This window comes from Solanum lycopersicum, chromosome 10 (genome assembly GCF_036512215.1).
Source record: "Solanum lycopersicum chromosome 10, SLM_r2.1".
Classification (NCBI taxonomy): Eukaryota; Viridiplantae; Streptophyta; class Magnoliopsida; order Solanales; family Solanaceae; genus Solanum; species Solanum lycopersicum.
Genome location: NC_090809.1, coordinates 42,503,011 through 42,575,099, shown reverse-complemented (window position 1 = coordinate 42,575,099; position 72,089 = coordinate 42,503,011). Strand labels below are relative to the sequence as shown.

Below are 72,089 nucleotides of genomic sequence, written 5' to 3'. Positions count from 1 at the left end.
GTGATTTTCATCCGGTAGCAAATCAATACCAAAATCAATTTCCCATTTAGGAGGAATACCGGGAAGATCATTTGCAAATACCTTTGGAAATTCTCTCAATACGGGGACCGACTCAATGGAAGGAATTTTGGAGTCTTGATCATGGACTATTACTATGTTATATAGATAACCCTTTGATATCATTTTTCATGTTATTATACAAAAGATGATACGACCTCTTGGAATAGAATTCCCCCCTTCCATTCAACAACAGGTTCATTTGGGAAATTAAACCTCACCACCCTCATTCAACAATCAAAAGTGGCAAAGAAAGCATGCAACAAATCCATACCCAATATAATGTCAAAATCGAGCATATTATGTTCTACTAATTAAACGTAAGAAACTCTATTGGTCAATGTTATATGACAATTTCTATATACCCTTTTTGCAACAATCGACTCACCCACCAGAGTAGACACTATAAAAGGTTCATGCAAAATATCTAGAAAAATATCAAACATTTTGGCTATTAAGGGTGTAACAAATGATACGGTAGCACCGGGATAAATTAAAGCATATACATCAATAGAAAAGACTTTCAACATACTGGTCACTACGTCGAGAGAAGTCTCTTGCTCACCCCTAGAGTGGAGAACGTAGAAGTTGTTCTTCATAGAAGCATTACTAGTACCACTTGCTTTATCTTGACCACCCTTATCTTGAACCTTCAATTATGGAAAATCCCTTACCTTGTTACCACTCTTTCCACAACTAAAGAAATTTCCCGTTCCAATCATGCATTCACCAAAGTGACCTTTTCTACACTTGGCACATGTACACTTCATGTTTGGTGAGTTCCCCTTATTTCCCTTTTGTGTTCTAGGCTTAGGCCCCTTATCATCACGAGCCTTAGGGAATTTGGATGGAACTTGATTCGAGACCTTTTTCTTGAATATAGGTTTGTCTTGGATTTCAAGCCTATTCTTTATAGAACCACCATCAAAATATCATGCCCTCTTAGCATCTCTATTCTTTCTCTTAGCCCTTGACTCATCCACTTGCCTAGCATCAACCATCAGATAGGAAATGTTCATGTTGTCATTTAGCATAGCTAAATGACAACTCCTCTTGAAAATCATCTGACACCCCCGACAAAAAGCGGCTCATTTAATCTCTTGGATCGGAAACCAAAAAAGGATCATATTTTGAAAATTTAGTAAATTTCAAGGAGTATTTAAGAACACTCATACCTCCTATACGAAGGTTGATGAACTCCTCCACTTTGGCATCCTTCATCTCCCTAGGAAAGAACCGATCAAGAAACAAACTTTTGAAGATATCCAATGTCACCAGTCCACCCCTTAGAGGCCCATTGTCCTTGTATTTAACATACCAAGTTTGAGCCACATTATTGAGTTGATATATGGATAACTTGACCTTCTCACTAGTAGAGAACCCCATTGCAAAGAGTATCTTATAGACTTCATCAATGAAATATTGGGGGTCCTTATCAACCTTGCACCCATATAAAGTAGGAGGATTCACCAAGCGAAATCCTTTAGAAGGGAAGCCATAGTAGCAACTTGGTGATGTCTCGGGATACAACCTCCCAGTTAGCTTTGGCCATCATGGCTAGGGCTTGAGCGGTGGCGACTTATGCTTGCATAGTAATGCGTTTGTCCATTTGGAAGAGAGCGGCCTTGATATTCTTATCTGTAAAAGGAGAAAGATTTATAGGGGCTTGGTCATCATTCACACCTTCCTCAAGAGGAGGAACTTGATCACCACGTGTGGGGATCCGGCATTGGAAATCTCTTCTTCAAGTCTCCATGCCGCATTCCTTTGAGTATTCATTGCCTATAATCATAATGAAAGGATTAGATGCAAAAGCACACAATAGGTATACTGATTTTAGATTCCAAGACAGTAAGAAATTCCTAAGCATCGCATAATTTCCTATTCAAAAGTGTGGTGTGCTTTACAATTATGAATACAAACCTACATAGACGTGGTTGAGAGAGAGACACAGATTCAAAGATATTGTACCTCATGCTCTTATACCAAGTCGGTCATATATTGGTTTACCCCTAGATGTAACTAGCATCGTCTTCTTCTTGGAGGACTAAGACGAGCCTCCTAGTCTTACATCATTACATTCATATGTCAAAAATATGGAAAAATTAAAACTTTTCATTCCATCTACTTGGAGATTTATATAGACCTCTACATACACATAATATATTCATATCGAGTATACATAGACCCTTCCTATATGAAGATTACATAGTCTTATACTTTTATTGCACATACTTATATATAGAACATAGTATTTAAGATTGTCTCATCTCATACCATCTCAATGAACATAGAAAATTTGGACATTGCCCGTTACATCAATGTAAAGAAGCCACATATAGGCTTAAACAAATCGTATAATATTGAAAATAGAGTGAACATCAGAGTCTTAGAAACAAAGAAACTCCATAAGCTAGCTATTTGTATTTCCTTAAAATGTGAGGACCTACCCACTTGGATGGTTGAGAAATATCCAAGTCTTCTTCAAGTTATCTCGAATATGCCTTCAAAGTCCAGAACCTAAAATGTTTGGGAAAAAGGAAGAAAATTGGGTTAGTATGTCTTTTGTTCTATGTATGAGATCGTGTGCACATACAAGGTCAAAACATGCTTACAAAGGACATTTAGTTAAACCATGTTATTTTACCCTTTAAAATGCCTTATGCATAGTCAAACAAGCCATACCAATCCACAATAGATACTATTTAAATGTAAATCAAGTAATATGCACATAATACTTGAACCCATGATCTGCTACAACTCTATCATCAAGGAATAACTTAACAAGAATGAATAAGGTTTAACCATATCATAATAATAAAGACAACAACCCATGAATCCTCATAAAGTCAATAAGTTCAATGACCAAGCAAAACCCATAACCTTAATCAAGTATCCCTAATAAGAAACCATAAAAAATTGCCAACTTTACATAATATAACCTTTAAGGATACATAACATCATACTTTAATAATATAATCCAAATACATGTTCATAAGGATAATCATCATCATATAATACCATTTAATCATCATCAAATAATACCATTTACATTGTAGCATCAACATATTATCATTATATACATACATAATATAAACTTCCTAAAGCTTCCATCAAGGACAACTAGTGCAAGGCATAAGTAGACTCCCATAACCCTAGTTAGTTTATACTTCATTGCTTCATTTTAGTTTAGAGAACACTTGACTTAACCGACATAGACCAAAAGAGCTAAGTGTAGAATCTGTTATTGTAAAACCTTACATCGATAGAAGGTTGTCTACAACCAAATTAAAAGAAAACTTAAACGTAGTTTACTAGGCTGATCCACTAGCTAGTCTTCCTTTCGGGAAACATAGTTCAAGAACTATGAGATAGGGCCTCCTCTCATAGGAATGTATTGGATGAGTATTCCTCTTTTAAAAGTCAACACCACATGTAGAACTATAGGGTAGATCTTCCTCTCCGGGAAGTAATCACCTCCCATTGTCAAGTTCACTCGGTGCTAAGCTAAGTCCCTTTATTGAAATGTCTTTAAGTCTTTATTAACAATCATAACCTAGTTTAGGATAGGATATAGCACTTGTATAATTTTCATCATCATAGCTCAATAATAATTATATCAGTATAATCCTTTCATTACAATTTATACATATGAGGTTAACATATTTCATACCACTTTCATAATAAGGCATATTGTTAAGCATCACCATCATTATAATATTTACAATTAATAAACCTCCCAACCATAGTCAAGAAATTTCAATTAACCATCATACCACCCTATCAATCCTAAATAAGGCATACTCCAACACAAAATCATTACTTTATCACAATTAACCACAAGTTGAAGTAAAGAATAGGGAATACAAGACTTACCAAGTCTCCCTCATAGTTCATCATAAAGGTCTTACAATCAACCCATAAATCAAACTAATTAGGGGAATAACATTATCAAACAATGACATCCAATAGAATAGCAATTCAATTGCATCATTATAACACAATTCTACACTAGAGCATAGCTTAAGACAAGATACTTAAGTCAAGTGCATAATATACTTCATAGCCTAAATCAACATCTCAAGAAGTAGAATAATAAGCCTATGATTCAGATAAATCTATCCCTAATCAATACAATAACATCATAGGGTAGTAATTCAATTAATAGCCAAGACAATTGAATCAACATTATATAATTCATATCAAGATCAAAACCTAGGGTTAAGGGTTGAGGGTCATATTATACAATTTATACAAAACCATCAAGAATAATAATAATCAAGTTAGATTAAATTTTAATATATTCATAATATCCTAAAGAAATCATTAAAAAAAAACTCAGTTCATACCATAAATTTTAAGATTAGATGAAACCCACTTCAAAACATAGCTTGTAGAAATAATTTGAAGGAGTCCTTTGAGGAAAGAAGTCTCAAAGTTGAATTAGCTCCCATACCTTAAAGTTTTATGAATATTTGATGGTAAAATCACCCAGTTACAGCCCCCAAAATATCCCCCTAGTTTGTCTTCAATGGTGTCTTCCAATAGAGAGAGAAAGAAGAGAGAAGGAATATGATTTATTTTGTGAGTTGTGTTAAGTCTAATGGGGTTGGGGCCTTTAAATGGAGGGGTGGTAAATTAAATTAATTAGACTCCCTTAAACCCCTAAATAATAACCCAAACCCCTAATTAATTAAATGAGTCTAGCATGCACCAAGCAGGAAAATTGCAGACCCATCAACGAGACCACGATCGACAGATCCTTGGTCATCGACGGTCAGGCCTCTATTCGTGCTGCACAACAGTAGTTTCGGTCAGAGGCTTGTGAAATTGAGGTATCCAACTTGTTTTCTAAGTGTTGGTCGAGGGTTTTCATTGACAACCCATTGATTCATACATGGGCAGTCCTTTGCATCTCGTGGTTGCACACTACGGAGACAGTGTTGCCTCCTACGTGCTAGGGTCCTCCTCAAGGGCCCTTGCTTGGTTCTTGGGGATTTGTGCCTGGACATTTTGACCATTAATCGGATTTAATACATGTTATACACATTTCCACCATATTTCATGCAAATCTGACTCCTAAAAGCTAGTTAAATAGGCTTAGGAACGCTCATACCTCCTTGAACTAACTTTTCGAACGTCATCGACGTGCTTGAAGGTTTTGGTTTCTAAGATTTTTAAATGACATAGATTTATTAATATGGTCCTCAAAACAGTGTATATACATCAATACACCTATTATAGGCCTTAAGACATGTCTTGGACTTTCGAAGTGTTATAGTATCATAGTAAGGCACATAGGTACTTCATTATTAACCTTATATCCTTACATCTTAAGCATAATAGCACAATCGCATAATCAAGATTTTTCAATCTCATGATAATACCACACCTAATTAATCCAATTACAAGGTATACTTCAATTGAACTTCATCACCAAGTACAAGTCATCATAATTAAAGTAAAGGTTTAGGATATCAAGACTTACCCGATCTCCTTCAATAGCCATCATAAACCAAGTCAAGTAAATATAATTATAGGTATATTAATATAAATCAATGGTAATTAACACAATAATAAAATCAATTGCATCACTACAACTCAATTCAATACTAGTTCATAGCCTAGGGTTAGGGAATTTAGGTCAATTCATGATCTATTCCACAAACTACATTAATTCACTAAGAACCAATGTAATTGAACTATAATACAACATAATCTAATCATAATAATCAAAATAAACAATAAACAATTCAATTTAGATGCTAAAATTTTTATTAGGAAGAAACCCATATCAAATCATCTTTTGAAAATCAATTTTGAATGAACCCTTTGGAGAAAGGAATCCCAAAGGTGAAAGGATCTAATACCTTGTTATTTTTTGAGGATTGGTGGATAAAACTACTCTTCTTGCTTCCCTAAATTCCTTGACCCATCCCTATAGTTGATTTATTCTTTTTGGGATAGAGAAAGTAGAGAGGAGGAAGATGAATTGGGTTTTTGGAAATGAGAGGTGTTAAGTAGTGTTTAGACTTAGGGTAGATTATATAGTTAATTAATGTAACCTAATTAACCAATCCGTCAACACAAATTAACCCCCTAACTAACTAACTTAATTAAATGACCCAACTAAAACTCACTAGCAAAATTACAGAATTGACCTATAAGACCCCTAGCTACGGATCGTATTTTAGTCGACGGTGCCTTAGACCAACCATCCTGCACAACCATATTTATGATAATATATTTACCAAAATAGATTTTTGGTAAAATTTATAACTGACCATCGATGCATAAAACTGATTCCCCGTCGATTAGACTATGCCTCGTCGCCTGCAAGTGGTAGGTAGACACTACCTCAAGGTATCTTCTTGACAAAAATGGAAGGGTCCTTCTCAAGGACCCTTTGGGTGGTCCTTGGGGAGTAGTACCCAGAATTTTTTACCTTAAAAAAACATTAATACATGTTATTCACCTTACCACCAAATTTCATCTCTTAAAACCTTGTCAAATAGGCTAAGGCACACTAGCATCTTTTGCACTTGTCTATGAACGTCATGGACGTTCCTTGATGTTTTGACTCAAAAACTTCTTAAATGAATTTTATACTCTATTATTTATCTTTAAAAAGTGTTATATACCTTATGCACTCATGTGAGGCTCTAGACTAGGTCTTGGATTGTCGGAGTGTTACAAAAAAGTATGACCCTTTTCTACCCAAGATGGCTACATGGTTTTACGGAGATATGAGTTATTTGAACTCATGTTCATTCCCAATTCTATGCTTAATACTACTCCCAAAATATAATGGCTCATATATTTTTAAAACATACTTCTCTTTTTTTTTAGATTAATTCTCAAAACTTAGCTCAAAGGCTATTGTAGAAACCTTAGCTTCCCTGCTTGCTTTATTTTATAAAGCTATTACTCCTTTCTAAAAAATAGCCCGATGGCTCTTCGGAAATCAATGTTTCCTTAGTTTTTAAATGCAATAACATTTTAAAATCTATTTGGTGATTCTTAATCCACATATACTTTTGAATAAAAGAACTTCAACATTAATGTTTACTCTTTCCTCATTACTCTATATATAACCTGAAACTTGAGTCTTGAACCAAAGTTAAAACGTTGTTCAAGACCCTAGAGAACTCTTAAGGACTTTGCTTTGACTTACTTCTTAATTTGTAGACTTAACTCATAGCTTCTTTCACTATGATCTTAACTTTATTTGATTTGGATTTTGGATTCAAGGTTCGTTATCTCATGTTTATGAATAATTTCATGATGTTTAGATGTACATCAAAGTGTTAGAATCAACTTGGAAACATGGACACATAATTTAGGAACTAGTACAAAAAGATGGGGAATGAATGGGGTGCATTGAGATCCTTGGCGCTATAAGAGACGTGGGGAACCAGGTCCCAAACTTAAGAGGCCAAGTTGGGGCGCTCTAGCTAGAGTGCATCCCCAAGGCTCAATGGACAGAAAGTGTAATGTGGGTCTATGGTAGGCGCGCCCAAGGGCCTACGGACAAGAATTTCAACTTTGCTCCTCTATTTTTTATATCTATAACCTATAAACCTCCATGGTTCTTTCCCCAAAACACATATGAACACTAATACCCTCAATACCTAATTTATTAGACTCAAAAACAACTCAGAAAACTAACAAAATCAACTCTAGCCATGCAACAACTCAACTATCAATATTTCTAAAATCTTCTTTAGTAACTTTACTTTTCACGATTCAATCTACTCAAAATCATTGAATCAAATAACTTGGTCTGTGGCTGAACTAACTGAACACGAAAATATCTCACATGCCTTGATTGGGATCAGCCCCGACGAATTCCACTCCCAAAACCATAGCGTTCTTGACGAATGCTTGATCTTTCTCCCTTTTACTTCTTCTCTTCTCTTTTCTCCAAGACCTAAGCGTAAAATAATTTTATATGAACTAAAACAGTTTTTTTACCCCTAATAAATTCCTAGAAAGAAATGGGAAAAAATAAGTGAAAAGACTAGTTTGCCCTTCCTTAAATCATGAATTGGACTTTCCTTACTTCAGCACTCCAACTTCCAATAGGCATATCTCCCTCATACGAAATCAAAATAGTACAAACTTTGCGGCAATGGAAAGATATTTCCCAGGGCCTTCCATCCATAACAAGAACTACCTCTTAATCATCTTTAGCTGGAAGTTATGGCTGATTGAAAATGGTAAAAAACTTATTTCTTAACTTAAGGAAATTTTTCTAGAGCCACCATGATATACACACAACCTACCTTGATATCTCAATTCCCAATAACCCCCTTGTTGAAAAGATAATACTCTTTGATTATAAACATTTGCCTTTAATTCAAGAAAAGTGGGATCTTGGTCTTGCTTCTCTTTTACTTCTAACACTATTGAGGATTTAACCCCATTGCTCACCACTATTCCTCCTTCTGTGAAATCCATAATTCGGACTTCTAAGTGTGCAAGTATATGCACATCTTTTGGTAGTTCTTTTTTCTCTTCTTCTATATGGGTGGTACTACACATAGACAACATGCTCAAGACATCAACAACACATTAGACTTACATGGGTAGTAATGGATGGTCATGTCAAAATCCTTGATCAATTCTAACCATCTCCTTTGTGTGAGATTAAACTCTTTCTGAGTGAACACAGATTGTAGGTTCTTATGATCAGTGAATATATATAAATACAGACGCCATATAAATAATGAACCCATATTATCAAAGAAAAAACTACGGCAACCAACTCTAAATCATGGGTTGGATAATTTTTCTCATCAACCTTCACATATTTAGAGGGATAAGCTATAACTTTACCATTCTGCATTAGAACAAGGCCCAACCAAACTCTAGATGCATCACAATACACCACAAAACCTTGAGTACCCTCTGGTAAGGTCAAAACTGGGGAAGTAGTGAACCTCTTTTTCAATTCCTGAATGATTTTCTCACAATATATAGACCATTGAAATTTAACCATCATCTGAGAAAACTTAGTCCAAGGAGACTAGATACACGAAAAACCCTTAACAATTCTTTCATAATAACCAGGTGAACCCAAGAAAATCCTAATATCAATTGGAGACTTGGCTCTAGGCCAATTCTAAAATACTTCTATCTTTTGGGTATCCACCCAAATTCCATCACCAGAAACTATGTGGCCTAAGAATGCAACAGAATCAAGTCAAAACTCACACTTGGAGAACTTCGCTTACAACTCCTTATCTTTCAAAGTCTAAAGGACTATACTGAAGTGAGTAGCATGATCTTCTTCATTTGTTGAATAGATTAGTATGTCATCAATGAAGACAATAACAAACATATTTAAACAAGGCTTGAAGAAACTATTCAGAAGATCCATGAACGATGCTGGTGCATTACTTAAATCAAATGACACACCCAAAAATTCATTATGCCCACATATGGTTCTAAAAATACACATTCTCTACATTTCAACTGATAGTAGACTGACCTGAGATCAATTTTCGAGAAGCAAGAAGCACCCAGAAGATAGTCGAAAAGATCGTCAATCCTTGGAAGATGATTTTTCTTCTTGATTGTAACATTGTTCAATTGGCGGTAATCTATACACATCCTAAGGGAACCATCTTTCTTCCTAACAAATAATACCAGAGCACCCTAAGGTGAGGCAATTGGTCGTATGAAACCTTTATCTAATAGATATTTCAACTTTTTTAACTCTGCTGGTGCCATTCAATATGGAGGAATATAAATAGGATGAGTATATGGAGGAATATATATGCGAAGACTATTTCTCTCTCAAGAGGGACTCTAGGAAGATCATCTGAAAAAACTTCTAGGAGGAATTTTACTATTGGAGCTGACTGATTAAGATGTATCTCAACACTAGAGTCATTAACATAGAGTAAGTGATAGACACGCCCCTTTGAAACAAACTTCCTCACCTTAAGATACAAAATTAAATGACACTTAAGCATTACTGAACTGCATTTTCACTCTAAGACTGGTTTATTTGGAAACAAAAATTTTACTACTCGAAATTCACAATCAACTGAGGTGTAGCACCCATGAAGTCAGTCCATACCAAGAATGACATCAATTTCTACCATGTCTAACTCAACTAAATCAACCTTGGTATTCTTGTGATTGATGAAAATGGATCAATCTTGATAGACTCTTTCTCTTAGAATGGATTCACAAACAGGTGTGGAAATAGTGAATAGTTCACTAAGTAGCTCTAGAATAATACCAAAGTTCATGGCAGCATATGGAGTTCAAAAATATAAACTCGCTCCTGGGTCTAGCAATGCATAAAAAGTAAAGTCGAAGACTTGAATTATGCCAGTGATAAAATCTCATGATCTTGGCGATTTTTTAAAGCATACAAGCGGTTTGTTCCTCCACCGTCTCTTGAAGCAACTCTTATAGGCGCAGCCATGTTTTCTATAGAAACTGAAGAAGTTTTGTCTCTATTTTTCAAACTACTATTTCCGTGCATATTCTTTGTCCACTCTTATGAAATATCTGATCTTACAACACTTGAAGCAGCCCGTTGAGCCCTCATGACAAAAACTAGAGTAATTTCTACCACAATTATTGCAGGCGGGAGGCTTACTACCTCCTTGCGCCACACTACCTTTTTAATAAATAGGTTTAACTTGAGAACTCTGCCTATAGTACTCACCCTTGTTCTTAGGTGACGGTGCACTAGCTGGTGATGGAGTTGGACACTTCTATTCCTATTGGAAACATGACTGGTTAGATTTACTCTTCTGTTTCCCGGATTCATTTCCTATGTTATCTCTCTTATTCTTGAAGTTCTAGCTATCCCTAAGTTTCTCTTCCTCTACATGTTGCACATAGACCATTAACCTTGAAATATCCATGTCCCAAATAAACATTGATTTTTGGTCCTCTTTTCTTGATAGACGGCCAAACCCAGCAACAAATAAACTTATTTTACTCCTCATGTCTTTAATCATCTTTGGAGCATAAGGTGTAGTTGGGTGAAATTCAACCCACATTCTTGAACACTTAGAGAATCATGCTTATGTGTGAGGAATTCTTGTACCTTAGCCTCTTTCAGTTATCGGGAAAAGAAACACGTCAAGAATTCCTCCTCAAAACAATCCCAACATACATGTGGTGAATATTTTATCTCTACCCTCTTTCAACTGATCAAATAAAGTTCGAGTAATTCCCTTGAGTTGATAAGGAGCTACCTCAACTCTTTCAGTGTCTACAACATGCATCACCTCAAACACCATTATCAGTTCCTCATGAATTTACCTTGATCCTTAGTAGTGCTCGAGCCAGTGAAGCCTCGGGGATATATCCTAAAGAATTATCAAATCCTCGATGTGTCAGTCTCTTCTTGTGGAGCTTCTCTTTGTTGACCAACTTAGTTAGTCTCAAATTGACTCAACTTTCTATTTGTCTATATGAACAAAGCATTAGTAGCTTCTCCTTGTGGTTTAACTTCATGTGCATTGGGTAACTCTTGTTCCTAAGGTTCAACATTCCTCCTACATGGACGACCTCTTGGTACTCATCTTTAAGGAATGGTTATCGAAAATTTGCACAAATCAGAGAAATACTTTACAGATAACCTTTAACGCATGAAAAGGAATATGAAAGTAGTAAGGAATTCATACATGTTGTAGCCTTCGAAACATAGCTGTGGCGTGCTTCACATTGATTACTAGGACTTTACAAATATCGCTTCATGCACTCCCTAGGACTCTTGAACTCTGTTCACTAATACAATGTTTTTTACGCCCCAAGCCTACACCCTAGACGTGGTCGGCACTCGAAGACCATTTCTAGCCCCAAGAGAACCCTTAGCCAGGCATTCATAATTTAGAAGAAGACTTAAACATTAGTGAAATAACTTAAAAATAATAACTTTAAAGTATTAACTTGGCAAAAACAAAAACATAGGTCTTAAACGTACACAACTAAAACAAATAAGACAAAAGACGTCCTGCAAAATTATGGGAGGCTCACAAAGTGACTCTGAGCTTCTCATTGGATAACCGATACCTCAAATGCCTATCCTAGTTAATTGTGTCTACATCATGATACATTACAGCTCAACTGGCATCAGTACATTGAATTTATGAGTATGCGAGTTGGAATGCTAAGCAACACTAAATCCTTAATAGGACTAAGAAGAAACACTTACCTTGGCCCTCATCAACTCATGAATAACTAACTCATTTCAATATAATTCAATTTAACAACAAGTGCAATATAAAAAAAAAAATTTAAAAACATGTTGTAAACTTTGAATGTATACAAAGATACAATTAACTATGAGATGTATGTAAAAATACAAATAAACTAATGTATATTAACAAATATATTTAACTTGCACGGGAGTTTTTCTAATCGAAGACCATAACTTAAAAACTATAATGATGATACATCGATCTAGCTCACGCTACCAGCGCATCCTATACCTAACCAAAGGTATAAGACCTGCACCGCCGAATGGATCCACTTGTCTACTCTGAAAAGGGTTCATCTTAATACTATGACCCTTTTCTACCCATGGTGGAGATTTGAGTTAACAGAAATCATGCACGTTCCCAATTCGGTGCTCACTTCTACTCCCAAAGCATACTAGCTTTTATGTTTTTAAAACATACTTCTTCTGTGGTTTGATACTAGTGCTCAAAAGTTATCTCAAAGGCTATTTTGGAAACCTTAGTTTCACTGCTTGCTTCATTTTATAAAGATATTACTCCTTTCTAAAAAGTAGCCAAAAGTCTCTTTGGAGATCAAAGTTTCCTTACTTTTGAAACGTGAAAAAAAAATCTCTGTGAGGATACTTAGTCCCCATATACTTTTGAAAAAAAAAAATTCAACTTTACTCTTTAGTATTTACTCCGTACTCTTTACTTAAATTTAAACTTGAGTCTTAAAACAGAGTTAAAACGTTGTTAAAGACCCTAGAGAACTCCTAAGAACTTTACTTTGACTTACTTTTTAAATTTTAGACTTAACTCTTAGCTTTATGGCTTTGTTATTAACTGTCCTTGAATTGCATTATGGATTCAAGGTTCATGATTTCATGTTTATGGATGATTTTGTAATGTTTAGATGTACCATAGAGTGTCGGGATCATCTAGGAAACATGGTACATCACTTAGGACCTAGTACGAAAAGATGGATAATGAATAGGGTGAACTAGCATCCTTGGTGCGCTAAGAAGCGTGGGGCGTCAGACCTCTACTTCAGAGGCAGAGTTGAGGCGCTCTTGATGGGTCCCCCTCCCCCCTTCCTTACCATGTCCCTACTGATAGAGATTGTAATGAGAGGCTATGGGAAGTGTGGCGCTCCAAGGCCCTACGGGCAGGCATTTTGACTTTTCTCCTTCGCTTTTCATCTCTAAACTCTCTAAAATTCCATGTCTATTTCCTCAAATATTAAAAATCACTAATACCCTAAATACCTAATATATTAGACTCAATAAACATCCTGGAAACATCAACCAAATAAACTCTAGGCATACAACAACTCAACCAACAAGAATTCTACATTATTCTTCAAAAACTTCACTTTTGCATCATTAAATCTACTCATTGTCTTTGAATTAAACAAGTATGTGCGTGTATGAAGTAACCCAACATGAAAATGTCTCACATACCTTGATAGTAATCACCCTCGATGAATTCTATTGGAAAACCTTAAAGTTCTTGACGAATGCTTGATCTTTCTACTTTTACTGACATATCTCTCTATTAAGATATTAAAAAACCCAAACTCAGCTGCGTTGAAAAGCTCTCCCCAAGGGTTTTCCAACCATATGAAGAAATACTTCTAACTCAACGAGATCTAGGAGTTATGGTCGTTTGAAAATAACCAAAAATTCATTTCTTAACGAAAGGAAATTTTTCCTGATTTTTCCTTATATTTCCAAAAGTGATAAATTTTAGTTTCTTGGCTTATTATTGGTTATTATGAGTTGAAAGATGTTACAAAAACTTGCAAAGGTAGGTTATTGTTTGCAATAATAACGAATGGTTCAGCGACCTCGACTAATGTCGTGGAATGGGTGAGAACAAATGGCTTTTCAAGACAAAGGTTTAAATGTTTTAATTTCCTTTACTTCCCCTCATCTTCAAACTTTAAAAACTATCATCTAGTTCTATTTTAAATATTCCTGAACTTTTAATGTATTTTAGTTAACGATTCATGCTTGCAACTCTGACTACATTATTTCCTAGCTATTCAATCTAAAATTAGTTAGCACAAAAGATTTGTTTTTGAGCCCTAAGTTCTTCTTAAAGCTTTTATACTCTAATACGATGATATTACCTTATTGATGTATTTTAGGATACTCAAGTAGGATTAGAATGTTTAATTGCCTATTTTGATTTTATAATCTCGCCTTTTCTATGTTAAATAGTTGATTTTTAAAGTTTGTGTCTTAAAGTGGATGAATTTTGTGGGGTTTTGCATATGTTTTGGTGGGTCTAGTCTTAATTTGAGTTGTGCATGATCTGATGTTTTTTGGGGGGTCTACGGGGTCAAACGAAAGAGACGGATCACACTAGGTACGAAGGGTCATTTGAGAAACTGTGTCGTGCTCGCCAAACCACTTGGATGTTTGCCGAAACTTCCTACCTCACCTTTAAATTCATGCCTTATGTGATTTAGGAGTATTTAACTTTTGGTGAGAAGTTTAAGGTCAGAGAAATCTCTTAGCAACTCACCGACAGTCTTATTTTTCTTTCTTTGTCTTCACCCAGGTGTCCTCTATGCACTACACACGGTGACTCTCCAAAGTGGCAGTGCAATTCGCTGATATTTCTGCAAATTTATCTATAGAAGATCTTCTATGCTTGCATATGAATACATTCTAACTCTTTTTCAAATCTTTGAAAATATGGCTAGGCCAAATATTGTTGGAATAAATATGTCACCACTACATGTACGAGCAAAAAAAATTAGGAAAAATACAAGGAAGACGAAACCTCCCAAGACGGATAGTGAGGGAAAATAGCATAATTTCACCAAGAAGACTTATCCCTGAGACTCTTTAGTTCCTTCATGCACCCGTGGAATATACACATCTATACATGTTTTTTTGGTAGCTCGTGACTTGTACAATTTTAGCAAGTCAGCCACCGCTCAATTTTCTAAAGTGACTCCAGGGATTAGTACCCAATTCCTGGATGACACGTTAGGAACTGATGCCCAGATAGATGGAGCGACCATATAGACAGGGTTTTTCTCTATATCCGTCTTTGTCTTTCTCTATTTTGTCCTTTGGAACATTGTCATTTAAATTTGAGAACAAATGTTTGTTATTTTGTGGTTGAGTGAGCCCACCTTTTGATTTGACGTGTGACTATGTTTTGGTGATATATTTAGGTTAGCGTAAAATTGTGTGTTATACTACGTTTTGTGGATCTTTGAGCTTGTGGATCCTTTTATTTTAATTGAAAACGATTTGACCCATCAAAAAAATTTTCCGCCACCTGTTTTATGTATTTTAATGTTGATGTTCCTTGGAAAATTTGAGTCACAATTTTGATCAATACCGATGTCTTTAATAGTGCTTGAAATTGAATAAACATGAATGTGTGGCTACAATGGGGCCAAATAAAGGTTCATAAACAATATGTGAACTTTTTGTATCTAATTATTACTAGCTAAGTATCAAATTGAGTTTCTTGTTATGAACATTGCACACTAACGAAAGTGTGGAGTCTTGTTCAACTTTGGTGTTGATACCTTGTTGGATGAGCTTACCGTGAACCATGCATGATGACATATAAAATTTGCCCCGTTGGTCTGGTTTACTAAGTCATGTTATATGATGATATGATCTTACACAATCTTAAAAGAGTGTGAATCAATTGAACATATATTTCTTTTGGGCCTACCTTATGAGTGTGTGAACCTCTTTTGAGCATTTGTTGAGCCTTACCTTTATTTGGAAGAAACATGATGAAAACATGAACGTTCTTAACCTACTACCTATAATCCTCTTGGTTTGTGGTTAATTGAATAGCAAACTTAGGCCAAAAGACTATGTTGGGGGTATGGTGAAAACAGAAGGCAAGTCAAGAAGTGCAAAAAAGTCAACTTGGATGATGTGTTTAAAAGACCGAAATCCCTCCATAGAAAAATATAGGAGAGAAAAAAAACAGAAAGAAAAAATTGTTGAATAAATATTTCAAAGTGAAAAAGTAAATGGGATCTTCAAACAATCCTTGAAAAGTGAATAAGGAGATGACTTATGAGCACAAAATAAAATGATGAAAGAAGAGGTTAGGAAGTATTAGGAGCACCACATTTCATGAGGATAAAAAGTCACTGAGCCTGAAAGATCATACCTTTACACTCAGCCCTATTACAAGCTTTGGAAACACCTTTATGATCTTGAGTTAGCTGAAACAAAGTTTGATTAGAAAATACTGGCAAACCTATGGGTGAAGTCAGGCATAGTGTTCATCTTCGTGAGTGAGCATTGCATTAGATTATTAAATTTAATGTTTTTGAGACATTGTTTGGGAATATGGAATCATTATTTGTGTGAGGACATTTGATCACCTTCTTTGAGATTCAACATGCATTGAAGCAAGTACTGTGAGCTTGAAAATAATTAATAAACGTATGTCACAACTTGAGTGTGTACAAAATTTATCCTTGCATGAGTAAGTTGATTCTTCTTGTGTACATTTATGATTTAGTCTTGTTTAGAATTGTTTAAAACGTCTTTTTTGAACAGTCGAACTTGGGTTTTACTTGTGGACAAGAAAATGTTTAAGTTGGGGGTGTTGATAACTCCTTGATTTGGACTCATTTAGAGATATATTTTAGTATATTTAGTTTCCTCAAATTCATATTTTGTCCCAAAACTGACAAGAAACATTGAGTGTTTGGTATTTAGACTTGGAGACAAAACATAGAAACAATTGAGCAAAAAGGAAGAAGGTAGTCAAATGAATGAAGAAAATACGGCCTGAGGATCACCGAACCAATTAGGCAAGTCTATGAATGGATTTATTTTTGCCTAATGTTCCAATGTACTGACCCTAAAAGAAAGACTTATGCCGACATTAAAAACGAGCAGTCGGCCTGTCATCAAATAGTTCCGCGAAGCAATACTACATCACCTAAATCTACAGAACGCGAAGATGTTAAAGGCTAAGGGCAAGATAGCGAGGAGATATATACCAAACGGTGGATCACTAATTTGGTCGGGGATCCCGACTAGTTGCACCGAGTACCTTCACAACATAATTTTTCCAAAACTATAAGTACTCGTTGTTATTTTTAGCTTAGTATTGAATTTTACTAGACTTTTAAATTTGAGACTTTATTATTCAGATATTTTCTCATCTTTAGTCTTTGAGTTTTTTTGAGAACTTTTTCTTAATCTTTGAACACTTTGAAGTTTTTCAACTCCAAGAAATAGGAAGTGGGTGTTGAAGAATCTTCATTGTAGAACGATGTAAAGATATTTTCTATCGTACCTAGTCGATGGAACAACAGTTGGTATCAAATTCTCTTTACTATATCTAGTTAAACCCTTAAATCTTGGGGTGTGATTAGGTGAATATGGGTTAAATTTACTGTGGGGTCTTACATAATTATGGTTTATTTGTTGTTTAAATATGATTTAATTTATTATCTGTATCTGAATTTAATTGGATTGTAGTTGGAAATATTATTTCGCCTTTGTGTCTTTAGCTTGCGAGAGAGAGAGGTCTTATGACCAACACTACAGAATCAATAGCCGGTGGTTATTGGGTTGACGTGGGTTTAGCTCAAGGGAGGGACTCCTAAACCCTCTCCAACACTTTCAGCTCAAGAGAGTTAATGGGCTAAGGCGAAGGCTAGTCATAATCACGACAACTCGGTGTTCGAAAGCAACAAATTTGATTTGAGGTAAGTTGCTCGAGAGATAATTTATTCCAATAAAGTCTATATTAGTCACAAATTTAAAGAAATTACTATAAATACATTGTACACGTTTGTTTATTTGAGCCCATAATCCTATCACATCAAAAGAATCCCGTCTCCATATTTCTATTTTCTTTATTTTCAATTTTTTAGCTTATAATTTCTTACAACCTTATGTCACCCCTTTTGATATATTATGTTTTTAATCGTAAATGTCATTTAGCTATATGAGTTTCAACTAATTCATACTTTGAAAATAATCCCTGAGGGAAAGATCTCAACCCTTAGTTGGGTTATTATACTACATGTGATCGTTGGCATTTAGAATTGAAAAATGAAGGTGATGCACACAATGTTGAGTCAATAAAGGTGTTCCAGCCATAAGATCTGACCACATGCTACTAGAATCTCCAATACTAATGGTAGATAATAGGAAGTAGTACCTATGGGAGATGGAGTACCATGCAATATCCTATCCTCTGGTAGGGGTAGTGGTCGACAAATAGCTGTGCAGGTATGTACTCGTAGTGCCGTTAAGGAAATGCTTGTGAAGTAGAGGAAGCTACGACTAGTCGATGATAATTTAAATATTAGTACCGAGGATCCTACGTACCAAATGGAACAACAAAATATTGAGTATCATGACTGATGCGCTCTGGTGCAGAGCAAATAGATACCGAATATCCTGAGAATTTATTGATACACCATATCTAAATCATTTCCAATTTCAATTCTTTCCATAAGATTATTTTTTATAACAATTTGTCAATCACCTTTGTCTTTATGCAATGAATATGGAGTGTAATATAATTATTTAGCATTTTGTGCAAAACTAAAACGATCATAAATTCTGTATTTTCTGATGTGCTTAACTTTAACCGTCACAGTCAAATTACCTTTCTATGAAAATGTACATGTATAAGATTTAAAAATTATAAATTAAATAAAATTAGCAAGATACACTAACTTACATATATACTAGCTCTTATTCTACACTATCCTTCCTCGCAAGTTTTGATTCACACATTCTTCCATTCTTCCCCCTCAGTTGTTTTGATACACCATATCTAAATCATATTTATTGATACACCATATTTATTGATACACCATATCTAAATCATTTCCAATTTCAATTCTTTCCATAAGATTATTTTTTATAACAATTTGTCAATCACCTTTGTCTTTATGCAATGAATATGGAGTGTAATATACTTATTTAGCATTTTGTGCAAAACTAAAACGATCATAAATTCTGTATTTTCTGATGTGCTTAACTTTAATTATATTATGTTGATACTCCTCTTTTGTTACACTAAGTGATGGGTAAAACCACTCACATCGAAACAATACAATCTTCTTCTTATATCAACCTGAATACCTCACTTCAATAGTCTCATGAATGACACCATAATATTCAATAGTTTGGCCAGTACCATCAATATCACCTTTTATGTAGACACCACTATTATTTGTTTTATTGTTCCTATAAACTTCTTCAGTTTGAAACTTAAAGCCATTGACACAATACTTATTCATTGTTAGTAGTTGAGATTCAAGTGTAAGTGTTACTCCTTTCACTAATTACAAATGTTGGACACTTGAGTATTAATCGTAAACCTATGTAATTGTTATTTCAAGTAATATAATTTAGTATAACATGAATATATTATTTAATACTTAGTAATTGCACAGTTACATAGTTTCTCAACCATTTGGAAAATTCTTTATAGATGGATTCATTACCCCATGTTATGAACACATTGATCATTTTACATTCAAGTATTTTGTTAGTTAATGATAACTTATTAGTATATAATTTTGATAAAATGTTTTTAAAACCTACTTGACACATGCTTGAATCTCTTGATAATAAAGCAAAATATGTATCACAACTTATTGCATTTCCATATCATTGAAGCCTGACTTTCCACGCTTTTTGGATCCTTGACCATTTTGATTAAAAAATTTATATTGGTGGAAATAAAGGATCAATATTGCCTTCATCATTGCTATTGGGAATGTTTCTCCTGCATGAAACATCTTCACCAAAGTAAAAATAATAAACATCACCTGTTTCTCTTCCAATATGACCTTGAACGGTTGGCCCTTCAATATTTCCCCTTTTCTTATATTTTTTACTTGGAATTGCCAATTTTTCTGCATATATATGTACATATATGTTAATAAAATGCTTGGTTAATATATATAACTAAGTAAATATTTCAAATGGATATGTGCATTTTTTTTTAACTGGACCTCTAAGGTTGCGGGCCTCTTGTACAAGGTGAATTGGAAGATGCTCCATACATCAAAGAAAACACATGGAAATATCTTCTCCAACTTAGTAGTAATAATAAGAATATTTTCGTCCATCCCCACTAAACTACTCTCCAACAAATGACTTTTCACACCTATCAATTTCGTTCCTTCATATCTGCCATTTTTCCTAATTCTGAAGCATAGCCCTCTGACATCGTCAAAATTTTAACCCACTCACAAATTTCACGTTTTTTATATAATGTGATTAAAAAGATTGTTTTGGGCTTAATTTTTTTACCATTTTGTAATTCCTATAGTCATAAACTTTTCTCCTACAATATTCCTCTATTTCAATTCTAGCTTTGGATTATCTTTTGTCTTACCCTTATTATACATCACTGTGTTAAAAATATTATCAAAATAATTTTATTTCAATGTGTATCACATCAAGATTATGTCGTATCATATTGTTCTTACAATCCGGCAACTCCTAAAATATGCTTTTTTGGACCAATTATGTTCAACACCACATATAGGAAATATAGAAGGTGAAGCTTCTTCAACCTAAGATAATTGAGAAATTCTCTCCCAAACTTGATGCCTTGTGAATAATGGAGGTGGCAAGTCACTTTCAACCTTTATTTTCCGAAATTCATTTATCATAATTCTAAAATCTTCCACTGGCAAGACATGACGCTTGTAATCAAACCATGTATTTTTGATATCATGCATTAAAGTGAAAATGCCATACTATTTTCCATGAGATACAGACATGCTAGCTTTCCAGCTGTCATCAAACTAGAAAACATTCCATATGCATGAAAATCATTAATAGTCCATACTGAAGTACGTTATAAAATATTCTACTTAAATCATATATCATAAGTCAAAAAAATTTCAAACCACAATTGTTTGAGCACCTTATCAACGGTTTCAGATAGACATCAATCAAAAGTTTTCGATTACGGGGGCCTGAAATAACAGATCTTAGAAAGATGTAGGAACTAGTCATGCACCTTTAAGGAGAAAGATTATATGGAGTAAGAAATATCAGCCAGCATGAATGATGCGAAGCAACGTTAGAGAATGGTGTGAAGCCATCTGCACACAACCCCAATCTAACATTTCTTGGTTCACTAACAAAATCGGGATATACATTATCAAAATGCTTCCATATTTCACCATCATATAGTTTAGACAAGATGATCGACGACATTCTATATTCATGACGGAATCTCATTGATGCATACAACGTGTTTAACCTAGACATAAGAGGTATATAATGCATCGCCTTAACTAGGACCATCTTTCCAGCCGAAGTCCTCTTATAACAATCATGCCAACAAAAGATATAATATTTTAATTCACTATCAGTCTTGTAAAACAACTTGCAACCATTGACACAACAATAAATTCTATCATAGGTCAATCCTAACTTTGAAACGAAACGCCTTGCCTGATAGAAGTTCTTAGGTGTGTTAAACATCAAATAAACTAGTTTACCCAAAAGATCAACTATTGAGTCCATAGCTGCATTTGGAACATTCCAACCTACTTTAATATTCATTAATCTAACTGCAAATGACAAGGAAGAATGTGGGATCCCTTAACTAAGTGGAAAACTTTATTCTTTTAATTTATAATGGAAGTGTATTGATTCTTCATTAGGAGCTTTATCAATATATTTTTCGGGTTCCATCCCATGTTGACCCCCGAAAGTATCATTGATCATTTCATGAACCCTATCATGTTCAATCCTAAATTGTTTATGTGGTGCAAGCATATATATTCATTCAAATGCATCAATTTATAAAATATACCATCAAATCCATCTCTTTATCCATGATCAATCTACACAAAATATCTAGGCTTAAAGTCATTACCGTACAAATGAATCATAACTATATTTGGTTTTCAAATTTTAAGAACTTACATGCAATACACGAACACCTAACCAATTCATTATTCTTGAAAATGTCAAATATGATTGTATGTTCAATAAATCTCTAACATCGTCAATAAACTCAAGTTCCAAACCAGCACCAGTTCCATTATGCATCCATGAATGATGATCCATCCACAAAATATAGATATTCAATTATTCTCTAAATTAAATTTAATAATTATTTTACTACAATAATTAAATATTAATATATATTTATAATACATAAATACTACATTTCAATATCTAGATAGTGCGAGCTTAATTAATTCATAAATTTTAATAAAGTTAATGATTTACACTGATTAATTATAGTAATTCTAATTAGGCTCAATTCATTATAAATTAAGTTCAAGGTCACCAAGAATTAGTTATTCAAGTTCAATCTGTAAATTCAAGTCCATATAAAAGTTATTACTCATACATAAAGTTAAACTAAATTAATTTAGTATATTCAAGTGCTAAGTTCAATTATTTCAATTCTAATTATATTCAATAGTACTATTCATGTTCCATATTCAAGTTCAAGTTTATATTTATAAAATCAAGTTCATATCAAATATATTAAATTAGTTATATATTAACTTCTAAATAAACTATTTATTGTAGATAAAGTTCTAATTGAAAGAACATATTCATGACATCCAAACATTCATCAATATATATTTTTTGGGCACAAGAGGTAAACAAAGATAATACAATCACAAGAAAAGCATAGAGAAACTTGAGTCTTTCTTCTATCTCAGAAAACTAGCGTACAAGATTATAAATAGCACTCTAAAAACAACAAACTAAAAGAGAAAACAAGCACTATCCCATGACCTGGTAATTGACTAACTGCAACTAAATTAGGACTCCTACTATTAATAAATTGAATACGTAAAAGTCTCCTAAAATACTGACATAACTTAGTGACTTTTGAATTAGTCAAATAAAACTTCCCCTTGATTCAAAATCACACACTCCCAACTGCAACCTAAAAAATTCATACTTAGCCTTAGTAAACAGACTTCGTAAATATATCCACTGCTTGCACGTTTGTGCCGCAGAACTTAAACAATATTCTTCCGTCAGCTACCAGTGTCTGGATGAAGTGATATTGCAAATCAATGTGCTTGGTTCTCCATGAAAGAAGGGATTCTTATCCATAGAAATTATTGATTTGGTTTCAGAAAAAATCTCATGGACTCTTTTTGCTCGTAATAAAAAACTGCAAGTAATTTCTGGAGCCATAAAGCTTGTCATGCTACTAAACTTGCTGATGTATACTCCGCTCAGACGTTGACACAGCTATTGTACTCTTTTCAAGTCTCGGGAAATGTGGGATGTTGTTTAGACTGCAATTCCGGAACGGAATGCAAACAAATTGAGAGAATATCAAAAAAGAGACTCGAAAGCTCTTTTCATAATCCAGCAAGCTCTTCATGATGATATTTTTCCTCTCATATCAACAATGGAAACCTCCAAACAGGAATGGGAGATTCTGAAACAAGAATACATTGATGATGAGAAAGTACTTTCCGTAAATTTACAAACTCTTCAACGTGATTTTGAAAACATTTTTCATTACTAAAAATGAATCTATGCAACGTTATTTGATTATAACATGTGCTATTGTTTATAGAATGAGGTACTATGGTGGAAAATTTGACAGGCAAATTGTTGTGTCTAAAGCATTGAGAAACTTAACCACCAAATTTGAGCATGTAGTTAGTGCAATTAGTGAATATAACGATCTATCTATTTATACTTTTGATGAATTAATGCTTTCCTTGCTATCTCATGAAGATAGACTAAATAGGTCTCATGACAAAGTTCAAAAGAAGGCATTCCAGGTAAAGGGTGAGTTCTCTTACAAGGGGAAACTAGAAAACTCAACATGTAGAGGACATGGTAGAAGAAATATTCGTGGACAAGGTCGTGGTGGTGGCAGAGGTAGAAACCAATTAGTTCAATCACGTCAATACAAGAGCACAATTCAAAGCCGATACTGCAAAAAATTGGCCATAAAGAAGTTGATTGCTGGATGAAGTAGAATGAGTATTAGAAGGAAACCAATTTCACTCAAAATGTGAAAGAAGAGAGCAAGTTGTTTATGAATCATTCCCCAATAACTGAAAGTGTGAATGCTATGTGGTTCATTAATAGCGGATGGTCTAATAACATGTCATGTTCGAATATCTATTTAGAGATCTTAAAGAGTCACAAAAAAGAGAGATGCGACTAGGAGATGAAATACAGGGGCTCGTTGAAGGGAAATGTATTGTTGAGATTAAAACTGGTCCAGGTAATGTGAAACTTTTATATGACGTGCAATATGTTCCTAATTTGGATCACAACCAATTAAGAGTTGGCCAATTCATGACTAGAGGTTACTCAATTGTGTTTGATGATCAACCACGCGGTATTAAAGATAAGAAATCTGAACGCACCGTAGCTCATGTATCTATAACTAAAAATAAAAGGTTTCCCTTTATATTTCAAGTGTTAAAAATATTGCCTTAGTTGACAAAGGAAAGAATGAGACTAATATGTGGAACTTAGGTTATCGACATTTGAATGTTAATGGGTTGAAACTTTTGTTAAATAAGATATGGATATTGGCTTGTAAAATCAATAAACTTGACTATATACGGAAGCAAGCTAGGAAATCAGTTTCGGTAGGAAAATCATGGAGGGAAACAATTTGTCTTGATTTGGTGCATGACTTGTGTGGGCTCCGCATATGATATGTAGGAACTTCTATGGATCATCTTGGTCAGTTGTAGAACAAGTACTAAAACCTGACAATCCTGATCAATTTATATGGGACCTACCTACTGTAAGGTAAACATCCTTTGACTCCTAGAACAAACACATATAACCTATGTACCCAAAAGTCTTCTAAGTTAACTCCCATGAAAGATGTTATATAATCTGTAATCTTTACAACGACCCATAGGTTAATCCGTAGATACAAAGTTCATAATTTCAAAAAGTTTGGGGACCATTTCCATGGGCACTTCTTATGATCTATAGAGGTTCTTATGGTTCGTCATATCCACTCGTAGGTTATCCTCAGACTTCAAATTTTCATAAAACCCAACTCATCTTCCACGAGATCATCCTACGACCTGTAGATATTTCTATGAACCGTAGATAGGATTCATAGAAACTACACCCCTACACACTTTCTGGCACTTTTTCCAATTCAACTTTCAATTTGTGTGGTGTTATAGCATATAAACGGCTCAAAACTATTACAATCAGCTCAACATTAAATTGAATCCTCAAAACAAAAATTAATAAAATAAAAAGAAAAAAATTATGTATTAACAAGGTAACGAGTTGCCACCTGTGTAGTGCCTACTTTAATATTGCGGATTGAAGTAACTTGTGGATCATTCATAATTCAACTTGAGTGCTTCTCTCTCTTGATCTGCATTGTTTATGAAATACTGCTTAACATGTTGTCCATATACAAAAAATGTGGATCGCTTTATCTTATTCCTTATCTCTACAACACCACGTTGCACCATGCATACCACTTCAAATAGCCCACTCCGCTTGGACTTTAGTTTCCAAGGAATAACTTTTGTCTAGAATTAAATAATAGTATATGTTGGCCCAACACGAAAGTGTGATTTATGGTGTGCTTGTTATTCCAGCTCTTAGTCTTCTCCATGTACAACTTGGTGTTATCATAAACATTGATAAGTGAATATTTTTATCAACTTATCTTCTTTTAGGCTTATGTTTTGGGCTTATTTAAGTGAGAATAGGTGCATTTGATGTGGATTTCTTCATTTTTGCAGCAAAATGGAGTGAAGAGTTACTTTAGAAGATAATTGAAGAAATGAAGTGATTAAATCGAATAAAACAGAAGACAAAAACTATATTTTTGACCATGATCTCGGTCAACTTAAAACCCACATGTCAAGATGGCATGGTATGGTCATGATCGCAAGATACAGACTTGTGAACCATAGTGATTGTGTAATAAATGTCACGAATGTGGAGAGCAACTTTCATCCGTTTGGGAAGAACTGGAAATTCACTTTGTTGATACAAAAATCCTATTTTACACCCATGAAACAACCAATGTGCAGATCAATATTTATTTCATCCAGAATTGTAGATTCACAGCTTTCGGTTTTTGTCTTGGATAACAAGTTTACTCACAATTCACCTTTTTGATTGAAGATTCAATACTCTATTATTGTAATAATTTTCACTCTTTAGTCATTTCATTTTTTAGTATTGCTTGCATTGTAGGTGTAATTTTATAAGAAGATTTTTTTTGTTTGTTTATGTTGATTGACATTTTAATGGTAGTTGATAGAATGTTTCTCACTTATGAAAAGGGTATTTGATTATTTAATAAATTTCTTTCTTTACATGATCTCCTATAGATTTGATCACTCCTTGGAGTTTCCCGTTTACTTTGATTGAGCTTGAAGTGTTTATTGAGTTTGGGGAAGGTGGATTAATAAATAATTTCAGGTTTAACAACTCATATATCAGATTATAGATAAAAATAGTTAATCCATGCAATGCATATAATTTGATTGATGCTGTTTCTACTTGGCTAGGTATGATAAAACTACTTTAGAAATATTTGTCTACGTATGAATGAAGTAGGTGGATAATTGAGTTTCAATGACATATATGATTTTACCCATGAATGAGTTTTCGTGATGCTAAGGTGCAATGGATATTGTGATTTATAGTTAGCTCCCCATTACCCAATTCCCTTTGATTCCTTTTTTAAAAGACCTTTTTCATTGTCCATTATTGTTACTAAAATCATCTAATAATTGTGTAATTTTCATTAGGATTCAAATTCATATTTTATAATTCTTTATTTTCTTAATCATCGAATATTGTTTCTTGTAGGACTCCAATCTCATAATTTGGTTATTATGTTGTTAGAGACCACTTACTCGTTGATTCATAAGATGGCTAATTGAGCGTTATCAAAATGGCATGGTATAACGACCCACTTGGTCGTTTTAAATATTAGAGCTTTTTATTTCATAAAATAATTTCCAAAGATTCTAAATGGAAATTTTGGACTATTCTAATCATAACTATGAAATTAGTGGGGTAGTTTTCATAATTATTTCGTTGGTGGTTAATGAAAATAATAGTAAAATAAATAGTGAGTCACTTTTATTATTTTTATAATTAGTTAGGTATACAATTTAGGATAATAAAAGTTAAATTAGATTAATGAGAAGATATTATTATTCCTGTTCCAAAACAACTAATGGCGGGTCTAATCCTCCAAAAGATGAAAAGACGAGATCGGTCACAGGTAACAAATTTCAACTGAAATTATTACTTGCCAATGTTGATAGTTGCAGAAATATAGTATTAATATCGTTAGTATGATATTATGGGTATAATAAATGGAAGTAAAATATTAAATTGACAAATTTGGTTATCGGATGCAGTGTCTTTATTATTATGAATATATTACCAATATTTGTTGTCTAATGAGGAATGATGAGTTGAATTGGAGGCTAATTATAGATTAGTGATTGGATAGTGTTTGGATATATTTATATGAATAAGGATGTAGCGATAATATGTATGCATTTGATCTACTGATTGGTTGATATTTTGGATAAATATGTGAGGAAGTTAATAATTAAACGATGATGAGATATAACTGGTTAATAGCAATAGAATTTTTGGAAAATATCGCATCCATGGATCTGGGAGGCTAAATTAAACTTGCAGCAATCATCCTTATACAATAATACTACGATAAATTCTAATATGTGAGTTGGTCCTTAGCTTCTTAAAATTATGAGGTTGTGATTTAAGTTATGATATATTGAGATAGGTAATTATATATTAGGTGTATTGAATTATTTAAATTCTATTGAGGTTATGCTAATTGGAGGAATTAAGACATATCCTTAGGGTTGAACTTTATGATATTAGTTATAGAAGAAGGTGAGTTTTTTTTTAATTTCTAAGCTAGACATAGAATAATATTAGTGTTTGTAGACTCGTTAACTTACAAATTATGCATATATATTTATTTGAAAGATTGAAAAGGTTTAGAGACATAGAGGAAAGAAAAAGCATTGAAGAAGTTGCTTACTTGACTTCGATTCTACGGTGGAGGTAGGTTATGATTTATTCTATTTGATAGTAAACTCTTAATAGTGAATGATATGCATTGAATGATATGGTGAAGTTTTTAATGTACTTGATTGTGTGATTGTGTGGCATGGTCGTGTGTTTTGTAATTGGTCTGAAATCTCGAGATTGTGGAATGTATAATCTTAAACCATCTCTATCAAAATCATGCCTTGAATAAAGAAAGCTCGATAAAATATTATTAACGAATGGAGAAGTGGTGGTACTAAATGATAAACTAATGATATTATTGGATTAGAGTGTCACGTTCCGACACGGTATTCTTGGATCGGAGTATCACATTCATACATGGTATTCTTGGATCGGAGTGTCACTTTCCGACACGGTATTCTTGGATCGGAGTGTCACGTTCCGACACGGTATTTTTGGATCGGAGAGAAAAATATGTTGAATTAATGGAAGATACTCAATCTCGAAGAATTCAACACCCAAAATGGTTTGTTTTTGAGGCATGATTCCTCATGTGTGATCTTGATACCGTTGACTTAATACATGTTTACATTATTGTTATTGACACTTGTTCATGTTGTTTGTTGCTTATCACATGTTAAGTGCTATAGTTGAGTTCATGCTATTATTCTTTGTATATTAGTTATTACTTTGGGTTGACCGATGATACTTACTCAGTACATGTTGCCTCGTACTGAGCCCTACTTGTTTTCTTCTTTGTTTTCCTTTTATGAAATGCAGCGAGTGTACCTATGACTTCTGTTTTCCCTCAGTTCTAGTCAGCCTTCCGCATATCAAGTTCCAGGGTGATCTATCCATTCAAGCTCGTGTTGGATTCTCTCGGTCATGACATGATGTCCTATACTTTCGGACACATACAATTTTATTCTTTTATTTTAGTGTATTCGATATTCTTAGACTTAGTATTGGAGATTAGATGTTCTTGATATGATGACTATCAGATTTTGGGATGATAAGTATTAAACTTTAGAAACTTATTTAAATTCGTTGCTTAGTATCTTTTGGAGCTTCCGCATTGTTTATATTATTTATAGTTGAACCATTGGTATATGTTGGGGTTTAGATGTGTTGGTTTGCCCACCTAAGGAGGTAAGTGTGGGTGCCACTCATGAATCATTTTTGGTCATGACAAACTTGGTATCAGAGCGTTAGGTTCGTTGATCTCATCACACAAGGATAAGTCTAGTAGAGTCTTGCGGAACGGTAAGGGGACGTCTTTACTTTTCTTTGAGAAGCTATACGACTTTAGGAAAGCTCATTTCTTTCTTTCTTTTTTTCGTGCTACTACTTGAATCCAATTGGTATCTAGGTGATACAAATTGGTATCTGAACTTCTTCACTCTATTTAAAATTTGGGTACTACTAGAGTATTTGAAGTTTAAATAGCAACAACAGAAAGAGAGAGAAAAATGTGTCCTTAAAAATAGATATATTTTTTTTCGATTGCAAAATGTGGTGGTAGTCTCATGTCGAGTGTCGATTAATAAAGACACTACTATGACTTCATAGAGTGAGGGTATATTAGAGAAAATCATTGATGCTTATTTGGTTAGAGTTAGGAAATGTGTTATTTTTGTTATTGAATTGATCTAAGAAGTAAAATAAATTGTTTGATCTAGAGAAAGAACAAATTCGATAATGTTTTGCAGTTATTCAATGGGTAGAAATATGTGGGTTATTTGGGTACGATATTATGGATAGGTATGAGGTGTTCTAGTGAGGTATCTAACGGACTTTCACGGTGTGACAAGACTAGGGTTATGTGGAAACGGGTACGTCGATTGTCAAGTATGAATACTAATTACTAAAGGAGTTACCAGTTGTATGACATGGTCAGATAATAAGATTTAGTGTTGCATTCACATTTGACAAACCAACTAGTTATTACTACAGGAACTTAGATTGAGTATTATTTTAAAGGAAAATTTTAGTGATGGATCTTTGGTACAATACTAATATATTTAGATCGTGAAATGTATCTTTAGGGTTCTAAATGAGTACTGACGATTTTATCTTAAGCTTCAAAAGGTAGATTTATACTAAAATGACAAACTTATAGGGAAAGAAAGTCCTAGTGGGTGTACTTGGGTGAAGTAAATTGAAGATTTAGCAAGAAAGTGCATATAAATTGGGTTAGTCCCTTGAATTTGATTGGTATACCTAACTTTAAGGTGTCAGATCGAGGAAAAGGTTCACTTCATGGTGATAAAAGGTTTAACTGAGCATGATGGAAAAAATAGTGAGAAATTGTAATTGGGATGAAATTATATGATTAGGATTTGTTGGTTAAATAAATTTTGTATGTAATAAAGACATGCGAGTATCTAAGGTTGTGATTTTCCACTATTCTGGGTGTAATGTGGGTGTATGAAATGTTTTAGAGATGTTGGGTCAACGCTCGAATAGAATTTAAAAGTGCTGGAATCATAACTAAAATAAGATAAAACTTGTGGGATGTGTATCCTTATGAAAATAAGTGAGAGCAGGAATATATTCTCTGATTGTAAGAACTAAAAATGTATCTTCGAAGGGGTTTAGAATTGGGATCAGAAATGCGTGATTTTATCTAGTTTTTTTTTTTGTTAAGGTAATAGCATAACAGGTTAATCAGCTTGGTTAAAAGCTATTGAATAGAACTTAAGAGAGGAGTGTACAGACGTTCAGCTTGAGTGAGATGATAAGTTCTGTTGTACTGTTGAATTTAGAAATGAGTAGGGTTGGATTTTTTGTGAAGCATATGGTATGGTTGATGGAAAGGCAATCCATGATAAGCTAAGACAAAGTAATTATAAAAGTCTTCAGAGTATAAGCAAATGTAGATACATAAGGGCATTGGGTTAAACGATTGGACTTAAAATTCAAACTTTTCATTATAAGTCTGCATTCTTGGTGATATGTTTTTTTTCAAGGAATGAATTTGTAAGGTAATAAATGATTGATTGCATCGTTATTAAGCATGTGAAAGAACTAATGCATGTTTTGGATCATAAAGTTTATTACTTTTGATTGTTAAAGGATCTAAGAAGAGCTTCCTTCTGATACTTGATTTAGAATGTGAAGTAAAACGTCATGATTTGTTGGTAAAAGAATGAGATCGGTAAGCGAGTCAGAGAGAAAAAAAATTCGGATATATTGAAGGCCTGAGATATTTAAAATTATGCACCATGAGAAGATTAGAGATAAATAAAAGGAATAAGACCTCTCGTATAAACCCTTGGGGTGAAGTTGAAGGTTTTACTAATTATATTTTTATTTTTATTTTCTATGAGTTTTGATATGACTGTGAGGTGTGAACTAGTTTTGTAGAGAATTACTAGGAATTTGTCATCGACTTTTATGAAGATTGAATTTTGATTTGGGTGACAAACAGTGAGGTATGAAAAATTTTAAATTTTACGTGGGGTTAGATTGTTTAAATTTAGATAGATGAGTTAAGAATGATGAACGAGGTGAGATATAATTCTACATGGTTATTAGAAATTTAGAGTTGAATTAATACTACTCTATTGATGGGGCTCGTAGGAAGTTATGATGTGATACATAGATATTTAATGGTGGATAGAGGTTATGAGCTTATAGTATACACAATATTTTGAGTGATCAAAGATTTTCCTAAGTGTTGGCATGAGGTAATGTGATGACTTAAAGTGGTATCTAAAGCATGATATGTGGATGTGGTGTGGAGTTGACTTTGAGTGTGATTTATTAGCTTTATCTCGATGAAAAGGTACTATCAAGTTTGAAATTGGTGCTATTACCTTGTTGAGCTACATATTTTTCATGAAATGCTTAAATAGAAAGAGAGATAGACATAGTTTGAACATGTATTTTATAAGAATACTTTGATACTGATGATGGGTTGGGATGATTGATGTGGTTATGATGTTTTGTGAGTATTAAAGTTTTGACTTTAGTGGATGTGTGGTTCGATAAATCAAGTGCGTGCACAATTATAAAAGGGACTAAATTGGTGATTGTGGGTATCTAGAAAATCAAAAAGACAGAGTTAGTTGAATGAAAATGTTTGATATGGACACTATGGAAGGAGTACTTAGAGTTATTCCACCTTGGTTATTTTCGATATGACATATTTAGTGTTAACTTGGTGTAACTGAAGTATTTGAGTGGTTCTTCATGTACCACTTTTCTTATAAGAACTTATAGGGGAGCTACCATGAAAATTTATAATTTTTCAATAGACTTAAGATTTATCTCATCATCGATATTATGTTTTGGTATGTGTGTTGGAATATGAGGGCCATTGTAATTTTGTCATTCATAATGATGTCTATGATAGCTACTGATCTTGCATTTCGATAGTTTTGTTAGACGTTATATATACTTGGGTATATTGCTCGATGGATGGTTACTTGATCATTTTCTTCTTGAGGTTAGATAAGTTTAATTTTTTCGTTGATAAGAACCTTATGTCTAAAGGTCATTTTTTAATAACATAAGCTCGTGGAAAATTTATGTCGTGAGAATGAAATATTAATATGATCTATGATGATGTATGCATTATGAGTGTGTGGCCGTTGATTTAGGTTCACTTCTGATTGTAGTCACTGTGGATTAAGGATTTTATCATGGTTATGTTAGATAATATTTACCCTGATGGTTGTGTCAAGGTTTAGTTGGAGAATTGGGCAGTTGAAGAGTTCATTATTGAAAATAGTTGTATGGTTAATTGAGTTTAGATACAACATCAATTATCACTAGAGTAGTGAGATAGATCCATTGAAGCATTGTATGAGAGTAGGTGTAGATCTCCAATTAGTTGGTTTGATACTTTTTATATGAGACTTTGGGTACTAATATATTGGAGTAATAGAGAGACAACTACCCTTTCTTGCCATTGCATTCTTTTGATCGTTCGAGGACGAAAGATGGGTAAATTGGTATCTAATATAACGACCCATTAGGACGTTTTAAATATTAGAGCTTTTTATTTCATAAAATAATTTCCAAAGATTCTAAATGGAAATTTTGGACTATTCTAATTATAACTATGAAATTAGTGTGGTAGTTTTAATAATTATTTAGTTGGTGATTAAAGAAAATAATAGTAAAATAAATAGTGCGTCACTTTTATTATTTTTATAATTAGTTAGGTATACAATTTAGGGTAATAAAAGTTAAATTAGATTAATGAGAAGATATTATTATTTCTATTACAAAACAACTAATGGCGGCTTTAATCCTCCAATGGATGAAAAGACGAGATCGGTCACATGTAACAAATTTCAACTAAAATTATTACTTGCCAATGTTGATAGTTGCAGAAATATAGTATTAATATCGTTAGTATGATATTATGGGTATAATAAATGGAAGTAAAATATTAAATTGACAAATTTGGTTATCGGATGCAGTGTCTTTATTATTATAAATATATTACCAATATTTGTTGTCTAATGAGGAATGATGAGTTGAATTGGAGGCTAATTATAGATTAGTGATTGGGTAGTGTTTGGATATATTTATATGAATAAGGATGTAGCGATAATATGTATGCATTTGATCTACTGATTGGTTGATATTTTGGATAAATATGTGAGGAAGTTAATAATTAAACGATGATGAGATATAATTGGTTAATAGCAATAGAATTTTTGGAAAAATATCGAATCCATGGATTTGGGAGGCTAAATTAAACTTGCAACAATCATCCTTATACAATAATACTACGGTAAATTCTAATATGTGAGTTGGTCCTTAGCTTCTTAAAATTATGAGGTTGTGATTTAAGTTATGATATATTGAGATAGGTAACTATATATTAGGTGTATTGGATTATTTAAATTATATTGAGGTTATGCTAATTGGAGGAATTAAAAAATATCCTTAGGGTTGAACTTTATGATATTAGTTATAGAAGAAGGTGAGTTTTTTTTTGTTTCTAAGCTAGACATGGAATACTATCAGTGTTTGTAGACTCATTAACTTACAAATTATGCATATATATTTATTTGATAGACTGAAAAGGTTTAGAGACATAGAGGAAAGAAAAAGCATTGAAGAAGTTGCTTACTTGACTTCGCTTGTACGGTGGAGGTAGGTTATGTTTAATTCTATTTGATAGTAAACTCTTAATAGTGAATGATATGCATTGAATGATATTGTGAAGTTTTTTATGTACTTTATTGTGTGATTGTGTGGCTTGGTCGTGTGTTTTGTAATTGGTCTGAAATCTCGAGACTGTGGAATGTATAATCTTAAACAATCTCTATCAAAATCATGCCTTGAATAAAGAAAGCTCGATGAAATATTATTAACAAATGAAGAAGTGGTGATACTAAATGATAAACTAATGATATTATTGGATCAGAGTGTCACGTTTCGACACGGTATTCTTGGATCGAAGTATCATGTTCCGACACGGTATTCTTGGATCGGAGTGTCACTTTTCGACACGGTATTCTTGGATCGGAGTGTCACGTTCCGACATGATATTTTTGGATCAGAATGTCATGTTCCGACACGATAATATTAAAGGAAAAATATGTTGAATTAATGGAAGATACTCAATCTCAAAGAATTCAACTCCCAAAATAGTTTGGTTTGGAGGCATGATTCCTCATGTTTGATCTTGATACCGTTGACTTAATACGTGTTTACTTTATTGTTATTGACACTTCTTCATGTTGTTTGTTTCTTATCACATGTTAAGTGTTATAGTTGAGTTCATACTATTATTCTTTGTATATTAGTTATTATTTTCGGTTGACCGATGATACTTACTCAGTACATGTTGCCTCGTACTGAGCCCTACTTGTTTTGTTCTTTGTTATCCTTTTATGAAATGCAGCGAGTGTACCTATGACTTCTGATTTCCCTCGGTTCTAGCCAGCCTTCCGCATATCAAGTTCCAGGGTGATCTATCCATTCAAGCTCGTGTTAGATTCTCTCGGTCATGACATGATGTCCTATACTTTTGAACACATACAATTTTATTCTTTTATTTTAGTGTATTCGATATTCTTAGACTTAGTATTGAAGATTAGATATTCTTGATGTGATGACTATCAGATTTTGGGATGATAAGTATTAAACTTTAGAAACTTATTTAAATTCGTTGCTTAGTATCTTTTGGAGCTTCCGCATTGTTTATATTATTTGTAGTTGAACCGTTGGTATATGTTGGGGTTTAGATGTGTTGGTTCGCCCACCTAAGGAGGTAAGTGTGGGTGCCACTCACGAATCATTTTTGGTCGTGACAAACTTGGTATCAGAGCGTTAGGTTTGTTGATCTCATCACACAAGGACAAGTCTAGTAGAGTCTTGCGGAACGGTAAGGGGACGCCTTTACTTTTCTTTGAGAAGCTATACGACTTTAGGAAAGCTCATTTATTGCTTTCTTTTTTTCGTGCTACTAATTGAATCCAATTGGTATCTAGGTGATACAAATTGGCATCTGAACTTCTTCACTCTATTTCAAATATGGGTACTACTAGAGTATTTGAAGTTTAAATAGCAACAACGAAAAGAGAGAAAAAATCTGTCCTTAGAAAAGATATATTTTTTTTTCGATTGCAAAATGTGGTGGTAGTCTCATGTCGAGTGTCGATTAATAAAGACACTACTACGACTTCATAGAGTGAGGGTATATTAGAGAAAATCATTGATTCTTATTTGGTTAGAGTTAGGAAATGTGTTGTTTTTGTTATTGAATTTATCTAAGAAATAAAATAATTTGTTTGATCTAGAGAGAACAAATTCGATAATGTTTTGCAGTTATTCAATGGGTACAAATATGTGGGTTATTTGGGTATGATATTATGGATAGGTATGAGGTGTTCTAGTGAGGTATCTAACGGACTTTCACGGTGTGATAGGACTAGGATTATGTGGAAACGGGTACGTCGATTGTCAAGTATGAATACTAATTACTAAAGGAGTTACCAGTTGTATGACATGGTCAGATAATAAGATTTAGTGTTGCATTCACATTTGACAAACCAACATGTTATTAATACAGGAACTTAGATTGAGTATTATTTTAAAGGAAAATTTTAGTGATGGATCTTTGGTACAATACTAATATATTTAGATCGTGAAATGTATCTTGAGGGTTCTGAATGAGTACTGACGATTTTATCATAAGCTTCAAAAGGTAGATTTATACTAAAATGACAAACTTATAGGGAAAGAAAGTCCTAGTGGGTGTACTTGGGTGAAGTAAATTGAAGATTTAGCAAGAAAGTGCATATAAATTTGGTTCACACTATAGTTGAGTTTAGTACTTGTTGCTTATCACGTGTTAAGTGCTATAGTTGAGTTCATACTATAATTCTTTGTATATTAGTTATTATTTTTGATTAACCAGTAATACTAACTCAGTACATGTTGCCTCGTACTGAACCCTACTTGTTTTCTTCTTTGTTTTCCTTTTATGAAATGCATTGAGTGTACCTATGACTTCTGATTTCCCTCAGTTCTAGCCAGCCTTCCGCATATCAACTTCCAGGGTGAGCTATCCATTCAAGCTCGTGTTGGATTCTCTCGGTCATGACATTATGTCCTATACTTTCGGACACATACCATTTTATTCTTTTATTTTAGTGTATTCGATATTCTTAGACTTAGTATTGAAGATTAGATATCCTTGATGTGATGACTATCAGATTTTGGGATGATAAGTATTAAACTTTAGAAACTTATTTAAATTCGTTGCTTAGTATCTTTTTGAGCTTCCGCATTGTTTATATTATTTGTAGTTGAACCATTGGTATATGTTGGGGTTTAGATGTGTTGGTTCGCCCACCTAAGGAGGTAAGTGTGGGTGCCACTCACGAATCATTTTTGGTCGTGACAAACTTGGTATCAGAGCGTTAGGTTCGTTGATCTCATCACACAAGGACAAGTCTAGTAGAGTCTTGCGGAACGGTAAGGGGACGCCTTTACTTTTCTTTGAGAAGCTATACGACTTCAGGAAAGCTCATTTCTTTCTTTCTTTTTTTCGTGCTACTACTTGAATCCAATTGGTATCTAGGTGATACAAATTGGTATCTGAACTTCTTCACTCTATTTCAAATATGGGTACTACTAGAGTATTTGAAGTTTAAATAGCAACAACAGAAAGAGAGAAAAAATGTGTCCTTAGAAATAGATATATTTTTTTTTCGATTGCAAAATGTGGTGATAGTCTCATGTCGAGTGTTTATTAATAAAGACACTACTACGACTTCATAGAGTGAGGGTATATTAGATAAAATCATTGATTCTTATTTGGTTAGGTTAGGAAATGTGTTATTTTTGTTATTGAATTTATTTAAGAAGTAGAATAAATTGTTTGATCTAGAGAGAACAAATTCGATAATGTTTTGCCGTTATTCAATGGGTAGAAATATGTGGGTTATTTGGGTACGATATTATGGATAGGTATGAGGTGTTCTAGTGAGGTACATAACGGACTTTCACGGTGTGATAGGACTAGGATTATGTGAATACTAATTACTAAAGGAGTTACCAGTTGTATGACATGGTCAGATAATAAGATTTAGTGTTGCATTCACATTTGACAAACCAACTTGTTATTACTACAGGAACTTAGATTGAGTATTATTTTAAAGGAAAATTTTAGTGATGGATCTTTGGTACAATACTAATATATTTAGATCGTGAAATGTATCTTGAGGGTTCTGAATGAGTACTGACGATTTTATCTTAAGCTTCAAAAGGTAGATTTATACTAAAATGACAAACTTATAGGGAAAGAAAGTCCTAGTGGGTGTACTTGGGTGAAGTAAATTGAAGATTTAGCAAGAAAGTGCATATAAATTGGGTTCATACTATAGTTGAGTTTAGTACTTGTTGCTTATCACATGTTAAGTGCTATAGTTGAGTTCATACTATTATTCTTTGTATATTAGTTATTATTTTCGATTGACCAGTGATACTAACTCAGTACATGTTGCCTCGTACTGAACCCTACTTGTTTTCTTCTTTGTTTTCCTTTTATGAAATGCATTGAGTGTACCTATGACTTCTGATTTCCCTCTGTTTTAGCCAGCCTTCCGCATATCAAGTTCCAGGGTGAGCTATCCATTCAAGCTCGTGTTGGATTCTCTCGGTCATGACATGATGTCCTATACTTTCGGACACATACCATTTTATTCTTTTATTTTAGTGTATTCGATATTCTTAGATTTAGTATTGGAGATTAGATGTCCTTGATGTGATGACTATCACATTTTGGGATGATAAGTATTAAACTTTAGAAACTTATTTAAATTCGTTGCTTAGTATCTTTTGGAGTTTCCGCATTATTTATATTATTTATAGTTAAACTATTGGTATATGTTGGGGTTTAGATGCGTTGGTTCGCCCACCTAAGTAGGTAAGTGTGGGTGCCACTCACGAATCATTCTGGGTCGTGACACATCGTTGCTGGAAAGAGTAAGGGGTATTGAATTAGTTTTGAATTTAGAGTGTACGTCCTTCTAGGGGTGTACATTGGTCGGTTCGGTTCTATATATTTTTGGTTAGGTTTATTAGTTTTTGATTTTTAGATATGTTAAACCAATAAGATATTTTTTATTGATTTTTGATTTATCTGTTTTGGTCTGTAGCGGTTCGATATTCGGTTTAACCAATAACAAAATACTTGTAAAACAGATATATGACTTTTCTAATAAATTTGATGTGAAAACACAATAATATATCTTTATAAGTGGAACACAAAGAGAAATTAAGAAGAATAAGATTAGATTTTAGCGTTTGTATAATATGAAATTGTGAACTCGACGTCATTGTGAAGTGTAAATTGAAGGATAAAGGAAAAACATAGTAACTCATAAGAAAATTAAATTAATATATAATATTTATATACAAGTAAAACTAGTAAATTACGAGTCTTAATAGGTTATCGATCTACCCAATAACCCAATAATAAAAATCAATAGCGAACAGATAACCGAATAATTTTTTAATAAAACCATTAAGCCAAATACCCTATAATACTTTTATCAGTTTGATTTATAAGCCGGTTCGGTTTTTGCACACCCCTACTTCTTTCTATCTAAATGTGAATATTTATTCTTTTTCTTCTTATTTATTGTTTTGGGTCTATGACTTCTTGTGATGAAGCAGTGCTTAGTTGTTACAATCCCTATATGGATGACCCATGACCTTGACCTTGTTTTGAAGGACTTCATGTTAGATAAGGTTATTTGAATGATGCTTTAGATGAGGTGATGTCTGAAGAAATGGTGTGGTGAGTCCAATTTGCCTAGTGGTTTTTTGGATTAAATATTGAACATGATGAAAGGCTAGAACATCTTATGTTAATAAGGAATGATTTATGCAGGGGCGGATCTAGGATTTGGAGGTAGTAGGTGTCACAATACAAGTAATATAAAAAGATCGATTGCTTTTAATTTTGGGTCACAATTCATATTACTGAATTTGTTTTATTTTTATATACAAATTGATCAAATATGCATGTTAGTGATATTTTTTTTTAGATATTCTGAGATACGAGATAACTAATTAATTCAATTTTTATTTTCTTTTTGGAATTAGATGTCTTATTAGCTGAAACATGCTGCAAAAAGAGATTTTTCATACTAAAATTTGAGCTTCAATAAACGATATAATAGTATTAACATAATATATTATGTTAACTTTATGTATTATTGGACATACATAGTAGGGAACGAAAAAAAATTGTAATTTAAGCCTAGTCATCTTAATAATTAGCAAAAACGTTGTTGACCATAGAAAGAATCTTTAATTTTTTTAAAAAACTCTAGTAATATATTCATCATATTTAAAACTTACATTTTTAAATAATATTATTTAAACATATTCTTAATAATATATATTTGACGTTCATAATTTAGTACTCATTAATTGATAAAAAAACATGCAACATATCAAAAGATTAATAATTAGTGCAAGAGAAAGTAAAAAAAAATAGTAATAATTAATTTTGAAAAGAAGCTGTAAAAAAAAATAGTAATAATTAATTATGAAAAGAAGCCAATTTGAATTAATAAAGATTAGTAAATAAAGAAGAATGAATGGAGAAAAAAGTAAAAATTAATCATGAAAAGGAGTCAATTTAAATTAATAAAGAATCACAAATAAATAATAATAAATGGAGAAGAAAAATTAAGCACCGAAAAAGAAAAGAAAGGAAGAAAAGGCAGCAAGAAAGAAGTACCAAGCAAGGAAGCAAAAAAGAAGTACTAAGCAAAAAATAAGTGTTCGCTTTAATAATGAGAATCGAACCTGGGTTGGTTGTGTGACAGACGTACTCTTTGCCAATTGAGCTATTAGACATTTCATCACTTTGTGGCAATTATAATATATATATATATATATATATATATATATCATCACTTGGTGGCAATTGTAATATATATATCTATATATATATCATCACTTGGTGGCAATTGTAATATATATATCTATATATATATCATCACTTGGTGGCAATTGTAATATATATATATCTATATATATATATATATATATATATATATAATTATTATGCATAGATACATATATAAACTACATTTTTTCCGAGATCACTATTGTGGCATCCCCACTTATCCACGTAAATCCGCCCCCGGATTTATGCAACTTGCACCTATCTTGGCCCTTATGAAATGGTTCAACTTGTGTTTTGAATTGAAACATTCAGGACCAACGTGAGAACTAGAATTGGAGTGTGTAGTGCACCTCGTCAATGGGTAAAAAATAGCAAATTGATGTATGAGTCTCAAGAAAAAATGGTTGTGATAAACATTAATGATGCAAGCAAAACAAGCCAATAGAAAACCAGAATGCAGATATCAAATAAATGATACTAAAGTTGCAAGAAAATGTTAAAAGGTATTATTTATGGACGTCGGTTCGTATGGAAGTAAGAGTGTCACTCACTTGATTGCCAAGAATTATAAACTTTAACTTTCGAAAGGCCTAAATATCCTCTCATTCTTGCCCAATGCTCCTTAAAGAAATAACAGTGTGAAATTGCGTATGAAATTCAAATATTTTAAATGAAGAGATCGAGTGAGACTTTTCATGTTACCCAATGCATTTCAAAGAATAATTGATTTAAAGTTGTGGAGAATATTGATCGCCTCTAAATAGAAACATAAAGGGTGATATATCCGACAACATGCTGCGACATTTAATTATGTGCTTGTGCAACCCCATTGATTTCCAAAAGAATTTATTTTGAGTTTATATTGTGAGTTTTTTAATTCTTAGATTAGACTATAATTTAAATTTTAACTAATCCTCCTAGTCTCAATGTCTTTGAAAGTTTATTGGATAGGTTTGGAAGCGCTAGGTTTTTTAATAAAGAAATTAAGAAAATCACACAGAATGAATTTGAGTGAAAAAAAGTATTTTAATATCATCAAAGGGGATTATTTTATTAATAATCCAACCACAAATAGATGTAGTTTCTAACTAAAAAAGAAAAATATGCTACTAACTTATCAATAAAATTCAAAAAATAAATAAAAGAATTTACTCCTAAATTCAAGTCACATATGACCTAATAAAATAATTTTATAAATACTAACAATTATTAACTCTTTTATTTCTGCAATATCCTAATACATTTTCAACACTCCTCCTTGGATAAAAAATTGTAAATTGTAGTCTCATCTGAAATTGAACTTGTCAATAAATCTGTCAATTCATCATTTGCTTGCAAGACATTTTTACATCTTCAGCTAAATGAAATGAGAAACTTATACCTCTCATTTCAACTTGTAAAATCTCTTGCTTAGTAGAATCAAAGATTCAATAATATTTGTCTCCAAATAATAATTTAAATCCTTTTCTTTATATACTGACCAATACTAAACAAACTTTTATCAATATCAAGCACATAAAGAACATCTGAAATTATTTTTGTACCTGAATTTTTTTTAATTGAAATAGACCCTTTTCCTTTTGCAGGATACAATCAAGATTCCTAATTCTGACTTTTTTATTTTCCATAGGAAAGAACTCTTTAGAAAGATTTATTTCATATGTTATATAAAACGACTATCAATCATTCAAAAATCAAAATTTTTGGCTGAAAAACAAGTTGTGACTAAGTGGTCTTCTTCTTCTTCGGTAGTGACTTGGGCAAATGTTTAATCGTTTTGAATTTTACTTTTCTAAATCACTGCTTCATGACCAAGTTGTTTGCAATTGTGCACTGTACATCTAGTCTTTTCCAACATATATATGGAGGATGTCAATTTTTTCTACGGTACTGACAAGGTGGGTAATTTTTCAAAAAATTATCCTTGCTTTCAGTTTAGTTGTTGGCTACTAATGCTCCTTCAACCATGTTATCTTGGCTTATAAGTCTTATTTGGTCCTCAGTCTACAAAGAATTTAACAATTTTACCAAGGTAATTTTAAACATATCTTGTGTATTTTTCAAGGTAGTTATACATGCTTCATATCTTTCAGGCACTATAACAAGAACTTTTTCAACACTTCTTGTATCTTTAAATTCAATGCCTTGTAATTTTACCTTGTTGAGTATACCAAGCAATCTGTCAGAACATTCCTTGACTATTTATGACTATTTCATTCTCTGCAAATTCAAATGCCCCCATAAAATTTAATACCTCATTCCTCATATTCTTTCATATCCAACATATTCTTTCTTCACATAATTCAAAATATCTTTTGGTGACGTGAGTCATGATTTTCGTGAAAACAATTGCCTAAACAACAACAAAGAAAGTTGTTTTTGCCATTGACTTTATGATTTTCTTTTCCTTGTCACTCTTGATTTCGTCCACAGTGAAATTATTTGTTAGCGAATTGATTTCATAATCCTCTTACACGGCTTCCCAAAGATCAAGAGCCTCCAAGTACGTTTCTATTCTCACAACTCATAGTTGATAATTCTCACCATAAAAAATAGAAACCATGCAATGATAACTATTTTAGAATACATTTTTCTACTCACAGGTCCCTCATAAAGAAGGCCCTTATACCAACTGTTGTTTTTTTAATAATAAATTAAGAAAATAATAGAGAAAGACTTTTAGAGAAAAAATACTCCAATATTATCTAAGGAAATTATTTTATTAATAATCAAAAGACTTATATTTACAGATATAATTTCTATCTAAAAATACAAAAATATTCTACTAACTTATTAGTAAAATTCAAATCATAGATAAAAAAATAATTCCTAAATTCAAGTCACATATGACTCTAATAAAATACTATCAAAAATCCTAAAAGTAGCTACCTCTTTTGTTTCTGCAATATCATATTTTCAACAGAAGCCAATATCCAATTTGTGAATGAAGTTTTGGTCGAAAAACTTCAAAAAGGAACATGGAGTACTTATTGGGCACTCAGGACCGCAACAATTTGCCCCAAATCACTAAATAGGTCATGCTATCACAAAAATAATCAGAGAACATTTGCTGGAATGGAGCAAAATCCTTTATTGCAGTTGGGAGAGACGTCAGCCACATTTACGAAGCACAAAAATCTCAACAGTCATGATCACTTGAGCCATCAGCAACAATCACAAAGGGTAAAAAAGAAAATATTATCACAATTGCGATGAGTGGCTCGTAGTTTGAGCGCACATGATTCTTGTTCAGTTAACAAGGCATAAATTTTCAAGTTCATTCCAGTTCTATAAAAAGTACTAATTGTTCCTGAACATTTTTCCCTCTAAAAATTAAAGTTCTTTTGATCATTTGCTAGCAGCAGAAACTAAGTAATCAATAGTGTTGTGATCGGGATTAACCATTTGCTTAGCAGTAGCTATGCAAAACCTTTGTTGATTCCTTTTTAATTTTTTTGTCCTAGTTACTGGGTAATACATTTCATAGTGTGCCTATACATTTTTTCTAACATGTTTGCATATTTTATAGGTACTTTATTTATCAAAAGGGCCATCAATGTTTAAAAAATGAGGAAAAGGTCAAGAAAAATATCGTTGGGGTGAGTTCTATGTCCGTGAGCAATTTGAGTATGCTAAGTGCCACTAATTGAATGGTCGCCTCCTATCCAAATATACTAAAAACGAGAGGGACATTCTTTTGGCCAACCTTGTAGCCGGCATGTCCTATCTTTACGGTCAATTGATGACTTTGGGTGGATTTGTTCCTTTCTGAGCCTATCAAGGTTAACCATACTTTGGTGTGCAAACTCTATAAAAACACCTTGGAGACCAACTTTATTAACTACTTGGTATTCAAAATAAGGGTAAACAAGTTTGTTTTGACCCCACTAGTATATATGTTTACTATGACCTTTCTGTTGCTGATAATAAAGTCACATGTATTTCAAGGATATGAGGTGATGAGTTGAAAGTTAAGCGAGATTTCATTGAGGCTCCAGGTCACTACTCCTGTCTTTACGTAAAAAATCTAAAAGTAAAAAGAACAATAAAAGTACAAACTCTTCTCTATGCAATTTCTCTTGCGTCTTTACTTGAGTCTTGACTTTCAGATATCACCTTGATTATGGTGAGTATATTGACTTTTAATGGATTCGAGGTTAATATTGTACTTTATTGTGAGTTGTTGGCACTTTTCAAAATGACAATTTGAATATATTCGTGAATGACTACATGTTTTCTTGATCAGAAGTTTTATAAAAAAATAGATGTCATGAAGTCAAGCTGCTACATGCATTGAAGAAGTTGATTCTTGGTATAATGGAATTGATCATTGTGAAAAGAGTTGAAACTTTTTTCCTTAATTTCAAATTTATATTTCGCTTAAGAAACCTGAAAACCATCATAAACAAAAGAAATACAGAAAAAAATTGCCCCAATTTTTATGATTTATTAGTAGATAATTTTAAAAAATAAACTTTTAATAGGAAATATTTATCCTAGGAGAAAATAGCAAAATCCCATTGTCGAAGAGGATCTTCTTACACTGATTCTTATTTTCTAGGAGGGTCCTGCTAAACTAAATCTCATTGTCGATGTGGTTCTTACTAATGATATTGTCCATGAGGGTCTTGCTAAAATAAACCTTTTTGTCCATGAGGGTCCTGCTAAATTAAATCTCATTGTCCAAGAGGATCCTGCTAAGTTAACTCCCCCATGAGGGTCTTGCTAAATCCTATTGTCCAAGATGGTCCTATTAATCCCATTGTTTAGGAGGATCTTGCTAATCCAAATCACATTGTCCAGGAGGTCCTGTTAATCCAATTGTCCAGGAGGGTCCTACTAAAGTAAATGTCATTGTCTAGCAGGGTCCGAACTGCTAACTAAATCATATTGTCTAGGAAGGTCCTGGTAAAGTTAATCATATTATCCACGTGGGTCCTGCAATAGTAATTTCCATTGTCCAAGAGGGTCTTTCTAATCCCATTGTCCGAGAAGCTCCTGTTAATCCCATTGTCCAGAAGGGTTGTGCTACACTAATTCTAATTGTCCAGGAGGGTACTGCTACCCTAATTCTCATTGTCCATAAAGTCTTGCTAATCCCATTAGGGTCCTTCTAATCCCATTGTCCAAGAGGGTCATGTTACACTAATTCTCATTGTCGAGAAGTGTCCTGTTAATCCATTAAATTCGGTTCATAAAACTGAATTTTTTCAATATATAATATGTTTTTTGTGGTTTATGATATTATAAACTCCCTTTTTTAAAAAAAATGAAAAATTCAACCTAGTACTTATGAATAACATTGAAATTTTAGGGATTAATGATTTTATGTTGTTTCAAATATGCTATTTATTAGGAACACTCTAATAGCTAAATTACATCAATTAGGGTGCTTAGTTTCATGCATGGAACTAAACAACATTGTTACAAAGATATGATAATCTAACTAGGAATACTCTAACAGATAAATCACAACAATCATGTGAAGTTCTAGAAACCTTAGGTCTAAATTTTATTTAGGGAATTAAGATTCTGACTGAATTTTAGGAACCTAGTGGACGAAGGAATCCACCAGTGAATCCCACATAACTGGTCTGACCTATGGTCCAGCCACTGGTCCTGTCTTAGCAAATTTTTTTGGGGTTCTGGGAGGGAGTTAACAGTGGGCAAGAATGGATCGTACCTACGGTCCCTAGGTCAACATATGGTCGTAGGTGGCCTTTATTGGTTGTACCTACAACTTGTGAAAATATTTTTTCTTTCTCCTTTTCAAGTCTTGGTGGTAAAGTTCCCTTGTAAGGATTATTTTATTTTGTTATGGATTGTTGTGCCCATGTCAAACCTTGATGATTATGTGGATGATGTACTATTGTCGGGCTTTTGATATTGTGTTGAATTAGTCATTTATCTTTTGTTTCTTGTTAGTTATTTAGTATGATTTATAATCTTTGTTTGTGATAGAGATGTTGAGTGGTGATGAAAAATAATACATATAGTGATGAAATTCTTTAAGGGAAATTTGTCGTATGGTTGTGACTATATTTAGTGTATGTTTGTGTTATGAAGTCTGACTAGCCATACGTAATGAAGTCTAAGTAACCATTTGTGGTGAAGTTTGAGTAGGCATCTTGAAGAGATGCGTGACTTTGCCTGATGATGATTGGTTGACTTCTTTCTTTAGGATAAACCTTCATATTTTTAGAGTAGGTTACTTCATATTTGAAGAAATGCTTGAATTTGCTTCATGATCTTTTCTGTCCTCTAGCAGATTATAAATTTCTTATTGTTTGAAAATGCATGTTATTAAGATTTTGATAATGAAGCGTAGGTAATTAGAACAAAAAAAAAATGATTTTGGTAAATTATCTTTTACTTTTAATATGGAATGTACGTACGTACGTACCTCACATAGGATAGAGTATGTAATGATTAAGTAATAAATCATTTTTTCTAGTATGGAGTTTTGCCTATAAAATTACCTGGAGGATCATAGTTGCAAGATACAACATATCCTCCATTATTACATTGAACCCTAGCACATCCAAGACGACCAAATTACGCCAAACCACCAAGTATAATGTCTGCACACTTTTCCTTCATCACATGTATTAGACTCATGGTTACAGTATTGTTTCTCATCGACCCACATCTCCACAGCTTTCGTGGCCATCATGACAATGAACCAGGTTAGCCATGAGAATAAACCAGGTTGCAATCATTTGCCAATTGGGAAGCATATTGTTGGGTGTACGCTGCCACCTGTCGTCCCAGGTTAATGGTCTAACTCCCACATTAGCGCGAGATTTGTTGTGCGCATCCAAATAGTCCTGCTGGGCATGACAAGAGTGGGATACTATTTGGATGAGCGCAAGAAGAAAATATGAAGGCATTTGAGAAAAGAGGGAAAATCCCATGAATATTGAATGGTTTTTGAATGGAAAGTACCAATGCTATTTATAGGACGAAAATCCTACATAGTCTCACCATTATTAAAAGAATGATATTTAGTTTGTTTAAAAAACAATGTCACCTTTTTTATTTTTGCAACATTTTAATTTTAAATTTTCACGTCGCATGTTTAAGGCCACAAAATTAAGGAGTATTTCGATACATTTGACATAACTTTGATTAATTTATAACCACAAAAATAAAAATAAATCTTCATTTTTTCTTAAATTTCGGTCAAAATGAATTCAGGTTATTCTTTTTTATCGTAACAACTAAATTTTTTGTCAGTATATACTTTTGTTCCACATTAGCGTGATACTTGTGTCACCACTTTAATTATCTTGAGTAATTTTATATATTGTATTATCATCCTTAGTTTCAATCAGTTCTTGTCAAGGTAGATTATATCGTACTATTATCCTTCAATCATAGATTGACTTTAAATTTATTCTGTTTGGGTTTACTTACTGTAAATAATTTTAAAGAAATTCTTCTAGAATTTTTTTGTTAATTTTTTTTTGTAATTTAGGATGTTAAAGTTATGTACTTATATTAAATTTTCTTGTAACATTTCTTTCAACCTAATATTTGTTATTATTAATATAAAAATTTATATTTTAGAGATTTTATTCCGTTTCTAATATTATTATAGAAATTAATTAATATATGTATTCATGGAGCCAAAGTAAATACTATGAAAACAAGAAATACAAATGAGCAACAAATCATATATTTATATAAAAGAAAATCATAGGCCCGCCTACATGGCGCCACCAAAAGCAATAATTTTCTTTTAAATTTATTTATTTTCAAAACTAATCTTCCTCTTTCATGATGATAAGTTGCGACTTTAGTAAAGAGTTGCGACTTTTGTAAAAAAAATTGCAAATTTTATGAAAAGATCTGACTTTTATGAAAAGTTGCGAGTTTAATGAAGAGTTGTGACTTTTATAAAAAATTGTAACTTTAATAAAAGTTATGACTTTAATGAAGAGTTGCGACTTTTATCAAAAGTCGTGACTTTTTATCAAAAATTGTGACTTATATGAAAAGTTGCGACTTTAATGAAAAGTTGCGACTTGATGAAAAGTTGGGACTTTTATGGAATGTTGTGAACTTTCAGAAGGGTTGGAACATTTCAAAATAGTTGTAACCTTTCTGATAAGGCACACTAAAAATTTGTTTACACTACCTTTTGTTGCCAATAAATAGTGGGATTTCCTCTCATTTTAAACAACAAAAAATTTGATCTTCTTCTTATACATGCGTAATATTTAATATAGTCGTATAGTTTGCTCATGTTGAGCAACGTACTAACACTATTGTTTTTGCATAATGAAGTTTGTGAATAAAATAGTTCCATCCTGAGAGGATGCAATTCTTTAAACCTTTTGTATGGAGGGGAATAATTTTCTTAAAGGGGACATTTTGCATTAAGTGGACATGATTTTTTTTCTTTCTATTCTATTATATTTTTATATATCCTGGTATTTCTGTTTACACTCATTACTTTATGTTGATGCTATTAATTGTTGTTTTTGAGTACATATTTTAAGCTCTACTGTTTATGTTTTTGCAAAGTTATTGTCTCCGGTTAGATTTAACATATACGCATATCGTACGTATATTCATTGTACAGAAAATTATTATTGTACTCAGTTCCAAGAATTGATGGATTGATATTCTATATTTAATTTTATAATTTAAAAGTACTATATATAACCTTACATATTATTTATTTTTATTTAGACATGAAATTTCTCACTTATCAATCGAAGAAATTCATTATGCAAGTTCAAAAGTTTTAATTGCTTTCATATTCTAGCGTGATTTCCTTTTTTAATATGTTAAAATTTTTGAATTTTCTCCTAAGACATATGTCACAATTGAATAATTTATGTAATTTTAATGTTTCATATTATTAGGAAATGTCGTTGTATATATATTCTTATTTTCTTCTTTATTTTCCTTTGAATGTTGATTAAAGAACCAATGATTTATTATTTAGTGATTAATTCATTTAGTAGAGGTTCTTGAGTTATGCAATGTCACGACCCAAATTTGCATGTCGTGATGGCACCTATGTTCCTAACCAATAAGTAAGCCAACCCAACATATTAACCCAACTAAACCAACAAATGAGTAAATAGACTAACACTTAGCAAGAATATCCAACATTGAGTTCCTTATAAGTACGAAAAGCGGAAGCTAAAACATGTCTCCCCAAGAATTGGTGTCTTAGGTACAAGAGCTTCTAATATTCGATGCAAGTCTGAAACTAAATGACAAACTTAACATAAAGAAATATCATGTCTGAATACTAATAACTGAATGAATAAAAGATAGAGGGAGGTATGGGCCACGGAACAGTCAAGCAGCTCACCACAACTCCAAGAACTTCAAGCTCGGACTCAATTTGCTCCACGAAATGTGCTCCTACTCGGAATCGAATCTGCACAACAAAGAGTGCAACAAGTGTAGTATGAGTACGAAACCACGTGTACCCAGTATGTCTCATTGACCGACAACAAAGAAGTAGTGATGGGAGTTATATAAGAAAATAAATTCTTAAATTACACAAGTATATAAATATATATATATATATATATATATATATATATATATATATATATATATATATATATATATATATATATATATATATATTGCACTTACTATTTAAGTTTCATCCATACAGGAAATCAACATTTAGTATTTTCCAAACACCAACGAAACATATAATCATCAAGAATGAATGATGGGATGAAATGCAATACAATATGATACCATGTAATGATACGTCTCAGAATACCCAGTACTCACTCAACCGTATATACATGATACTCCTCGGAAATACATCGAGATTTCATGACCCATGGGGGACTCGCGAGGTCCATATATACCGATACACACGGTCTCCACGTGTCTGTGCGGACGATCTCAATGCACTATCATAATATCAAATAATTTTCGCACAGACGGTCTCCACGTGCCCAAATTACAATCTTAAAATCTCACCATCCCCAGCACGGACGATCTCCATGTGCCCAACTTATACTCAATCTCATGTCAATGCATATATACAATATTATTTCAATATAAGTGGATAATGATGCATCTCAGTCAATCAATATCAACATAATACATAACCACCTCAATTATCACAACTATACGACTGTAATAAAGGAAGCACAATCACACCAAATTTCAAGTCAATAATATATCAGATAATATGCCCATATTCTTTGAAAATTCTCAATTTACAAACCGCATTATATAGTAGTAACTTTCCGTTTTATAACACTGGTACTCGTACCAATGCCCGTCTCACCACTGATACGAGACCCCCATCTTTCGCTCTTACCCCTCTGTCTATATTGTTTTTTATCTTAAATTAGGAAAAACATCCTTCAACAAGCCTAAAAGTCTTAACATACCTTAAGAGCCGAACCTCGTGCCACAAATATTCAAGATAGTTCCTTCCCTTTTCGCAAAATTTCGGAATGCTCATGATCTACCAATGATGCAATATTCGTAGGTGAGCGAGTTTGTGGACATTCAAAATATTATAAGTATATCATAGACCCTAAAACTCACTCATATCTCTAATCAAACCCCAAATTTTGATATAATTTATATGCCAAAATTTATCATATTTGTCGAATTTCAAGTCAAGAATTTAACCTTACTCACTTAAATACCCTAGAATTTAATATTAAACCATATAATATATATTCAATAATTAATTACCTATCTCAATATATTAAAAACTAGCATTTTAATATATGAATAAAACATGAACAAAATTCCACCCACTGGCAGAAGTGGAACGCCCCTCCCCCTTTTCCCGTCTTTTTTTTTCTTCATTCTGCACTGCCAATTCAAGCATCTCCCAATTCCAATCATTGGCATATGATTGCCCAATGATTGGAATCCACTCTTATCACCCACCACTACATAATTCAAACATAAAAAAAAAACTTCCACCATTAATTTCCAATTAAAAATCTATTATTATTATTTTATTTTAATTTTTGTAGAAACCCATTTGTAAACAAGTGCCAATTTCCTAAAATATTTATCAAATTTCAATCATTGACAATCATTGACAATGATTGTCCAATGATTGGCTCAATCTTATTCCTACCATTCTGAAACTAACAATATATATAATAAATTCTTTTGACAAAATCCTAGAAAACATTAACCTGCAGCCATTCAACTATCCGACTTAGATCGATTTATCTATATATATTGATAGCAATTGGGTTAGTATTCAATATATATATATATATATATATATATATATATATATATATTGAATACTAACTCAATTGCTATCGATATAATATAATTTTAGTAATCATCATCAACTTACCCATTATTTCTTATCACCCATTATCAATATAACATAAAATAATAACACAACCCCAACCACTCCGACAATATATTACTATATGTAGAATTGAAAAGAACGAATATCTCATATCTTTACCTGAACAATGGCTACAATTTTTCTTCCTCTCGCTGGTCGCCTGTGGTAAGGTTTCGCCTCCCCACTTTTCGTTTTCCTTTTCTTCTAAATAAGAAATTATTAACCGTAAAACTCCGCTAACCTATTATCTAATTATTTATTTAATAAAAGTTTCATCAATTGGGTACTCATAGTTATCTAATAGTTTAAAAATACCCCTTTAAATTTTCAAAAGGAGTCAAACTAGTCCTAGTTCTCAAAACGATCTAGCGGGTCGTTACATCACCTACCACTTTAACAAATGTTCGTCCTCGAACGGGAAAAAGAAAAGAGCTAACCTGAACGCTCAAAAAGATGAGGATATTTACTCCTCATGCCTGACTTTGTCTCCCATGTAGCCTCCTCCACTGGACGATGCTTCCACTGAACCTTTACTGAAGCAATCTCCTTGAACCTTAGCTTCCCAATTTGCCTATCCAAAATGGTGATCGGCTCTTCCTCAAAAGTCAGATTCTGATCAAGTAATAGTGAATCCCATTGAATCACATGATCACCACCGTGATGATACTTCTTAAGCATTGAAATATGAAATACAGGATGAACACCTGACAAACCAGGTGGCAAAGCCAACTGATACGCCATCTAACCAATACGGTCAACAATCTCGAAAGGACCAATATACCTTGGGCTCAACTTGTCCTTCTTTCCAAACCTCATCACACCCTTCATGGGTGAAACCTTCAATAAAACCCTTTCTCCAACCATAAACTGTAAATCACGAATCTTTCGATTGGCATAAATCTTTTGCCTACTCTGAGCCATGAGAAGTCTATCTTGGATCAAGTTGACCTTGTCCAAGGACTCCCTCAATAAATCTGTACCCCATGGTCCTCAAATGCATCAAATCAGCCAATTGGAGATCGACATCTCTTGCCATACAGAGCCTCAAATGGTGCCATGTCAATGCTCGAGTGATAACTATTATTGTAAGCAAACTCTGCTAGAGGAAAGAACTGGTCCCACTGACCACCAAAGTCAATCACACACGCCCACAACATATCCTCGAGAACCTGAATAGTCCGCTCAGATTGACAATAAGTCTGAGAGTGAAAGGCTGTACTAAGATCCACCCGAGTGCCCAACTCTTTCTGCATAGACCGCCAGAAATGAGAGGTAAATTGGGTGCCACGATCTGAAATAATAGATATAGGAACCCCATGCAAACGAACTATCTCTTGAATATAGATCTTGGCTAACTTCTCTGAGTTATAGGTAGTCCGAATTGGTATAAAGTGTGCAGACATAGTCAGTCAATCCACGATGACCCATATAGCATAAAACTTACCCAAGGTACGTGGAAACCCTACCACAAAGTCCATAGCAATTCTCTCCCACTTTCACTCAGGTATGGGCCTCCTCTGAGTCACACCTCCAGGCTTTTGGTGTTCATACTTCACTTGTTGACAATTCAAACATCGAGATACAAAATCTACTATGTCCTTCATACGACACCACCAATAGTGTTGTTTCAAGTCACGATACATCTTAGTAGCCCCCGGATGAATAGAGTACCTCAAACTATGAGCCTCCTCCATGATCAATCTAGTCAAATCACCTGTACGAGGAACACATATACGACCCTTAATCCTCAAAACTCCCTCACTATCAAGAATTGCAGCCTTGGCTTCTCCTTTTAAACCTTGTCCCTAATCTTACATAAATCACCATCATCAAACTGCTGAGATTGAATCTGCTCTAACAAGGATGACCTAGCCTCCATATAGGCCAACACCTTACTAGATTATCAAATATCAAGTCTCACAAAGCTTTTGTCCAGGGATTGGACATCCCTAGTTAAAGGACGCTCGTCATCCTGTAATATCGCTAGACTACCCATACTTACCTCCTTTCGACTCAAGGCATCTGCTACAACATTTGCCTTGCCTGGATGATAAAGAATAGTCATGTCGTAGTCCTTGAGCAACTCCAACTATCTCTGCTGCCTCAAATTGAGATCTCTCTAATTGAAAATATACTGGAGACTACGATGATCCGTGAACACCTCACAATGCACACCATAAAGATAATGCCTCCAAATCATCAATGCAAACACAACAGCCGCCAACTCTATATCATGAATAGGGTAGTTCTTCTCATGAAACTTCAACTGCCTCGAAGCATAAGCTATCACCTTTCCCTTCAGCATCAATAGACAACCCAGACCTATCCAATAAGAACCACAATATACAACAAAACCCTCTCCCTCCACAGGTAGGGTAAAAATCAGAGCAGTAGTCAATAAAGTCTTGAGCTTTTGGAAACTAACCTCACATTCATCAGACCACTGAAAAGTCACCTCTTTCTGTGTCAATCTAGTTAATGGAGATGAAATGGATGAGAAACCCTCAACAAACCGTCGATAATAACCTGCAAGGCCCAAGAAACTCCGAATCTCAGTAACTGAAGCAGGTCTGACCCAATCTCTAACCGCCTCAATCTTCTAAGGATCCACCATGATACCCTCCTTGGACACTACATGTCCCAAGAATTCTACCGAACTAAGCCAAAACTGACACTTTGAAAACTTTGCATAAAGATTCTTCTCCTTTAGAATCCTAAGAACAATCCTCAAATGATGCTCATGTTCCTCCTTAGTGCGTGAGTATATCAATTTATTATCTATGAAGACAATAACAAAGGAATCTAAATACGGTATAAACACTTCATTCATCAAGTCCATAAAAGTTACTGGGGCATTAGTCAATACGAAAGACATCACCAAAACTCGTAATGACCATAACGTGTTCAAAAATCCTTCTTAGGAATATCCTCCGCCCTAAACTTCAGCTGATGATAGACAGATCTCAAGTCAATTTTGGAGAAAACTAAAGCACCCTGTAACTGATCAAATAAATCATCAACATGATGTATCGGATACTTATTTCTGATGGTTACCTTGTTCTACTGCCGATAGTCAATACACATACGCATAGATCCTTCTTTTTTCTTCACAGATAACACTGTATCACCCCAAGGAGATACACTCGGTCTAGTAAAACCTTTGCTCAACAAATCCTGCAACTGCTCCTTCAACTCTTTCAATTCAGCCGGTGCCATACGATAAGGAGGTATGGATATAGGCCGAGTGCCTGGCTCCACATCAATAAAAAATCAATATCACGATCTGGTGGAAGACCTGCCAAATCGGTCGGGAATACCTCTGAAAATTCACTCACCACTGGAATAGACTCAAGCATAAGAGTCTCAATACTAGTATATCGAATATGGGCCAAGTAAGCCAAACATCCTCTCTGTACCAACTGACGAGCCTTAAGGAATGATATCACACCCTTAGAAGGGTGACCAAGAGAACCTCTCCATTCTACAATAGGAATTCCAGGCATAGTTAAAGTGATGGTCTTGGCATGACAATTTAAAATTGTGTGGTAAGAAGATAACCAATCCATACCGAGAATCACATCAAAATCTATCATATCTAAGACTTTTAAATCTGCATGAGTGTCATACCCCATCAAGGTAATAGTACATAATCGATACACCCGATCTACAACTAGAGAATCCCCGACAGGACTAGAAACATGTATCGGCAAATCAAGAGACTCACATAATATATCTAGACTAGGAGAAAAATATGTGGACACATAAGAATAAGTAGAGCCTTGATCGAATAATACAGTAGATGATCGACGACAAACCGGAATAATGCCTGTGATAACAGCATCTGAAGCCTCAGCCTCTGGCCTACCTGGAAAAGCATAACATTGAGAACGACCTCCATCAGATTGTGAACCTACATGACCACCACCTCGACCAGATGGAGAATCACCTCTACTTGACTGAGAACCACCTCTACCATTCTGTGCACCACCCCTAGCTGGAGGTTGTGCAGCCCTGGAAGTCGAAGCCTGAGAAACCTGATGTAATCCACCATGTCTGGTCCTAGTGCAGTCTCTCACAAAGTGTCCCATATCACCATTCTAAAAACAAACTCTACAAAACGCAGGCTTATGAGAGGAACCTAGATGACCAGAATGCCCTCCACGAACTACAGGTCTAAAAGATGAACCCTGCAAAATATGCACCTAGCTCGAGGAGTTATGCCCAACGTAACCAGCCTCAGACGATGGTATAGCAGCATGAATAGGTCTGCTGGACTGAGGGTGATAGCCTCTGCCCAAGTAACCCCGACTCCTTGGAGGAGCACCACCATAATCACCTGAATAACGAGTCCTCTTGCCCTCTCGCTGCTCAAATCCCTCACGCCGAATCATCTCCAACTCCTTAGCAGCATCTACCACTTTCTGAAATGGAACACCAGAAGCAGCAACCTAAGAAACTCCTAGACGAATTAGAATAATCAGCCCCTTAACAAACCTCCTCACTCTCTCAGCCTCTGTAGGAAGTATCATCGAAGCATGCCTAGCCAAGGCATGAAATTTAACCTCATACTCTGCAACTGACATACCATTTTGCTGCAAACCCTCAAACTCGGCACTCTTGCGCTCCCTCTCACTGCGTCAAACAAATTTGGATAGAAATACCTTAGTAAACTGAGTCCAGGATAGTGGATGGGATCCAGCTAGCCTACTACTAGTATAATCCCTCCACCAGTGCTTAGCAGAGCCAGTCATCTGAAACGTTGTGTAGTCAACTCCATGAGACTCCACTAATCCAAGATTATGCAACCTCTCATGACAACTAACTATAAACTCATATGCATCCTCAGCTAAGTCACCAGTATAAGTAGGAGGATTCATTAGTCTGAACCTCCCAAACATCTTTTGCTCATCAATAGTCATAGAAGGTCTGTTCACCAAATGTGATGTCATATCTGGAAACTCCATACTATCCAAACAAGGAGCTACAGCGGCAACTGGCTGAGTCCTTGGAGTCTGAGAATCTGGAGCAACTATCGGATCTGGAGTTTGACCTCCAACACGGGTCTGTGAGCCATCAGAAGTGACAGGCAAGGCTCCTGCCTGGGTCATCCCCTCTAGGATTCCTAACATACGAGCCAAGGTATCTTGAAGCACTTGGGGGACAATAGTACTGGGTGGAGCCAAAGCTGGCCCATCCCCCTCGACACGATCTTGCACATCCCCATGAATAACCTCTGCATCAGTAGGTACAGTCCTATCACGACCCTGTGTAGTTATTGGTACTTGACCATCCACAGGTGCTGCAATGCGGCCCCTACCCCGACCTCGAGCTCGTCCCCTACCTCTACCTCAGATAGTGTTCCTAGAAGCAAGAATAGGATCCTGGCCACCACTAGCCGATGTACGATTACTCTTCATCTAAGAGAGAATGAGATATCAAGATTTGGATTTCTACAAGGTCAAGTGTGCATGATAGTGAATGAAAGAACAGAATATTTCCTATATGTCCTATAGCCTCTCGAAGATAGGTATGAACATCTTCATACCAATCCTAAAAACTCTACTAGACATTGCTCTTGTACTCGTGAGAACGATGAACCTAGGGCTCTGATACCAAATTTGTCACGACCCAAATTTGAAGGTCGTGATGGCACCTATGTTCCTAACCAATAGGTAAGCGAACCCAACATATTAACCAAACTAAACAAACAAATGAGAAAAAAGACTAACACTTAGCATGAATATCCAACATTGAGTTCCTTATAAGTACGAAATGCGGAAGCTAAAACATGTCTCCCCAAGAATTGGTGTCTTAGGTACAAGAGCTTCTAATATTCGATGCAAGTCTAAAACTAAAAGACAAACCTAACATAAAGAAATAACCTGTCTGAATACTAATAACAGAATGAATAGAAGATAGACGGAGGAGTGGACCACGGAACAACCAAGCATCTCACCACAACTCCAAGAACTTCAAGCTCGGACTCAATTTGCTCCACGAGATGTGCTCCTACTCGGAATCGAATCTGCACCACAAAGAGTGCTAACAAGTGTAGTATGAGTACAAAACCACGTGTACCTAGTATGTTTCATTTACCGACAACGAAGAAGTAGTGACGGGAGTTATATAAGAAAATAAATTCATAAATTACCCAAGTATATAAATATATATATATATATATACATATATATATATATATACTACACTTACTATTTAAGTTTCATCCATAAAGAAAATCAACATTTAGTATTTTCCAAACACCAACGAAACATATAATCATCAAGAATGAATGATGGGATGAAATGCAATGCAATATGATACCATGTAATGATATGTCTCAGAACACCCAGTACTTACTCAACCATATATACATGATACTCCTCGGAAATACATCGAGAGTTCATGACATGGGGGACTCGCGAGGTCCATATACCGACACGGACGGTCCCCACGTGTCTGTGCGGACGATCTCAATGCACTATAATAATATCAAATAATTTTCATACGGACGGTCTCCACATGCCCAAATTACAATCTTAACATCTCATCATCCCCAGCACGGACTATCTCCACCTGCCCAACTTATACTCAATCTCATGCCAATGCATGTATACAATATTATTTCAATATAAGGGGATAATGATGCACCTCACTCAATCAATATCAACATAATACATAACCACCTCAATTATCACAACTATACGGGTGTAATAAAGAAAATACAATCACACCAAATTTCAAGTCAATAATATATCAGATAATATGCCCATATGCTTTGGAAATTCTCAATTTACAAACCGCATTATATAGTAGTAACTTTCCGTTTGATAACACCGGTACTCGTACCAATGCCCGTCACACGATTGATACGAGACCCCCATCTTTCGCCCTTACCCCTCTGTCTATATTTTTTTTATCTTAAATTAGGAAAAACATCCTTCAACAAGTCTAAAAGTCATAACATACCTTAAGAGCCGAACCTCGTGCCACAAATCTTCAAGATAGTTCCTTTCCTTTTCGCAAAGTTTTGGAATGCTCACGATCTACCAATGATGCAATATTCGTAGGTGAGAGAGTTTGTGGACATTCAAATTATTATAAGTATATCATACACCCTAAAACTCACTCATATCTCTAATCAAATCCCAAATTTTGATATAATTCATATGCAAAAATTTATCATATTTGTCGAATTTCAAGCCAAGAATTTAACCTTTATCACTTAAATACCCTAGAATTTAATATTAAACCATATAATATATACCCAATAATTAATTACCTATCTCAATATATTAAAAACTATCATTTTAATATATGAATAAAACATGAACCAAATTCCACCCATTGGCAGAAGTGGAACGCCCCTTCCCCTTTTCCAGTCTTTTTTTTCTTCATTCTGCACTCCCAATTCAAGCATCTCCCAACCAATCATTGGCATATGATTGCCCAATGGTTGACATCCACTCTTACCACCCACCACTACATAATTCAAATATTAAAAAAAAAAAAAACTTCCACCATTAATTTCCAATTAAAAATCTATTATTATTATTTTATTTTATTTTTGCAGAAACCCATTTGTAAACAAGTACCAATTTCCTAAAATATTTATCAAATTTCAATCATTGGCAATCATTCACAATGATTGTCCAATGATTGGCTCAATCTTATTCCTACCATTCTGAAACTAACAATATATATATAATAAATTCTTTTGACAAAATTCCAGAAAACATTAATGTGCAGCCATTCAACTATTCGACTTCGATCGATTTATATATATATATATATATATATATATATATATATATATATATATATATATATTTAATACTAACCCAATTACTATCAATATAATATAATTTTAGTAATCATCATCAACTTACCCATTATTTCCTATCACCCATTATCAATATAACATAAAATAATAACACAATCCCAAGCACTCCGACAATATATTACTATATATAAAATTGAAACGAACGAATATCTCACATCTTTACCTAGTCCTAGTTCTCAAAACGATCTAGCGGGTTGTTACATGCAATAACGACAAATATTTAATGTCATGCTGGAACATTGCTCATATTTTTTAAGAACCTCTTTTTTCATTATTTTCAATGTATGGATATTAGAATTGTTTTATATAACCTTACATTTTATCTATTTTTACATACATATAAAATTTTATACTTATCAATTGAAGAAATCCATTATGTAAAATTCAAAAGTTTTAATTGCTTTCATGTTCGAGTGTGATTTCCTTTTTAATTATGTTAACATTTTTTAATTTTCTCCTAAGACAGGTATCACTATGCAACTTAAATATTTCTTTTTATTAGAAAATGTCATCGCGCGCGTGTGTGTGTGTCTATGTGTGTGTGTATATATATATATATATATATATTCTTATTTTCTTCTTTATTTTCATTTAATGTTGATTAATGAACCAATGATTTATTATTTAATGATTAATTCATTCAGTAGAGGTTCTTGAGTTATGCGATAACGACAAATAATTAAATTCATGTTGGAACGTTGCTAATATTTTTTTAAAACCTATTTTTCCATTACTTTTAATGTATGGATATTAGAAAAAAAAATATTTGCATGTTCAATGCAATTTTTATTTATGACCACGCGAAGCGCTGGCAAATTACCTAGTAAAAGTATAATGACAAATTGTAATTAGTAAAACTATATCTAAGAAATTCTGCTTTTGAAAGTTTTATGTTTAATCCATTAAGCCATTTATTTGATTTCTCAAATGATTCCTCTCCTCTTTTTAAAAAAATCATTTCTTTCTCCAAATCTCATCCACTTTTCACCATTTTAATAAAAAGATTTCATAAAATCAAAGCTTAAAAAGATATTAGATATTACAAAGCAAATAATAACTTCTTATATACATGAAAATTAGTTGCGATTCTTGGAAATGGAAAGTAACTAAATTCTTTGTCAGTATATATGTGTTCCACAGTAGCATGTGTGTGTCTCTTATTCCAAATTAATACAACGCATGTCTCACCACTTTACCTAAACCAAATATATACTCTGTGGGTCCAAATTTATGTGATCCATTTTAGGCTTCAAAATTTAAACGAGACCTATTTGAATTGTGAACTTTTTTTATTTCTTTTAATATTTTTTATTGTCAATTATTGTGTCTTATAATAATTTGTAGGGATAAGATACAAGTACACCAATTATGTTTCAGAGACACGCATTAACTAAATTCAGTCTTATTACCCTCAAAACCCATTTTTGGAAACCTTTTTGCATTTTTTGGCTTACATGACATCCAAACATCACTAGCACGCCTTAGCTAGATGGATTCACGGAGTGTGTCTTCTAATATATTTTTCCATTCATCTTATTATTGTCCTTTCTTCTACTCTTCCTTTTTTTGAACATGCAAATTTTTGACCGGTCAACACTTCACTTCAAAGTTGATCTAAGAACCTTATTTTTAATCTTGATGATACATCCTTGTTGCATAAGACACTACAAGTGAGCCTCCATTTCATCAACCATGCACCAAAAACAAAAAAAGTATTCAGCATAAAAAAAACTACAAAAAGTTACAATATATGCGCTGTAAAATGTTAGTAAGTCTCCTAATTATCCTCAAACATTACCTAGAGAAATATAGCAGTCTCTAATTTTTAGTCACGAATATTGAGGAGCGTATTTTCAAAACTCAAATATCTAGTATCGTCTTATTTTTTTGGTCAATATTTCTCCATTACATTTCAAATTAGAAAATCAACTAACCCCTGATTTTTTTAAGTAATATTGTTTCAAAATGAAATAAAATTACTTATATGTTGTATTTTTTTCATATGAGATGCTTTTTTTTCAATATTTAAATTTTCAAAATCCTCTAATTAATCTAAAATAATTTTAATGGTATGTGATGATTGATTATAAAACCTAAACCTAGCTAAGACTGAATAACAGAAAAAGGGGGAACCACGAATGGTTTCACGGGCCATGAATAGGACATGGACCCATTACCCTCATTGTGATTCATACCCAGTCAAGCACGGAGGAACATGGAACCCTCCACGCGCCATGGTATACCACGTGGACCGTCATGTGGCCCATGTAAAGTACCCCACGAACCCCCAAGGAACTATGAGGAACCACAATGGCCTTCATGGCCCTAGTACTTCACACGATTCGTGAAGTGGACTGTTAAAAGGGAAGTTCAGCCTATAAGTATTAGGTCAACTTAAAAAGGTCATATCTTTTAGAAAAAAAATTAATTAGGTTTTCCATGTTCTATCAAATTAAAGATAATTGAGTCCTCTTTACAATGTCTTTGAGTTTGATGAAATCTAAGGGAGTAAAAAGCTACGCTTATTTCAAAAGATACATATTGGATACGCCATTGCCATGACCCAATCGAAGGACCGTGGTCCTGTTGACGGTCGGTCAATCCCATCATGAAGGCTCTTCATTAGTTTTAAGTCAGGGTCATTTTGGTATTTTACCCTATGCATTGGGAACTTGAACTATGTCATTTGGTTCCCTATCTTACATCATTTTTACTCAATATAAGCCAAAATAATCTAGTAAGTACCTACCAAAACCCTTATTCTCAAGACAATTATCAAAATTAGAACAAAAAGACGAGTACGAGTTATCGCTTCTTCAAAGAACAAGCGGAGGCTTTCTTTGAAGTTCAGCCCTGAAATCTAAAGGATTTCCCTTGAATTTAGTTAGTTCTTCAGATTTTCATAAATAATTTAGACCTATAGGGTTTTCACGTTTTCAAGATTTATTGTGACTATGGTTCCTTTGATCTAATTAACTTATCTTTTGATAATTTAGTATGATTCCATGTATAACACTCAGAACCCTAGCCTGTTTAAATTATCCTAGTTCATGAATTATACTTGCTCGTCCAATTAGACAAAAAATCATGCCCCAGATTTCAAATGCCAAGTTGTCTATTGCATTCTCAATTAGACTATTAGTATTTTTAGCTATTCAGTATGCTAGTGTATGTTTGCTTCATATACATTCAATTGGGAGTAGACTTAGAACCGAGTTGGACTAGGGTTCATCGTACCTCAAAGTCTCATGTAAAATCTTGTAACTCGTAAAAGACAAGGATAAGCTAAGAAAATCAAGTGTATCATTTTTTAAGTAAATAGGAAAAAATCTAGAAAATTTCCAAAGTGTAAAAAGTGAGTTTTAGCCATTTTCAAATGACTATAACATGTAGCTCAGGATGAGTTAGAGTCGTTATTTACATGGTTGAAAATCCCTTGGAATGATCTTTCTAAATCCACTGAGTTTGAGCATTTTGAATAGGGAGTTAATGCTTTAATGCTATAAGGAACGTGTAGTCACTTACTTGTAAGAAAGTAACTCGACCACTAGGGACTTGAGTTCTTGCTTTTAGCTGGCATGCTTATCCGTTATTACTAGTGATTCCAACGAATTAATTAAAGAATGAAAAGGATAATGGCCTTATTTATTAGAGGAAAAAAAGTGGTAATATCTATATCTAAATATTAAACCGAATTGACATGAATCTCAATGACAATGACCAAGAATTGACAATTGGTAACGCAAGCTAGCTTGCTTAAAGCCCCGATCTGATGGAAACACTTTTTATGCTGGCTTTAGATGCTACTACTTGAAATGCTTTAAAAGTAGTAGGACTATAACAAAATCCTTTCTTATTTTGACTTTATAAGTGAAGTCCTTTCATGTGCGAGGAACTGCCTGAAAGTGAAAGGCATCATTGGTAGGCGGCAAAGTGAACATTCCTGGGTGATTGAAGATAGGTAGGTGCATTGAATCAGAAATCGGGCAATTCAGTAAACCCCCTCTTTCTTAGAATTCAACATTTATGACATGTTTCGCATCTTGTTCGTCCACTCTTCATTTAGGGTGATTCGAACAAGGGGAGGATCTTCCACCTATAAGGTCATAGCACCAGTACTTGAAGCTTACTCTTACTTTTTTTTCTCAGGTTCACCTCTTTTGGATTGATCTTGACCGATTCAATATCTGGATTTTAGTAAGGGTAAAAATGTCTTTTCACCCTACTATTTCCTATTTCATTATAAGGTTTTATAGGGTTGAAACTAAGTCTTAAGTCAGTTTTAGATAATTGGAATACGCTGAGGTCTTGGGATAAAAGATAAGAGAAGAAGTAGCAAGGAGAAAAGGCCAAGAATTTATCAAGAACGCCAAGATCTTTGAATGGAATTTGTTGGGGCTGATCCCTATAAGGAATGTAAGATCTTTCTGTGTTAGGTTAGTTCGCCCACCCACAAATTTGTTTCATTCAGCAAAGTTTTAATAGATTGAATGAAGTCCATGAAAATTCTTGATGAAAAGTGGTTAAATTCTTGTTGGTTGAGTTGGAGTATGTTTAAGTTGATTGGATTCGTGTTTTAGGGGTGTTTTTTCGAATCTAATATATTTGTTATTGAAATTATTAGTGATCCTAAGTGATTTGGGTAATATCCATGGATGTTTAGAAGGTTTAGAGCTGAAAAGCGAAGAAGAAAAAATTAGAGGTCCTATCTGACAAGCCCTGTGGAGCCGCACCTACCAAAGCCCCTCATTAAAATATCTGTCTAATAGACTCTGATGCGCCGCGCCAGCCAAAGATCCTCAAGACAGAGTCTTTCCATCAGGCACTGGCGTTCCACGCCTCTCATAGCGCCAAGGACGCCTGGAGACCCCGTTCTTTTCCTATCTATTCGTACTAGTTCTCAAGTGATTTACCTATCATTCCTAGCCGATTTCAATATTCTAGGTACATCTAAAAACCAAGAAATAATTCATAAACATGAATCATGAACCTTGAATCCATAATTCAATTCAAGAGAAGCTAGGATCAAAGTCAAGGAAGCTAAGAAGTCAAGTCAAAAGCTATGGAGTAATTTAAGTTTCCAAGAATCTTATTTAAACATTTTAACTTTGTTTTAAGGCTTAAATTTAGAGTTAAAGAAAGAGTAAAAAGTTGAGTTCATTTCTTGAAATATATAAGAGATAAGTAGTCCTTAAAAAGTTATAAATGTTTTTTTCATTTAAGTGAAGAGGAAACTAAGATTTCCCAATAGAACTTTTGAACAATGAAAGAGAACATTGACTCCAAGAGGGGTTTTTGAAGCTAAAAAGGGTTGAGAATATTATCTCAATCCAAAGAAAGCAAGTTATGTTAAAAGCATTAGCTAAAGTATAGTTTGGGAGTAGTATTGATCATCGACGTGGGGATGAGGGTTTATATTAACTCAAGTCTCAATGTAAACCATGTAGCCATCATTGGTACTAACGAGTCATACTTTTTAGATGATCACGTAAGTTAACCTAGTGGATCCTTTAATGTGTTTTTTTTATTGGGTATAATAAGTGGGTTTGTCTATTTTTTTTTAAAAGATCTTTTTATATATCATAAGGGAAGTAAAAAGAGTGACATGTCAGCACCACAAATATTCAAGAATTTTAATTTTTCAAAAATCATTTTAAATATGCTCTAACAATATTTTGGTTGGTAATCTGTTAGAATTTCATTGGTAAATTAAAAAATATAATTCAGTTAGAAATATGTTTCTAATTTGTTAGTAAAATACTAACTAACTCAAGTTTTTCGTAAAATCTGTTGGCAATTTCAATTTTTTGTAGTAGAAGGCTAAAGAATATAGACAGTAACTAGTGAGTTATAGAGATTAGTATATAATAATTATATACAAGTAAATATAGTAAATTATTAGTGTTAATGGATTATCGATTTATCCAATAGCCCAACATTAAAATTCAATACTGACCGATAACCCGATATTTTTTTTAGAAACTCATTAAAACATATTAATTCAATAACGCGATAAAAATAACTAACAACAATTTTTTTGTTCAATTTTTGCACATTCCTAACGTAGATGACATATATATAAAATTATCAATTACATCATTAAAAGTTATGCTATTTTAAAATATAAAAATTAATGGGCCTTGTGATCAATATTTACAACTATTCTTATATTAAGCTTGTTTGTGTGCATACATGATACGAATCATATATCAAATTATTCTCCACGTCTTTCACATTTTGTATAAATCAAGTTTGTGAGGTAAAAGATGTTTGAAATAATTCATAATACAAAATTCAAAGACACAAATATAAAAAATTCAAAGACACAAAAATTCATAATTACTAAGAAGATTATGAATTATTGATTTACCTTTTGACTTATACGCAATATCTTTGTATGTTATTTTATTTATAAATATAAATGTACATCTAAGTAGCCTAATTAGTTTTTGGCATAATATAAACATATCTTTTATTTAATTTTAGTTATTATTTATACTCTTTAATTTTATAATAGTTATAATTTCAATTATTTTACTTTCCCTACAATTTTAATGGGCGATTTTTTTCCCCTCAACTTCTTCTTTTATTCTATTTTTTTCTCAATTGATGTTCATACGATTATGAATATTATATGAGAAGTTGATTATTTATTTCACTAATCAGGACAAGGGTTAATTTCTTTAGAGTTTTGACTCAATTGATGCACAAAAAAAATTTTCATGGAGAAATTTTTTTACTGTATTTTGATAAAGAGATTATTTTTGTGCAACGATTATTACATCGAATAGTAAAATTATTTGATATTCTTACATACTTACACTAGAAATATTTTGGTAAAGGAGTCTTTTGTTAAAAAAATATATATATATTCTTTTGCAGTGATCCTATAGAAAAGTTAAGATTCCTTTTTATATTTTCGTTGTTTCACGGAAGAAATTCTTTTATTATTGATGTCATGAACCCACGTACATAATAATAGAGATTGTGTGGTCATTAAGAGTGTTTGTCATTATGTTTTGATGGGTTATTGGTTAAAAGTAAAACCAAACAAACCTAATTAGTTTTTTTAAATATCTAAAACCAAATCAAATAAAAAAAATAAATGTCAATTTGGTTATTGACAAGTAAAATATGGTAGCAATTTCAATTTTTTGTAGAGGAAGGTTAAAGAATATAGATAGTAACTACTAAGCTATAGAGATTAGTATATAATAATTATGTACAAATAAATATAGTAAATTGTTAGTCTTAATGGGTTATTGGTTTACCCAATAACCCAATATTAAAATTCAATACTGAACCGATAATCCGATAATTTTTTTTTGAAAACCATTAAAAATCGTTAATTCAATAACGCGATAACAATAACTAACAACATTTTTTTGGTTCAATTTTTACACATTCCTAACGTAGGTTACATATATTTAAAATTACCATAATTACATCATTAGAGTTTTGCTATTTTAAAATATACAAATTAATGGGCCTTATGATCAATATATACAACTATTCTTATATTAAACTTGTCTGTGTGCATACATGATATGAATCATATATTAAATTATTCTCCACGTTTTTTAGATTTTGTACAAATCAAGTTTGTGAGGTAAAAGATGTTTAAAATAATTCATAATACAAAACTCAAACAAACAAAAATATACTTAACTCCCCCATCTTAATCATAATTATTAAGAAGATTTTTTTGATTATTAATATACCTTTTGACTTATACACAATATTTTTGTACCTTATTTTATTTATAAATATAAATGTGCATCAAGAAGCCTAATTGTTTTTTGGCATAATATAAACATGTTTTTTATTTAATTTTAGTTAATATTTATACTCTTTAATTTTATAATAGTTATACTTTCAATTATCATACTTTTCCTACACTTTTAATGGGTGATTTTTTTTCTTCAACTGCTTCTTTTATTTTACGGAATAGGGCATAAAATACCCTCAAAGTATTGGTGGTACAAAATTACCCTCCATCCACCTATTTGCTCCAAAATTCCCTCCCCACCCACCTATTGAATCCAAAATACCCTTGTCATCCACCTTTTGATTTAAAATTTACCACTTATTTAACAGTTTTATATTTAAACTATTTAAATATTTTTCAAAATACGTGGCGCTCAACTATTTGTTATAATTTAACTTATTAGTATAATTTATAATCAATCCACTACCCATCCATTACTAATTAATTCCCTCTAAATTAATTAACCTGTCACATTATTAATTGAAGCTACTGCCAATTGAGTGTTTTTAAAAATTTGAGGCGAAAATATCTAAAGAAGTAAATTATCATACATTCAAGTGGCTAAATAAAAATGACCGATAAACTTAAAAAGTCTGACTATGTTCATCTTAATTATTCTTACGTCTCAATTATGTGATGTTATTTCACAGGTAACTTTTATTCAAAATAATATATTAAAGGTTTTAAAACAAATCATAAATATTTATAGAATTATATTTAAAAAAGTTCATGAATTAATTCGAGATGTATTACTTGTTTACCTTTAATAATAAATTTCTAATTAAATTTTAAAAGAATGTGTGCTCCTAAATAAGCGGATCAACCTAAAATAAATTGGTGCTTCGATTCGGACTCGAATAATTTTGGATGTCATTCTCAGGAATCTATAATTTCATCGTATTTTAGTAATGTTTATGACGATTTTGATACTATAATTGGATTATTAATTGGGTGAGGTTTAGTTAGTAATGAGTGGGTAGTTTGGTTTATAAATTATATTAACAAATTAAAATTATAACCAATAGTTGAACGCCAAGTATTTTAAAAAATATTTAAGAGTTTAAATTTAAAAGAATTAAAAAAGAGGTCAATTTTGAACTCAAAGGTAGATGACAAGGGTATTTTGGAGCCAATAGGTTGATGAAAAGGACATTTTGGAGCCAATAGGTGGATGCAGAGTAATTTTGTACCATTTTCAATACTTCAATGGTATTTTAGGACCTTTTACACTTGTTTTATTTTTTTTCTCAATTTATGTCCATACGACATTTATGAATATTCTACGAGAAGTTGATTATTTGTATCACTAATCAGGACAAGGGTTAATTCCTTTGGAGTTTTTACTCAATTCATGCACAAAAATTATTTTAGTGGAGAAATTTTTTACATTATTTTGATAAAGAGATTACTTTTTGCAAAGATTATTACATCGAATAGTAAAATTATTTGATATTCTTACACTAGAAATACTTTGGTAAAGGAATCTTCTGTTAAAAAAAAGAAATATATTCTTTTGCAGTCATCATTTAAAAAAGTTAAGATTCCTTTTTACAGTTTCGTTGTTTGACGTGAAGAAATTCTTTTATTATTGATGTCATGAACTCACGTATATACGAAATAAAAAATAGAGACTGTGTGGTCATTAGGGGTGTTCGTCTTTGTTTGAATCAGTTATTGGTTAAAAGTAAAATCTAACCAACCTAATTGGTTTTTTTAAATACGTAAAACCAAATCAAGAGAAAAAAATAAACGTCGATTTGATTATTGATAGTTTGGTTAGTTTGTTGGTTCAATTTTTTCTGATTTTTTGAGTTTGAATATAATATATTTTTGAGAACATACGTTTCTTGATAGACACAAAACGTAGAACATGAACGATTCAGTGAAAAGTTATTGTTGGTTCAATAAGCAATTAAACAATATTAAAGTTATCATTAGACGAACAAAGTGGATCAATTTAAAGAAGGTGTAACTATCATATGAAATGTATACTACGTAAATACTAAAGTAATGAATTAATATAGAATTGGACTTATGATTGTAATAGATAGGCTAAAATTCAAGTGTTGGACTTGAGATATTAGTAACGTTAAAGACTTAAGTTCCTTACAATTTAACAAAATATTTATATTTCATTTAAGAAGAATATTTAAAAAACTATAGAATTTATATATATAATTTATCGGTTCAGTTTGATTATTTTTGAAGTTAATTTTTAGTAAAACCAAAATTAAACTAAGTAGTATCAATTTTTCAAAATTTAAAACCATACAAAATCAAATCAAATCAAGTATCAATTTTTTTTAATTGAATTGGTTCGAATTGCAGTTCAATTTGATTTTTTAACCATAACCATGAATAACTATAGTGATCATTATAGCCTCCGTAAAATATGTGTCTCATACTACTTAATCACTTATTAAATTAGGATAAGATCAAATATATTTTTTCCTATTTTAACCCTACAATTAATTGGCATACGAAAGTTTAAACAAATTTTGAAGATCTATTTTTTTTTCTTTTTCAACAGGCTAATTAATATGAATAAAGAGTGAAATTGTAAAGTTGGTCGATTTATTAATTATAATGTAAAAAGATTGTCATATATATAGGACTGAAGGAATATTTGATGACTTACTAAATAAAAATAGAAAGATAGAGTTAATTATTTTATTTATTTTATACCTACAATTCATATAAACAAATGATAAGTTATTAAAACTGATGAAATATATTCATTATCTAGTGAACGAATTCGAGCTTGCCGCGTTATTAACTTTTTTATATTAAATTTCTAATAATTTATTTTAAATATCAACCAACTAGGTAAATTACCTGTGTTTTGCACGGGATTGAACATTTTATTAAACTTACATGTGATTATTCGGTAATATGACCTACAATAAATGATTAAGTTTTATGGAAAATGAGGAATGAAAAAGGTTCATTAGAAGTTTAGTTAATGTATTTCAATTTGATTCCTCTATAGCAAAAAAAATAATAATACAATAGTGGCAGAAATAAAAGTTTTGTTTACTAAAAAAATCAAATGTATTAAATTCAACCATTTCAACAACATTATGAGTTGTGGAATTATAGGTGCAAGAGTAGGAACGTGACATTGAAATCGGAATCAATTTTCTTTGTTTATATGAAGAAACCTGTACAAAAGGATAAAAGAGAAGATCAATTTTCAATCATCTTCTATGTAACTTTTAACAAAAATAAAAGAAAAATGTCACCAAAATAGCAAAAAGAGTTGTCATACTTACATGAATCACTACAACTTATAGTAAAGATTAAGCTCCATGAAATAGGAGGATGAAAACTTTTAAGAATGAAACAAACTTCGTAAGGAACTTAATCAATGTGATTGAATTCAACTATCCAATGAAAAAAACCCTTCAAATAATAGTGGCAACAAATCCCTCTATTTATAAATAACAAAGGGTAGTGTGAATAAATATTTATTGTGCATTATCGTAAAGGTCACAACTCTTTGGAAAAGTTGCAACCATTTGGAAAGGTCACAATCTCTCATAAAAGTCACAATTTTTGGAAAAGTCGCAACTTTTCATAAAAGTCATAACTTTTCAGAAAAGTTACAACTTTTGATATAAAAGTTGCAACTCTTCATAAAAGTTGCAACTTTTTATAAAATTCACAACTCTTCATAAAAGTCGTAACTATTCAAAAAAGGCAGAACTGTTCTTAAAAGTCGCAATTTTTCATAAAAGTCACAACTTTTCATAAAAGTCACATATCTTCATTAGAATCGCAACTCTTCATAAAAGTCATATTTTTCTTGAAAGGGAAGACTAGTTTTGGAGATAAATAAATTTAAAAGGAAATTTTGGTTTGTGGTGATGCCACGTAGGCGGACCTAATGTTTTCTTTTATATATATATTTATGATTGTATTATTAAAATACATTTTTTTAATTATTTTTCATTACTTGACAGTTTGGACTCTTCTATAAAACTTGCATATGTCTCCAATATATGTGAAACAATATATTATATTTTTGTTAAAAGAAGGTAAAGAAAGAAAATTGAAGGAGTTCAAAAAAATCAACACTTTCTCTCTGTAGAACAAAAGTGAACATCTTTTTGTCTTTAGCTTTTTTACCCCCTCTTATTTCCGAAATAATCACACTTTCTCTTTTAAAAAATATTAAATCATATTTACTCTTTTAGAAAATATTAAGTCATACTCTTCTTTTTCATCTTTAACTTCTAAATAATCAAAATATATTTTCAAATCTCAATAAAAAATGTAAAAATAATAATTCAGAAAACAGTGCATAAAAACATATGATACATATGAAGAAGTAAAACCATTATTACTCATTAATTATTTCATTTAATTTAAGAAAATGCAAGTAATAAATGTAGTCAGGAATGAGAAAAATAAATAACAGAAAAACAAATCATTATAAATTAATATAAGAATTACAATATAGATTTTTAAAAAACGACTATTTCTATAAATGACTAAAAATAGTCATATTGTTAT

At 32.8% G+C, this 72,089-nt stretch overlaps 1 pseudogene; it reads right to left on the bottom strand.

Moving 5' to 3' along the window:
- Positions 1–47,093: 47,093 nt before the first annotated feature.
- LOC101262363 (pathogenesis-related protein 1A-like) lies at positions 47,094–47,557 on the bottom strand (annotated as a pseudogene).
- Between the last annotated feature and the right edge of the window lie 24,532 nt (positions 47,558–72,089).